Source organism: Bufo gargarizans, chromosome 3, assembly GCF_014858855.1.
Source record: "Bufo gargarizans isolate SCDJY-AF-19 chromosome 3, ASM1485885v1, whole genome shotgun sequence".
Lineage (NCBI taxonomy): Eukaryota > Metazoa > Chordata > Amphibia > Anura > Bufonidae > Bufo > Bufo gargarizans.
In genome coordinates, this window is record NC_058082.1 from 5,831,431 (window position 1) to 5,892,378 (window position 60,948).

The following is a 60,948-nucleotide window of genomic DNA, read 5'->3' on the forward strand; positions in this document are numbered from 1 at the left end:
CCCTGCACTGTGAGTGATCTGAGAAGATTGCTTTGTTGTGGCTTTGGGCAGGATCCCACCCCCTCACAGGTTCTGCTTATTAGCTTGTTAGTGATGCTATTTATACCTGCCTCTCACTATAGCCCTTGCGGTTTATAGTTTCTCCTGGAGATCTCTGCTGGTGTTTTGTGGATCTCCTGCTCCCAGTTCGTCTTCAGTTAAGTCCTCCTTCCTTCCCTTCTGTTGTTTGTACGGGCTAGGCCTCAGGTAGACACGGGTTCCTTCATCTTGTGCAAGAAACCGGTTGTCTTTTCGCCTGCTCCCTAGCTGAGGGTTTGTATCAGTTACAGCAGGTCTTAGGTTCGAATGCATGAACAAATATCTGTAAAGAATAAATCAAGGCAACTGGACGTACTGTAGATTTCTTGAAAACGTTTCACTCGTTCTTCCAACGAGCTTTCAAAATTTTGAGTGACTGTACAAAAATTCTGGGAATAAATATGTAACTGAATCATCATCTGGTAATTATACCCAGCATTGGGTCAAAGGTGTTGATTCCATTATCCTAATTGGAGTCAGTAGGTGATAAAGACTTCCCAGAGAAAGGTGTCAAGACAGCATTGTATGTGGCAGACAATAGATGTCTAACCCCCCCCCCCACCTCTATTCAATTTTTACGTAGATGGCCTACTTCACGCCTCGTTTGTACCAATCGGCCTCCTTATCCAAAACACGTACTTGACTGTCTTCAAAGGAGTGACCTGTTCCTTTTAGATGTAAATACATAGCTGAATCTTGACCAGAGGTTTTGGCTCTTCTATGCTAAGCCATACGCTGATGTAGTTGTTGTTTTGTTTCGCCGATATTCCTCATTGCACTGGACTGCGTACACAATGTTGTCCATCTTGTGTTTAGGTGTTGGGTCTTTGGGGTGAACCAGTTGTTGCCTCACCCCAAAGACCCAATGCCTAAACACAAGATGGACAACATTGTGTATGCTAGAATAAGAAGTATTTGTTGACAGTGGCGCAGGGGTTAATCTTGTTGATTATCAATTTCTTCAGAGTCGTGGTTTTAGAAGTAGCACATTACGCAAAGAGATATCAGTGTTTGCTATAGATTCCGCTCCTCTTTCTCAAACATGTCTAACTCATATTCATTTGAGGGTGGGTGATTCTCATGTTGAATCTATTTCTTGTTTTGTTCTTAAAGGTTTGCCTGCTCCGCTGGTTCTGGGTTTACCATGGTTGACCAAACATAATCCGACCATTGACTGGCAAACTAGACAAATCAGTAATTGGACAGATTTTTGTATGGACAACTGTCTCGGCGCATCTATTTCTGAGGTATCCACTAAGGTGTTACATCCGTTTCTTTCAGATTTTTCGGACGTATTATCAGAGGGTGGAGATCAGGAGTTGCCCCCCCCCACCGAGAGTATGATTGTCTGATAAATCTTATTCCCGGAGCAAAATTGCCAAAATCTCGGGTAAATAATCTTTCCCAACCCGAAAGAGTAGCTATGTGGAAGTATATTGCCGAGATTTTGGCAAAAGGACATCTTAGACCTTCTAAATCACCTATGGCAGCGGGCTTCTTTTTTGTAAAAAAAAAAAAAATGGGTCCCTTAGTCCGTGCATAGATTTCCGGGAACTGAATCTAATTACTGTCCGTGACCCTTATCCCCTTCCCATGATTCCGGATCTATTGATCAGATTGTCGGTGCCAAGGTGTTTTCTAAGTTGGATTTAAGAGGAGCTTATAATCTGATAAAAATCAGGGAAGGGGATGAATGGAAGACGGCCTTCAATACCCCTGAGGATCACTTCGAGAACCTGGTTATGCCCTTTGGTTTAACTAATGACCCGGTAGTCTTCCAGCACTTTATCAATTACATTTTTCATCATTTGGTGGGGAGGTTTATCGTTGTTTACCTCGATGACATACTGATTTACTCACCCGATATGGAGACTCATCAGGATCATTCAAGACAAGTATTATTGATCCTTCGGGAGAATACATTTTATGCTAAGTTGGAAATGACATACTGATTTACTCACCCGATATGGAGACTCATCGGGATCATTCAAGACAAGTATTATTGATCCTTCGGGAGAATAAATTTTATGCTAAGTTGGAAAAAATGTGTGCTTGCTGTTCAAGAACTGCAGTTTCTGGGTTACTTACTTTCTGCCTCAGGTTTTCACATGGATCCCGAAAAGGTCCATGCGGTACTAAAATGGGACCAGCCAGAGAAGCAGAAAGCTCTGATGCGGTTTTTGGGATTTACTAATTACTACAGGAAGTTCATCCTGAATTATTCCACTATTGTCAAACCTTTGACCGATATGACTAGGAAGGGCGCTGACTTCTCTGTCTGGTCGGAAGAGGCATTACAGGCTTTTTCTGCTATTAAGGAATGTTTTGCTTTCGCTCCCATTCTGATGCAACCAGATGTGTGTCAACCCTTCATTGTGGAGGTTGATGAGTCAGAAGTGGGAGTCGGAGCAGTTTTGTCGCAGGGTCCCTCTCCTAGCAAATGGTGTCTGTGTGCTTTTTTCTCTAAGAAACTCTCTGCTGCCGAAAGAAATTATGATGTTGGGAATAGAGAGTTGTTGGCCATCAAATTGGCCTTTGAGGAATGGCGTCATTGGCTAGAAGGAGCGATTCATCCGATTACGGTAATTACTGACCATAATAATCTGGCTTACCTGCAATCAGCTAAGTGTCTGAACCATAGGCAGGCCAGATGGTCATTGTTCTTTACCAGGATTAATTTTGTGGTCATTTTTATCGTCCTGGGATCAAAAACGTCAAAGCGGATGCTTTGTCAAGTAGCTTTCCTGAGGGGGGAGGGGGGGAATCGGATGATCCCGCTCCGATTTTGGCTGATGGGGTGGTGGTATCCATTCTATATCCAGAGTTGGTGGCTCAAGGTGAGGCGCCTGATTCCTGTCCTGCAGGGAAGTTGTTTGTGCCTTCAGAACTACGACACAAGGTGTTCAAGGAACATCATGATACTGTCCTTGCAGGACACATCCATGGTGGATCTTATTTCCTGGAGATTCTGGTGGCCAGGTGTGTGTAAATGTGTTGAGGACTAGGTAGCAGCTTGTGAGACCTGTGCATGTGCTAAGGAAGCTTACACTCGGCCATCAGGATCTCCTCTTCTATTGTCCATTCCATTTGTCCATGGACTTTATCACTGATCTACCAAGTTCCTCTGGGAAAACTGTGATTTTGGTGGTGGTGGTGGACTGCTTCAGTAAGATGTCTCACTTTGTACCATTATCAGGTTTGCCCAATGCTAAAACTCTCGCTCAGGTGTTTATTGATAACATTGTGAAATTACACGGCATCCCCTCTGAGGTGGTGTCGGATAGAGGGATGCAATTTATTTCCAGGTTTTGGAAGGTGTTTTGTACCCGTCTGGGTATTCAGTTGTCTTTCTCTTCGGCTTTCCATCCTCAGTCGAATGGACAAACTGAGTGCACTAACCAGAACCTGGAGACTTATTTGAAGTGTTTTGTCGCTGAGAATCAGGAAGAATGGTCCTCGTTTTTGTCCTTGGCTGAGTTTGCCTTGAATAACTGTAGACAGGAGTCAATTGATAAGTCACCATTTTTTGGCGCATATGGTTTTCACCTTCAGTTTGGTACTTTTTCTGGGACTGAATCTTCTGGGATACCTGAATTTGAAAAAGATGAGCGAAAGATATAAACAGATGGCTGAAAAGAGACGTATGACTGGTCCGGACCTGTGTGTGTGTGATTTGGTGTGGTTGTCCACTAAGAACATTAAGTGGAAAGTACCCTCTTGGAAGTTGGGCCCAAGATTTATTGGTCCTTAGAAAATCTTGGCCATGATTAATCTGGTGGCGTTTCGTCTGGAACTTCCGCAGGCCTGGAAGATCCATAATGTGTTTCACAGGTCCTTGTTTAAGAAGTATGTTGAACCTGCTGAACCATCTCCTTTTCCTCCTCCTCCTGTCTTGGTAGATGGCAATCTGGAGTTTCAGATCTCCAGAATACTCAACTCGCGTGTTCTTTGGGGTTCCCTTCAGTACCTGGTGTATTGAAGGGGATACGGTCCTGAGGAAAAATGTGGGTTCCAGCTACCAGTGTCAATACTATTCGCCTTATGAACGCCTTTCACAGGGCACACCCGGATAAAGTTGATCCTGGGTGCCCGGAGGTCACCCGTAGAGGGGGGGGGGGGGGTTACTGTCATGCCCTGCCCTGTGAGTGATCTGAGAAGATCTGTCAGACTTGCTGCACATGATTCTATCTGACAGATTGCTTTGTTGTGGCTTCGGGCACAGGTTCTGCTCATTTGCTTGTTAGTGATGCTATTTATACCTGCCTCTTACTATAGCCCTTGCGGTTTATAGTTTTTCCTGGAGTTCTCTGCTGGTGTTTTGTGGATCTCCTGCTCCCAGTTCGTCTTCAGTTAAGTTCTCCTTCCTTCCCTTCTGCTGTTTGTACGGGCGAGGCCTCAGGTAGACACGGGTTCTTTCATCTTGTGCAAGGAACCAGTTGTCTTTTCACCTGCTCCCTAGCTGAGGGTTTGTATCAGTTGCAGCAGGGCTTAGGTTCAAGTGCATGAACACTTCTACCATCGAGATTTGTTGTTGTTGGTAGCAGTCAGGGAAAGGCTCAGGGACTATCAGGTGGTAACCTTTCCCTGTCCCCTAGCTGTGGGGTCTAGCCTGCTGTTTTGTGTAATTTTGTTGTGTTTGGTTTGCTTCCCTTTCCTCACCGTCTGTGACAGGAGGACTCTTTGGTGACTGCTGGATGTTAAATTGGACAAATGAGTGAGCTCCCCATGGAACAGTTCCTTATATGGCACCTGGTTGACGCCCATATACTACAAAGATAGGTGGTAGTAAGAAGACACTTGTCCTCGGTGGAACTAGCTTCCTTATTGCATGGACAGATGTTTTCAAGCTTCCTGGACCCATCTACCTCCTCTTAAAGGTCTTTAGTGTGCAGTACGCATATACTTCAGACCTCAAAAACGCAGCCAGATACCAAGTACCACTAACCAACTACATTACAAGGAATTAAACCAAAAGAAACAACTAAATAAAACCTTTCTACATGGGTTTCTTTAAAGAGTTGACCCTTTTATCCCTTGAAAGTTAAAAAGTCCCAAATGTTATAGCATTTGATTACCAATAGATATGATTTGGGTATTTTTGCCCGTTTTGCAGGAGTCAGCTTTTCCGTAGTTTGAATAAATGTATCAAATGTCACTCAACATTTGATAAATTTGGCACATCTTTAGATGTCTGGACTTGTTACTTCACTTTCTAAGCCACCTTTTTACTGGAGTAAGTTTGCACCCTTTTTGTGCAACTTTAAAAAAAAAATGTATTTGATAAATCTGGTTTAACTTGACAGGCTGACCACAAGCACTTTTCCAAAGTGAGTGATGTAAAAAAGCAAAATGTTGTGAATTTTGTTTTGGCAAACATTAGCCCAAGAATTTACTTTATCAAGCTCTGCACTCAGAAATCTGGCTTCAAAATGTCTCCTCCTTTGTTTCTTTTTCAGGTAAAGATGATTCGAGAGGCTCCTATGGATATTTTGCTTTATCTCCTTTGTATGAGGTAGAAGATAATAATTCCAGTCTTGCAATATTTGAGAGAATTGACAGAGTTGAAAGGCCATTTTTATGGCTAGAATATGAGAAATCGGATCTTGAGAGACAAAGAGAAGCTATTTTCATGCTCAGATCGTGGAGTATGTTTTACTCATAAATCAGCTTTGTCATCTCAGAATTTGGACGAGGAGGAGACATTTTTGTGAATGTAATGGATCACACAAAGGAGAAGCCATTTTCATGTTCAGAATGTGGGAAGTGTTTTTACTATAAATCAAAACTTGTTAAACATCTAAGAATTCACACAGGGGAGAAGCCATTTTCATGTTCAGAATGTGGGAAGCGTTTTGCCTATAAATCAGTTCTTGTAACACATCATATAATTCACACAGGAGAGAAGCCATTTTCATGTTCAGAATGTGGGAAGCGTTTTGCCTATAAATGGGGTCTTGAGGAACATCAGAGAATTCACACAGGGGAGAAACCATTTTCATGTCCTGAATGTGAGAAGTGCTTTAGTAAGAAATCAGGTCTTACGAGTCATCTAATGAGTCACACAGGAGAGAAGCCATTTTCATGTCCTGAATGTGAGAAGTGTTTTAGTCAGAAATCAGGTCTTATGAGTCATTTAATAAGTCACACAGGTGAGAAGCCATTTTCATGTTCAGAATGTGAGAGATATTTTTCCCAGAAATCACGTCTTCTTGATCATCTGAGAGCTCACACAGGGGAGAAGCCATTTTCATGTCCTGAATGTGAGAAGCATTTTAGTAAAAAATCAGGTCTTACAAGTCATCTAAGAAGTCACACAGGAGAGAAGCCATTTTCATGTTCAGAGTGTGAGAGATGTTTCGCCCAGAAATCACATCTTATTGACCATCAGATAATTCACACAGGCCAGAAGCCATGTGGGAAGAGTTTTAGTCAGAAATCATATCATGTTAGCCATCAGCAAACTCACATAGCACAGAGGCCATTTTGGTGTCCTGAATGTGGGAAGTGTTTTAGTCAAAGATCAAGTCTTATACATCATCAAACAACTCACACAGGGGAGAAGTCATCCTCATGTCCTGAATGTGGAAAGTGTTTTAGAAAGAAATCAAATCTTAAGGTACATCTAAGAATTCACACAGGGGAGAAGCCATTTTCTTGTCCTGAATGTGATAAGTGTTTTACACATAAATCAAGTCTTACATATCATCTAATAAGTCACACAGGTGCAAAGCCATTTTCATGTTCAGAATGTGAGAAATATTTTGCACAGAAATCACGTCTTCTTGATCATCTGAGAGCTCACACAGGGGAGAAGCCATTTTCATGTCCTGAATGTGAGAAGCATTTTAGTAAAAAATCAGGTCTTACGAGTCATCTAAGAATTCACATAGGAGAGGAGCCATTTTCATGTTCAGAGTGTGAGAGATGTTTTGCCCAGAAATCACATCTTATTGACCATCAGATAATTCACACAGGACAGAAGCCATGTGGGTAGAGTTTTAGTCAGAAATCATATCTTGTTAGCCATCAACAAACTCACATAGGACAGAGGCCATTTTGGTGTCCTGAATCTGGGAAGTGTTTTAGTCCAAGATCATGTCTTATACATCATCAAACATCTCACACAGGGGAGAAGTCATCCTCATGTCCTGAATGTGGAAAGTGTTTTAGAAAGAAATCAAATCTTAAGGTACATCTAAGAATTCACACAGGGGAGAAGCCATTTTCGTGTCCTGAATGTGATAAGTGTTTTACACATAAATCAAATCTTACATATCATCTAAGAAGTCACACAGGGGAGAAGCCATTTTCTTGTCCCAAATGTGAGAAGTGCTATCGTTCCAAATCACATCTTATAGACCATCTAATAAGTCATACAGGGGATAAGCCATTTTCATGTCCGGAATGTGAGAAGTGTTTTAGTCAGAAATCATACCTTATGATTCATCTAAGATGTCACACAGGAGAGATGCCATTTTTATGTTCAGCATGTGGAAAATGCTTTATGGTAAAATATATGGTGAAACATCAGCGAATTCACACAGGAGACTTATTTTAATGTTCAGAATGTAGTTAATGTTTTTTTTTCCAAAAAGCAGTCTTGTTAAATATCAGGAAATTAACACTGAGAAGAAATCCATGTGAGGTACAGGGCTGGTTCTAGATTTGTTAGAAAGAGATTACCGTGTCCTATTTATCTAATTTTTATGTTAAACCCTTTAATGTTTAGACTGTACGAATGTGGCTAAGGGGCACTTACACAGTTAAAACCACCCCTTTGTACAGGAGGACCAGGAGCACATCTGTCATTTGGCAGTCAGATGGTCATTTTGGCAAGCTGTAGAGTGAGTGCAGCACGGCTACGCACCCACTGTTCTATCCGGTTCCCCACTTCTGTGCACTCCGCCATCTATCCATTAGGGTCCATTCACATATCCATATGAATGGTCCAGATCCGTTCCGCAATTATGCGGGACGGGTGCGGACCCATTCATTTTCAATGGGGCCAGAAAAGATGCGGACAGCACACAGTGTGCTGTCTGCATCCGCATTTCCGATTTGCGGCTCTGCAAGAAAATAGAGCATGTCCTATTCTTGTCCGCAGCTGCGGACGAAAATAGGAATCATGTATATAGTGCAGGCCATGTGCAGTGTCCGCAATTTGCAGACTGCAAAGCACTACAGACGCCTGAATGGACCTTACGAAGAGCCAGCCTGCCTACAGAACTGTAAGCCCCACATGAACTTTAACCATTCCATAACTATAAGTCAGCAGGTGGTTCAGCGCTAGGAATAAGCAGACAGACCTGTCACGACCTCTGAGAGTCATCAACGGAGTCGTTGCTGCCCCACCAGCCAAATACAGAGCACCAGAGTGGAATATAGCGAAGGCATAACATGGTATTTATATAGAGTAGAGTGAGTATAGTGCATAGCGTGATACGCATATAATGTCATTTAGAGTTATGTGCAGTATAGCAGGTATATCATGTAATATAGTGTGAAATAAGTCAAGTGCATAGCCTGTGTATGTTACATTATTTACAATGCATTCAGAAAGTCTTCAGACCTTTTCACTTTTTTTAAAGGTTTGTTATATTGTTTCCTTGTGCTAAAATAAAATAAAAATTCTAGTTTTCCCTTGTCAATCTGCACTTAATACCTCATAATGACAAAGTGAAAAGAGAATTTTAGAAATGTTTATAAATTTATTAAAAAGGAAAAACAAAAATTTTGCATTGACATCAGTATTTAGACCCATTGCTTCGACATTTAGCTTTAGGGCCTCCTGTTTCTCTTGATCACGGTTGAGATGTTCTACGCCTTGATTGGAGTCACCTGTGGTAAATTCAGTGAATTGGACATGATTTGGAACGACACAGCCCTGTCTATATAAGATCTCACAGCTGACAATGCATATCAGAGCAAAAACCAAGCTATGATGGGAAAAGAGCCTTGGTAAGAGAGGTGTCACAACCAGACAGCTGAGAAGCTCTGACAGAAGCCTTTCAGAACCTCCTCCTTGAGTTTTCTTTGTTGTAGTGTTCAGTTCCTCATCTCGTTAGCCTCTCTCAGCTGTCATGTAGTTGGACTGATTGCTTCCCTTTAAATTCCTCCCCATAATGCATTACTGGGCAGCTTATACTTCTTCCTGAAGTGTGTGTGCATGCTGATCCTATTTCCCAGTCTGCTACTAAGTTAAGTGCTGTACATTTATCTGTTATTTTCTGTTTGCTGGATCCTAGGTGACCCTGACTCCCTCCGTGTCTGGTGAAGGGAGCCGGTGGTCGTGTCCCCTCACTATTGTAGGGTGTTCAGGTGTTATATAGTCGAGGTACGTGCATATGCAACCATTCACCTCTGGGATTTTTGCATAGGCTGAGCAGCCAGGGAAAGTGCCAGGTTTTGTGCAGGGGTCTCCCTTTTGGTTCCTTAGCTTTGGATCCAGTGAGTCATTTATGCATGTTGCATTGTCTTGTTTCCTGTACACCTTCCGTGACAAGAGGCGACCAAGAACCCAAAAGTTAGTCTGACTGAGTTCCAAAAATACTGTGTGAAAATGGGAGAAACTTCCTGAAGGTCGACCATCGCTGCCGCCTCTACCAATCTGAGCTTTATAGCAGAGTGGTTAGAAAGAAACCTCTCCTTCATGAAACACACATGAAAGTTATCAAAAAAGCACCTAAAGGACTCTCAGACTGTAAGAAACAAGATTATCTGGTCTGATAAAACCAAGATTAATAAACTTTTTGGCCTCAATCCTAAGTCTCATGTTTGGAGGAAACCGGGTTGCAGGTCATCTAGCACAAAGACCACACTGATGTATACTGTTTTGAATGACACTTGGGTGCCTCTCACCTCCCTTAAATGTGCCTGAAGTTGTGTGGCATTCATCATCTGGTTCCGCAGGGCATTGTTCACAGTCAAACGGTCATCAGTGTGGGATGTGGCCAGAGGATGTCCACTTCTATGACTTTCTTTGTTGCAACCTGCTGATGACACTCTAAGCTCAGTGGCCACTCAATAGTAGTGTCAGAATTTGATCTAATCTTCTAAATTACCACTAGTGGCCGCTGTTTCACCCACTCTGAACTTGTGTTGCAATTTCACTCCTCCACCACTGGAGGCTGCTGTGTTATCTGAGGATTTGCCCTTAACTTATATGGCCGTTGTGATACTGATTGGGAGCCATCTTGTTTCCTGTTTGGGCCTACTTATACCCATGAGGCAATGCAAACATTGCTTGAGTATTGTGACTTGTTCCAGTCTCCTGCTCCTCAAAACCGTCCTTTACAGACCGTTCGGATTCTTCACTGGATTCCCTACCTTGCGATCTACTCCTCAAGTCTATGCCTCGCTTGTTCCTTCTGGCCACTGGATTCCAGCCGCGTCTACCAGCAGTGTAACAGGAGTGAAATTGCAACACAAGTTCAGAGTGGGTGAAACAGCAGCCACTAGTGGTAATTATAAGATTAGATCAAATTCTGACAAGTAGTGTGGATCAATTGTTAGGTTTCGTCTTGGTCTCATGATGTCAAAATGTTAACAGCATGATGAGGAGGACTGTTTAAATACCAATTCTACTTGAACCAGGAAATTTATTGGGCGATTCATGGATCAAACACCTGTTGTGAATTTTGCCATTAAAGGTTTTCTTTCACCAGATTTAACCCTATTAAGCTAGCTGACATTGGCGATGTGCTAATGTCAGCTAATCCTAACTAGCCTATTCCTACTTTTATCTATGCCATTACGCCATAAATCGAACTTTTATAATATGCTAATTAGCCCCTAGGAGCGGGGGGGGGGGGGGCATTGTTCATTAGAGGCTCCGTTCTCCCACCTTTTGTTGCTGATTAACAGGGCCAGGCAGCGCTCGCATCCATCTGCCAACCCTGTGCTCTGGTGAAATCTTGTGCCCTTCAGTATTCGGCACAGGCGCGGTGAGGAAGCTGGCAGCCTGCGAGAGTCTTTCCCTCACCGCGCCTGCGCATTTGTGCTTTCTGCAGAAAATGTAGAAAGTACACGTCAGCAAAAAACAGAAATGTCAACAAGGCCTTATAGTGCAGTGGGAAGCCAGGAAAGCTTCAGCGAATAGGTCAATGTAGACATATACTGAGAATAAGGAATCAACTGGGATCATGACAAATTTCACAAAAATTTGTTTTCCAAATAAACCCAAAGCTTTTCAGACAGAGAGGCTGCTGCTTGGTCTGCGCGAGTATCTCCCATCTGGAAGTTTTTTCCCAAGCTGCCAGAAGAGAAAAGCATTGCACTGTGCAAGGTCTGCAAGAGAAAAATAAGCTGTGGGCAGTCAAACACAAACATAGGTACCACAGCTCTACTGAACCATATGAAGGTGGCCGCCAGCTAAAGCAACAAGTTTCCTTCTCCCGGTCTCCATTGCGGCAGCTAGGTCGCATCCACATGCTGTACGGTGTCATTATCCTCAATTACGGATACTCCTGCTCAGAATACTCCTCCTCTGTTCCATCATCAGCTAACGATAATGTGTGGCCAGGACACATCTCTACATGGCCATCAATCTGATGGTGCGCAGGTTTAATTTCCACCTGGCCAAGTTGCTGACATTGCAGTCGCTGCCTTACCATTTAGTAGAGACTGTTCCCTTTAGGCAGAGTGCACTCCGCCTCACTTTATTTCTGCAAAAAAGCCATCCCTGCCTTGTACTCGTGTCAGAGAATGTGTGCCACTCCTTGCAATTATCGCTGTGTAGCAAGGTGCACGTCCCGGTGGATGACTGGAGCAGCTGTTAAAAGGCAGGGACAGTATTTTTTGCGGGAGTGGAGAGGCAGCACCTGGCAAAAAGGCTAGGTTTTTTTGATACCTCCACATTTGTGTCAGCCTGGCTCCCACACCAGGCACTTATCCACCTCCTTCACCATCTACTCCTCAATGGACATCCTCCTGTCCCCAACAGCAGCAGGGCAGAGCATCGCTCTTACGCCCCCTCCTTCCTATCATGTGTGTCAAGTCAAGCATTGCCATGCAGTGTTAGAGCTGATCGGCCTGGGCGAGAGTAGACACATAGGTGAGCAGTTGGTAAAAAGCATCAAGCAGCAAACATCTTGCCGGCTGTCACCCTGCCGACACCAACTGGTCAAAGCAGTCAGCAACAATGGCCACGCTTAACCTCGGGGAAATAACACCAGCTCCCTGCGTGGTGGACGTGATTAACCGAGCCATACAATGCTTTTTTTTTTTTTTTTAAAGTACACTGGCGTGCAGAGGGTGCTGGCAATCATCACATCTCAGTGGTACTTTGGAACCGAACCCGAGTTCGGGAAATGTTTTTTTACAGTAGAAATCAATTTATGAAGTTTTTACCCAAAGTCTCTCAAGACTTCGCAAAGTATTAACTTTGGCTCATAGGAGCCAATACATTCTAATACTGTACAGAGCGCTCGCTCCGTACAGTATTGGAGCAAAGTTTTATGCAAATTGACTTCAGATGTTTCATCCGTAGTCGATTCGCTCATCCTTAAGTTATGTAATATTTCCTGGATGATGAATTATATGAAAAAAGCCAGATTTGCTATTTTTTGCTTATTCACCACAAACAAAGTGTTACATGCCACAATAACAGTGAAAACTACAAGCCATTCTGCAAAAAAGAAGCCCAAACAGCTGTGAAGAATAAGAAATAAAAGCTTAGGGATGCGGCAATGTCTCTGTACTGCAACCTTCAGCAGCTGTGAAACTTCACTGAAACACAAGCTGCAAAGAAAAAGGGGGTCAGCAGATCCCAAAGCGCAGGGGCACGTGGCTACGGCTGAGAACAAGACTGTTAGACAAAACCTGCAATGCAACAGCTCTCTGCAAACCAAATAAAGGACAAAACTGCATCATAATCGAAAGTACTACACTAATAAGTTAGAGATGCTCGGCAAATCCTTTTGTACAAAATTATGTGAGCCCGTCTGCTTCACTGAAACACATGGACCATGGACCCACTGAAGACAACGGGTCTGCACCGTGAGGCGGGGGCCACATAGTAGCGGTCTGCTGAACGCAAAACAGTGGCGGTCGTGTGCATGAGGCCTAATGTAATATTTGTCACCAGCAGTCCTATGCAACATCACAGATAACACAGTGATAACTCTCTGAGTACAGATAATGTAGTAGATGTCACCTGCAGTCCTGTGTAACACCACAGAACACCAGTCTTCTCTAACATACAGTCCCATATAAAAATCATTACTCCTTCCAATAGTCTAAACCAGGCATGCTCAACCTGCTCCAGCTGCTGCAAAACTACAACTCCCATCATTCTCAGAAAGCCTACAGCTATAAGCCTACAGCAGGGCATGATTGGAGTTGTAGTTTTACAATAGCTGGAGGGCCGCAGGTTGACCATATCTGGTCTATACCATACAGTCCCATGTAAATAACATCACTCTCCTCCCTCCAGTCTTCTCTAACATATAGTCCCATGTAAACATTCCTTCCCGCCATCCAGTCTTCTCCAACATACAGTCCCATGTAAATAACATCACTCCCCTCCCTCCAGTCTTCTCTAACATACAGTCCCATGTAAATAACATCACTCTCCCCCTCCAGTCTTCTCTAACATACAGTCCCATGTAAATAAAATCACTCCTCTCCCTCCATACTTCTCTCACATACAGTCCTATGTAAATAACATCACTCCCCCTAGTCTTCTCTCACATACAGTCCTATGTAAATAACATCACTCCCTCCAGTCTTCTCTAACATACAGTCCCATGTAAATAACATCACTCTCCCCCTCCATACTTCTCTCACATACAGTACCATTTAAATAACATCACTCTCCCCTCCAGTCTTCTCTCACATACAGTCCCATGTAAATAACATCGCTCCCCTCCAGTCTTCTCTCACATACAGTCCCATGTAAATCCCCCTCTCCTCAGCAGTACACACATATAGACGAGCTCACTGCTTTCTGTTCTCTGCAGGCCCCGCCCCTTCCGGTGACGTCACATCTCCCAGGATCACATGACCAGGGAAGTGTACACAAGGTCTCACAGTGCAGGGAGAAGATACAGACTCCATGGTGACTGAGCCAGGACCCCAGCACTGCTACCCACTGAGCCACCCTGCTGCCCAGAGCCTGGACTGGAGGAGTGAAGGGTAAGTGACCGGAGATCCTGTCCTGTGTACTGGACCTGTGACTACAACCCCCATCATGCTGCAGAACTACTTACAGATGTCATTATAGGATTAAACAGAAGAGGTGTATAGGGGAGAGCAGTGTGTGTGTGTGTGTGTGTGTGCAGGCAGCAGGGGGAGCAGTGTGTGTGTGTGCAGGCAGCAGGGGGAGCAGTGTGTGTGTGTGTGTGCAGGCAGCAGGGGGAGCAGTGTGTGTGTGTGCAGGCAGCAGGGGGAGCAGTGTGTGTGTGTAGGCAGCGGGGGGAGCAGTGTGTGTGTGCAGGCAGCAGGGGGAGCAGTGTGTGTGTGCAGGCAGCAGGGGGAGCAGTGTGTGTGCAGGGGGAGCAGTGTGTGTGCGCAGGCAGCAGGGGGAGCAGTGTGTGTGCGCAGGCAGCGGGGGGGAGCAGTGTGTGTGCGCAGGAAGCGGTGGGGAGCAGTGTGTGTGCGCAGGCAGCGGGGGGAGCAGTGTGTCTGCGCGCATTCAGCAGGGGGAGCAGTGTGCGCGCAGGCAGCGGGGGGAGCAGTGTGTGTGCGCGCAGGCAGCGGGGGGAGCAGTGTGTGTGCGCGCAGGCAGCGGGGGGAGCAGTGTGTGTGCGCGCAGGCAGCGGGGGGAGCAGTGTGTGTGCGCGCAGGCAGCGGGGGGAGCAGTGTGTGTGCGCGCAGGCAGCGGGGGAGCAGTGTGTGTGCGCGCAGGCAGCGGGGGGAGCAGTGTGTGTGCGCGCAGGCAGCGGGGGGAGCAGTGTGTGTGCGCGCAGGCAGCGGGGGGAGCAGTGTGTGTGCGCGCAGGCAGCGGGGGAGCAGTGTGTGTGCGCGCAGGCAGCGGGGGAAGCAGTGTGTGTGTGTGTGCAGGCAGGCAGCGGGGGGAGCAGTGTGTGTGCAGGCAGCAGGGGGAGCTGTGTGTGTGTGCAGGCAGCGGGGGGAGCAGTGTGTGTGCAGGCAGCAGGGGGAGCTGTGTGTGTGTGCAGGCAGCGGGGGGAGCAGTGTGTGTGCAGGCAGCGGGGAGAGCAGTGTGTGTGCAGGCAGCAGGGGGAGCAGTGTGTGTGTGCAGGCAGCGGGGGGAGCAGTGTGTGTGTGCAGGCAGCGGGGGGAGCAGTGTGTGTGTGCAGGCAGCGGGGGGAGCAGTGTGTTGTGCCCCCTCACAGTAGGCCGCACCCCCGAGGCTGATTCCTGATGAACAATGTGAAAACAGGCGTTTTATGTAAATTGTTGCCGTCTACAGAGCACAATCCTCTATTAAAGGGGTTGTCTGCTTTTCTAATAATGATGACCGATCCTCAGGACACTAGACACCCCGACAATCAGCTGTTTGGAGAGAAAGCAGAGCTCGTACAAGCGCTGCCTTCTCCTCACTGTTTACCTGCTCGCCGTTGAGCGCCACGCAGTGTAATTAGATCTCAGCCATCCTGTTCACGTCTGAGACGGCTGCTTCCTCTTCACCTGACACCGGCTCACCGCCGCAACGTCTACAGCGAGCAGCTAAACGGAGCAGAGAAGGCAGCGCTTGTACAAGCCCCGACAGGTGAACCTAATTTGCAATAGGGATTAAATCATTTTGATTGCTGATGTCAGTGATGTCTTCTTGATCAAATGTGAAACTAATGTGGATTTATTCCCCAAACTTCACAGGTAATGTTACTCCTCATTAGAGGAATGGCTTCAAAGAAGAGCTGAAACGTCACCTGAGAACTTGGGGGTCTAACTCCACATTCGTTTCTTTTCACTATTGGAGTGCTGCTTCTACTTGATAGCAGGGGTGGAAGACTAAGATATGACATTATCCTCAGCAATACATGTCTCCTCCATTGTGTGGTAGGAGTAGTAGTCCTTTATAATCAGTGACTCTATACTTCATGTAAGATCTTCTTTCTAATGGGATTTTACCCTCAATCCTCCTTGTTTTCCCTCAGGTTCCTTAGGTGCAGGACTCTCGCAGAGAAAGTCTTCTTTGTAAGATGATGGTGCTTTTCATAAAGAACCCACCAGAGATGGAGAAGGACAAAAACCACATTGCTGCCATGATAATAGACCTCTCCCTAGAGATCATCTCCTTGATAACTGGAGAGGTGAGAGTCTCACATGACATCACTCTTATCTCTAGTAATAAACCAGGTAAATGTCTGGAAAGGTGAAGACTTCTTAGAATCTCTGTAGTGACCGGTGTCTCCCCATACACAGGATTACACAGTAGTGAAGAAGTCGTCTGATGAGTGTGTGACACCTCGTGTGTCAGGAGGACGGAGCAGGGCCCAGAGCCCCATCACCGAGCCTCCACCGCATTCACTGATACATGAGCAGAAGATCCTAGAACTTACCAACAGGATCACTGACCTGCTGAGCGGAGAGGTGAGCGCTGCTGGGACTTATACAATAATGCCAAGGGAGGTGTCTGGTAATGACTGTATCATTGTGTTGTCAGGTTCCAGTAAGGTGTCAGGATGTCGCTGTCTATTTCTCCATGGAGGAGTGGGAGTATTTAGAAGAACACAAGGATCTGTACAAGGACGTCATGATGGGGAATCACGTCACTTCACTGGGTAAGAGGAGACCTTTCTGATTACAGAGGAGAGTCCTGGTTTGAGGGTCACCTAGACTTACGATGCAGTTACACAAGCCAATAATCGCCCAGATTATCGGGAAATGACCGTTTGTAAATTTGAAACGCTCGTTCATCGGGTGATTTAGTCATTCATGCAGGCACCACCAATCTTCTTTTGTGGGCAGCAGATCGTATTGTCTAAACAGAGATCTGCTGCTCAGAAACCATGATTCTATATGAGGACAAGGGATTGCTATAGCTATCCCTCGTCCTAATACTGTGAAGGAGATGGCTGCATGTAAATGTGTCTCCTTTACTGAGCGAGCAGCCGACTGTGGGGAAGGAGCACGTCCTTCCGGACAATCGGCTGCAGAATCGTCCCGTGTAAATCCGCCATTACACTCAGTAGACCCTTGTTTTATCTAAAGTATTGCCACCTCCCTCTGGTAATAACATCACAATAGCGGAGAGGTATAACCTCTAACATGTAGTGTTTATTGTGTCATCTTAAGAAAAACAACTAAAGAAAAAGTAAGTCCTAGATAATAGAGAGATACTTTACAGGTTAGGTTCACTCTCTGGTCGGGTGTCCACATACAATGTACTGTACCCTAACACTAGTATAAGCAAAGCACCCACCCTGAAAAGGGTGGCCCAGACGGCGGCGGAACCTATACCCTATCCTGACTACGAGACCTTATAGTTCTTATCGCTTTGCCCCTTCGTGTTTTGCCAATAAGATTAACTGACCCTTCAGGGAGTCGTGAGAGGCACTGGCGGGTTGCAAGAGTTTTGCGTCTCCGTCTAAATGGAGGACTATGTCCCACTCAAAGGCTTGGTCATGTTGGGAGCCAGTCACCTGTGGCTAGAGGTAAACCTTCTTACTCTCTTCCGTTGAGCTGCAGTCACCCATGTTCTACCTAGCGTGTGGGTGGCATAATGTCACCATGGCGATCTTATAGCACGTCTCCGGCCTCGATAACTAAGCTTGTATACCGCTATCCATCATAAATTAGATATTCACTCCTTCTACCCTTCCTGCTCATGCCATTTTTTGCATATCTGACATTTCACTTTATGTGGTAATAAGTCTGGAATGCTTTTGCTTATCCAAGCCATTCGGAGATTGTTTTCTCGTGACATGTTGTACTTCATGACAGTGGTAAATATATTAGTCGATATATTTCACCTTTTATTTCTATAAAAAATTTATTTCTCTGCTTTTAAGACAGTGAAACCTCATAAAACAGTTATTACTTGACATTTCTCAGATGTCTACTTTACGTTTGCATCATTTTGTAAATGTCATTTTTGGGGGGATGTTAGGTGGAGTACCATTTTAGATGCAATTTTAAAGAAAGTTTCTAAAAACTTTTTTAAGGACCAGTTCAGTTATGAAGTCCCTTTGTGAGGCTTACATAGTAGAACCCACCCATAAATTACCCCATTTTAGAAATGACAACCCTCAAGGTATTCAAAACTGATTTTACAAACTTTGTGAACCCTTTAGGTGTTCCACAAGAATTAAAGGAAAATTTCTAAATTTCACTTCTTTTGCATATTTTCAATTTTTTTTCACCCTGATTCTGTAGTTTACAGAAACACCCCATATGTGGTGGTAAATTGCTGTATGGGCGCACAGCAGGGCGCAGAAGGGAAGGAACGCCATATGGATTTTGGAAGGCAGATTTCACTGAAGACCCCCCCCTGATGAACCCCTACAGTAGAAACTCCCAAAAAGTGACCCATTTTGGAAACTATGGGATAAGGTGCCAGTTTCATTGGTACTATTTTGGGTACATATGAATTTTGATCTCTCGATATTACGCTTTGTGTGAGACAAGGTAACAAAAAATGCCTGTTCTGGTACTGTTAATGTTTTTATTGGTAACTTTTTAGGGTACACATGTTTTTTGATTGTTTAATATTGCAATTTTTTGGAGGCAAGGTGACCAAAAAATTTCTGTTTTGGCACAGTTTTTATTTCTTTATTTTTACAGCATTCACCCGAGGAGGTAGATCATGTGATATTTTTATAGAGCCGCTTGTTACAGACACGACTAAATCTAATATGTCTATTTTTATTACAATTTGATTTTTTTTTTATTATTAAAAATCGCTTGATGAAGGGAAAAAGGCATTTTTTTTTTTTACTGTAAACTTAAATTTTTTCTTTTTATAAAACACTTATTTTTCACTTTTAATTTTCAACTTCTACATTTCAGGGTCTGATTCCTGGTGCAGTGTAGTGTGCCTTTGAGACCCAACCTCAGGGCTGGGACTTACAGGCTTCCGTACATGGCATACCCCGAGGTCCTTGTGAGGCCATGGCAGTCATTGGCCCCCTGTCACCGCAGCACAGGGAGACAATTTGGTGGCAGAGGGAGCCCCCTACCTCTGCGACCCTCTTATATAGTAACATAGTACATAAGGCCGAAAAAAGCCCTCTGTCCATCCAGTTCGGCCTGTCATCCTGCAAGTTGATCCAGAGGAAGGCAAAAAAAAAAAACTGTGAGGGGAATAAAAAATTCCTTCCCGACTCCAATCAGACATCAGAATAACTCCCTGGATCAGCGACCCCTCTCTAGTAGCTATAGCCTGTAATATTATTACGCTCCAGAAATACATCCAGGCCCCTCCTGAATTCCTTTATTGTACTCACAATCACCACCTCCTCAGGCAGAGAGTTCCATAGTCTCACTGCTCTTACCGTAAAGAGTTCCATAGTCTCACTGCTCTTACCGTAAAGAGTCCATAGTCTCACTGCTCTTACCGTAAAGAATCATCTTCTATGTTTGTGTACAAACCTTCTTTCCTCCAGATGCAGAGGATGTCCCCTCGTCAGTCACAGTCCTGGGGATAAATAGCTGATGGGAGTGATCTCTGTACTGACCCCTGATATATTTATACATAGTTATTAGATCTCCCCTCAGTCGTCTTTTTTCTAAAGTGAATAACCCTAATTTTGATAATCTTTCAGGGTACTGTAGTTGCCCCATTCCAGTTATTACTTTAGTTGCCCTCCTCTGGACCCTCTCCAGCTCTGCTATGTCTGCCTTGTTCACAGGAGCCCAGAACTGTACACAGTCCTCCATGTGTGGTCTGACTAGTGATTTGTAAAGTGGTAGGACTATGTTCTCATCACGGGCATCTATGCCCCCTTTGATGCAACCCATTATCTTATTGGCCTTGGCAGCAGCTGCCTGACACTGGTTTTTGCAGCTTAGTTTGCCGTTTATTAAAATTCCTAGATCCGTTTCCATGTCAGTGTTACCGAGTGTTTTACCATTTAGTATGGACGGGTGACTTGCATTATTCCTTCCCATGTGCATAACCTTACATTTGTCAGTGTTAAACCTCATCTGCCACTTATATGCCCAAGCCTCCAATCTATCCAGATCCCTCTGTAGTAGTATACTGTCCTCTGTAGTATATATGTATACAGTATACTGTCCTCTGTAGTATATATACAGTATACTGTCCTCTGTAGTATATATACAGTATACTGTCCTCTGTAGTATGTATATATACAGTATACTGTCCTCTGTAGTATATATACAGTATACTGTCCTCTTCAGTGTTAATTACTTTACACAGTTTAGTGTCATCTGCGAAAATTGATATTTTACTATGCAAGCCTTCTACAAGATCATTAATAAATATATTAAAGAGAATAGGACCCAATACTGACCCCTGAGGTCCCCTCTAGTGACAGTGACCCCTCCAGTACTGACCCCTGAGGTACCCCTCTAGTGACAGTGACCCCTCCAGTACTGACCCCTGAGGTACCCCACTAGTGACAGTGACCCCTCCAGTACTGACCCCTGAGGTACCCCACTAGTGACAGTGACCCCTCCAGTACTGACCCCTGAGGTACCCCACTAGTGACAGTGACCCCTCCAGTACTGACCCCTGTGGTACCCCACTAGTGACAGTGACCCAATCTGAGTGTGTACCATTAATAACCACCCTCTGTTTTCTATCCCTCAGCCAGTTACTTACCCACTTACAGACGTTTTCTCCCAGTCCGAGCATTCTCATTTTATATACTTACCTTTTATGTGGTACAGTGTCAAATGCTTTGGAGAAGTCCAGATACACGACATCCATTGATTCACCGCTGTCAAGTCTAGAACTTACCTCCTCATAGAAACTGATTAAATTAGTCTGACATGACCGATCCCTCATGAAGCCATGCTGATATGGCGGTATTTGCTTATTTCCGTTGAGATTCTCTAAGATAGCATCTCTCAGAAAACCTTTAAACAGTTTACCCACAACAGATGTTAAACTTACCGGCCTATAGTTTCCAGGCTCTGTTTTTGGACCCTTTTTGAATATTGGCAACACATTTGCAATGTGCCAATCCTGTGGGACATTCCCTGTCAGTATATGCCGCGGTCAGCATAGCATCGCGGCATATAATGGGTTAATCTGCCTGCATCGGCTTTTACAGCAATGCCAGCGGATACAGCAGGGGCCCATAGCCAGGCCCCTGCACTGATCGGGAGCGCACAGCTCTGGTGCCCGCCTTGTCATCATGACACACTGCTACATCAGTTTACAGGAAGTCACTTCCCACTGTAACGTGGTAGTACGTCATATGTCATGAAGGGGATAAGGCTGTTGTCTATGAGAGACATGATATAGATAGATAAAAACAGAGCCAAAGTACTTTATTCAAGATCATGCATTAAAACTGAGCTTACACACTCTTAGTCGGAACAGGCAGATTGGATCACAGGGTTGCTGGATAGTGTGAAGACCTTAATATGTTCACTAACGAGCGTTCGCATGAATGCTCGTTAGCGATCTGGCAGTGTAATACTGCCGCCAATTACGAACAAACAATAAAAAAAAATCCTGGTTTTGTGGCGGCAGATCGCGCCACTGACATCATCATTACTGCATAAGTGGTAGCTGCAAATACAGTGAAGGAGTTTAAGCATGCATGGGATAGGCATAAGGCCATCCTTCATATAAGATAGGGCCAAGGGCTATTCATAGTATTCAGTATATTGGGCAGACTAGATGGGCCAAATAGTTCTTATCTGCCGACACATTCTATGTTTCTATGGGAACTCTTTATTGAGATGTTAAAACCTCTGGTAGACAGCGCGTTTCAGACTTCTGGGGCTGTTTTTTCAAGTCTAAAGGAAATAGAGGAGAAAGCTTCTAATGTTATCAGCCGTATTTCCTACCTTAGAGCTCCGAAGCGCATTGACTCACAGGTTTTCAATATAGAGTTCTTAGTGGTTTTGTTGCTACACGGAATAGATGTCTGTTCTAGGTCAGACCATCGTGGTCTAATTGCCCTGCCTTCTTCCCTATCGTAAATTTAAAAGGGGTTGTCTCTGATAGGACAACCCCTTTAATTCTTGTAAATGGAAGACAAGTTTCTAAGGAATTGAGGACCTGTAATTGGCATTTTACAGCTGTGGTTTAATGGGTTAGAATCTGTGGAAGCTTTCTTGGTTTCAATGTATGTTCCCTTTTTTTTTTTTTTAGGAATTCTTATAAATACTATTTATTGATTTATTTTTTAATTTTTTATGTTACACTTTAAAACCTCTTATCTTCATTTTATGACTATATTTTAATATATTTTGCTCATTGTGTGAACTGTTCACATAGAAATGATAAATGACAAAAATATTATTACTTTTTCTCAGGTGACAACAGAACGAGAGGCTCCGATGGACATCATCTTTTATCTCCGAGTTATGAAGGAGAAGAAAATCAGTCAGAAAGTGGCAAATATAGTCTGGGTGAAATCTTTGCTTGTTCTGAATGTGGAAAACATTTCAAAGAGAAATCTCATCATTCCACGCATCAGAGAATTCACAAAAATGAACGGCCATTTTCATGTCCTAGACGTTTTATTTCAAAATCACTTTTTATTAAACATCAGAGAAGTCACACAGGGAAGAAGCCATTTTTAGCACATGTGAAATCTTTTAGCCAGCATTCAAGTCTCATGGATCATCTAAGAAGTCACACAGGGGAGAAGCCAATTTCCTGTTCAGAATGTGGAAAATGTTGTGCAACTCAATCTAAACTTCTTATACATCAGAGAAGTCACACAGGGGAGAAGCCATATTCTTGTTCAGAATGTGAAAAATGCTTTGCAACTCAATCAAATCTTCTTATACATCAGAGAATTCACACAGGGGAGAAGCCGTTTTCATGTCCCGAATGCGAGAAAGGTTTTAGTCAGAAATCACATCTTATTGAACATCTTAGAAGTCACACAGGGGAGAAGCCATATTCTTGTTCAGAATGTGAAAAATGCTTTGCTACTCAATCAAAACTCCTAAAACATCAGAGAATTCACACAGGGGAGAAGCCATTCTCATGTCCTGAATGTAAAAAATGTTTTTGTCAGAAATCAAATCTTATGCAACATCTAAGAACTCACACAGGAGAGAAGCCATTTTCATGTTCAGAATGTGGGAAATGTTTCAACTATCAATCAGATCTTGCTAAACATCAGAGAAGTCACACAGGAGAGAAGCCATATTTATGTCCCGAATGTGGAAAGTGTTTTACCTATAAATCTGTTCTTGTTAAACACCAGAGAAGTCACACAGGGGAGAAGCCATTTTCATGTTCAGAATGCGGAAAATATTTTTGCCAAAAATGGGGTCTTGTTAAACATCAGAAAATTCACACTGTGGAGAAGCCGTTTTAATTGTCTGATTGTAGTGTGCAGGCAGCAGTGGGTGTGTGTGTGCAAGCAGCAGGGGGAGCAGTGGTGTGTGTGTGTGTGTGTGTGTGCAAGCAGCAGGGGGAGCAGTGTGTGTGTGTGTGTTCAGGCAGCCAGGGGAGCAGTGTGTGTGTGTGCAGGCAGTCAGGGGAGCAGTGTGTGTGTGTGTGTGCAGGCAGCAGTATCTGTAGATGCATACAGAGTTAAAATCTGCCCTTGGTACAGGAGGACTTGAAGAATGACTTTTCTTTTTGGGTAGGAGTCTATCAGCATGGCTCATCTTGACTTGGCAATCTTTGCTCACTCTTCCTTAAAAAAACACTCCAGATCTGTCAGATTGTGAAAGCATCTCGTGTGTTCAGTCCTCTTTGGTCAATGCACAGATTTTCTATTGGATTCAGGCCTGGGCTCTGGTTGGGCCATTCCAAAACCTTGATCTTTCTCTGGAGAAGTTATTTTGTTGATGTTGAGGTATACTTTGGGTCGTTGCCATGCTGAAAATTGAAATTCATCTCCAGCTTTTTAGCAGAAGCCTGAAGGTTTTGTGCCAAATTTGGAACTGTTCGTAATTCCCTCCACCTTTACTAAAGCGCCAGTTCCAGCTGCAGAAATTGGCTCCACATTATAATGCTGTCTCCACCACGCTTCTGTGTGGGTATGGTATCCTTTTGGTGATGCACAGTGTGGCTTTGCGGTAAACCTATCTTTTGGAATTTATGGCCAAAAAGTGGAACCTTAGTCTCATCAGACCTTAACACGTTTTCCCACATGCTTTCTACAGACTTGATGTAGGATTTGGCAAAGCATAGCTGAGCTTGGAAATTTTCCGTTGTAGGAAGTGGCTTTGTCTTGAACCTTACCCCACAGTCCTGACATATGAAGAATAAGGGAGATTGTTGTCACATCCAGTACTTGCCAATGTTGCTGTAGGCCTCTTGGTAGCCATCTGGACAAATTTTCCTTCTTTCTTTTTATCAATTCCTAGTGATGTCACTTCTTGATGACCCTCTTCACTGTGTTCCATGGTGTATCCAATGCCTTGGAAAATCTTTTTGTAGCCTTCTGTTACCTTTTAGCAATGAGATTCCTTTGATGTGTTGTACAGTGATGGTCAGTTCGCAGTGTTCGCCAGTGAACACATGCAGGCTGCCATCTTTAATAAGGTAGATTCACCCGTCCGGTGATGCACAGGTAAGCCCTCACCTGTGTCGGGAGCCGGTCTGAAATCAAATGCAGTCACCGGGAGCAGGCAGTTCCGAGAACAGCTGCCGGGGGCCTTCATCGGGCTGTTCTCGGAACTGCCTGCATTTGATTTCAGACCGGCTCCTGGCACAGGTAAGGGCTTACCTATGTATCGCCGGACGGGTGAGTCTGTATGTGAGTCTGTAAGTCTTATAGAGCGGAATGAGCGGACTGCGCTTCCTGACCCGAATTTTTAAAATCTCCCGTTATTTTATGTGGTAATAAATTCGGAATGCTTTTACTTATCCATGTTCTGCTTTTTTGTGACACGTCGTACTTTATTAAAAAAAGAAAAATCCAAAACGTAAGAAAAATTTGGAAAAATTAGCAATTTTCCAGATTTGAATTCCTCTGCTTTTAAGACGGATAGTGATACCTCACAAAATAGTTAATAACTTTACCCATATGTCTACTTAATGTTGGCATCATTTTGTAAATGTCATTTTATTTATATTTTTGGATGCTAGAAGGCTTAGAATTTTTAACATTTTCTAGAAAATAACCATAATTGACTTTAAGGGTCCTTTTTTTTTTTTTGTGAGCCTGAGGGTCCGTAAGACCAATCACAGGCAACTATGGTCGGCAGTTTCCTGTTTAAAGTAGCACTCCCACATAAAATTGTATTCTCTTGTGTACTAGTACAAAAATGGTCCCTTATATGTGCCAGTACAAACAATACCCCCTCATAACCTATTTTTAGTACAGAAAATCCCTGGACGCGTTCAGACTGGGGCTCAATATTGTACTGACCGCGGATGATAATTTCCTATTATATCTGCAACAAGGTCTGTAGCGCTGCACACGGACTGAACGCAGGAGCTGACAATCTAATCCTGTACAGTAAGATGGCTTCACATGAATGGAATTGATTTTCATTCACAGAAATTTTCTGCACCAAAATCTGCAATTTCTAAAACCACAAACATAAGTGACGCAGATCGGGGAATCAGAATAGAAGGTCCATTTCTGAACTGAAAAGTCTACAAAGTACTTCATACACTTCCCTGGTACTATGTTACTCACAGCTCCTTCCACACGAATCTGCATTGTGTCAAAGCATCCTTAGGCCTCTTTCAAACGGGCGTCGTGTTTTTGGCCCGGATAAGATGCAGGTGCGTTGTGGGAAAATGCGCGATTTTTCCGTGCGAGCGCAAAACATTGTAATGCATTTTGCACGCCCGTGAGAAAAATCTGCATGTTTGGTACCCAGACCCGAACCCAGATTTCTTAACAGAAGTTCAGGTTTGGGATCAGTGTTGTGTAGATTTTATTATTTTCCCTTATAACATGGTTATAAGGGAAAATAATAGCATTCTGAATACAGAATGCTTAGTACAATAGCGCTGGAGGGGTTAAAAAAAATTATAATAATTTAAATCACCTTAGTCAACTTGTTCGCGCAGCCGTCACCTCTTCTGTCTTCATCTTTGCTGTGCACAGGAAAAGGACCTGTGGTGACATCACTGCGCTCATCACATGACCCATTACCATAGTGATATATCATGTGATGAGCGCAGTGACGTCAAAGGTCCTATTACTGAAAGAAGACAGAAGAGATGCCGGCTGCGCGAGCAAGTGAATTAAGGTGAGTTAAATTATTATTATTTTTTTAACCCCTCCAGCGCTATTGTACTATGCATTCTGTATTCAGAATGCTATTATTTTCCCTTATAACCATGTTATAAGGGAAAATAATAATGATCGGGTCTCCATCCCGATCGTCTCCTAGCAACCGTGCATGAAAATCGCACCGCATCCGCACTTGCTTGCGGATGCTTGCGATTTCACGCAGCCCCATTCACTTCTATGGGGCCTGCGTTGGTGAAAAACGCACAATATAGAGCATGCTGCGATTTTCACGCAACGCACAAGTGATGCGTAAAAATCACCGCTCATGTGAACAGCCCCATAGAAGTGAATGGGTCCGGATTCAGTGCGGGTGCAATGCGTTCACCTCACGCATTGCACCCACGTGGGAATCTCGCCCGTGTGACAGGGGCCTTAGGGCTCATGCATGCGACCGTATGCCCGCTGAGACATACGGTCCGTGAGCGGGCCATATTTTCCGGAACAGGATACATCATGCGGCCGGGAGCGCACAACATCATAGGTTACTATGATACTGTGCGCATCGGGCCGCGCACGGGACCATTGTCCTGCACTCATATGATCATATAAGTGCAGGACAATAGTCCCGCGGGCGGCCCGATGCGCACAGTAACCTAGGATGCTGTGCGCTCGATGTATGCCGCTCTGGAACATATGACCTGCTCACGGGCCGTATGTCTCGGAGGTCATACGGTCGCATGCATGAGCCCTTACACTGACATAACATGCAGTGTTTTGCTCCACCCCTGCAGTCTTCTCTAACAGGCAGTCCCATGTAAAATAAACACGCACTACAAGAAAATAAACGTTGGCGACACTGCTGTGTGTAACGTGGGGGTGCACGGGAGCCAAGGTGGTCCTGTCAATGCAGTCAGCCAGTGTGTGCGGTGCTCAGCCCTGTAGTAATAAGTCCCAATAGAGAGGAAAAAACTAAAGAAGGGCGGCGCTCCCCCCCTGCTGGGATGGAATCCTCTATTCTTCAGATGGAAGCGGTAGGCAGGAGCATGTGAGCATAGTACACGGACGAGAAAGCGGCGACGGCTGTTTCACGCAAGTTTGCGCTTTGTCTGACCTCACTGCGCAGATCTGCATCAGTGGCTTTTAACGTTGCGTCTAATTGTCAAGGCGACAGTGACGCTACACATTACATATAAATCATTAAAATGGTTACTTATATACAAAGTATGCATCAAAGCCGATCAATAGCAGCAGAGCCAAATCCAAAACACTCAGTCATTAAGTCCGAGGGGACCGAGTGCGGCCGCTTTGATGATCCACCCAGGAGAGCCCCGGCCTATCACCTCCGCAGGGCATGACGGGCTCCAGCTCTATGTCCGAGGAGGTGACGCAACGCAGATCTCCTCCACACGCACGTCATTCCCGTCTTCTCTAACATTCAATCCCAACTACACAACCCCAGCCCTATGTAAATAATATTTTGTCCCACAACATTGCCCCCTCCCTCCAGTCTTCCCTAACACACAGTCCCATGTAAGTAATATCACTCCCCCCCTCCAGTCTTCTCTCACATACAGTCCCATGTAAGTAATATCACTCCCTCCAGTCTTCTCTCACATACAGTCCCATGTAAGTAATATCACTCCCTCCAGTCTTCTCTCACATACAGTCCCATGTAAACAAACATCACTCCCTCCAGTCTTCTCTCACATACAGTCCCATGTAAACAAACATCACTCCCTCCAGTCTTCTCTCACACACAGTCCCATGTAAATAACATCACTCCCTCCAGTCTTCTCTCACATACAGTCCCATGTAAGTAATATCACTCCCCCCTCCAGTCTTCTCTCACATACAGTCCTATGTAAATAACATCGCGCCCTCCAGTCTTCTCTCACATACAGTCCTATGTAAATAACATCGCTCCCTCCAGTCTTCTCTCACATACAGTCCTATGTAAATAACATCGCTCCCTCCAGTCTTCTCTCACATACAGTCCTATGTAAATAACATCACTTCCCCCAGTCTTCTTTCACATACAGTCCCATGTAAACAACATCGCTCCCTCCAGTCTTCTCTCACATACAGTCCCATGTAAATAACATCGCTCCCTCCAGTCTTCTCTCACACACAGTCCCATGTAAATCCCCCTCTCCTCAGCAGTACACATGTATAGACGAGCTCACTGCTTTCTGTTCTCTGGAGGCCCCGCCCCTTCCGGTGACGTCACATCTCCCAGGATCACATGACCAGTGAAGTGTACACAAGGTCTCACAGTGCAAGGAGAAGATACAGACTCCATGGTGACTGAGCCAGGACCCCAGCACTGCTACCCACTGAGCCACCCTGCTGCCCAGAGCCTGGACTGGAGGAGTGAAGGGTAAGTGACTGGAGATCCTGTCCTGTGTACTGGACCTGTGACTACAACCCCCATCATGCTGCAGGGCCAGCCCCAGATGTCATTATAGGGTTAAACAGAAGTGGTATATAGAGGGAGAGCAGTGTGTGTGTGTGCAGGCAGCAGGGGGAGCAGTGTGTGTGTGCAGGCAGCAGGGGGAGCAGTGTGTGTGTGCGCAGGCAGCAGGGGGAGCAGTGTGTGTGTGCAGGCAGCAGGGGGAGCAGTGTGTGTGTGTGCAGGCAGCAGGGGGAGCAGTGTGTGTGCAGGCAGCAGGGGGAGCAGTGTGTGTGTGTGCAGGCAGCAGGGGGAGCAGTGTGTGTGCAGGCAGCAGGGGGAGCAGTGTGTGTGTGTGCAGGCAGCAGGGGGAGCAGTGTGTGTGTGCAGGCAGCAGGGGGAGCAGTGTGTGTGTGTGCAGGCAGCAGGGGGAGCAGTGTGTGTGTGTGTGTGCAGGCAGCAGGGGGAGCAGTGTGTGTGTGTGTGTGCAGGCAGCAGGGGGGAGCAGTGTGTGTGTGTGTGTGCAGGCAGCAGGGGGAGCAGTGTGTGTGTGTGTGTGTGCAGGCAGCAGGGGGAGCAATGTGTGTGTGTGTGCAGGCAGCAGGGGGAGCAGTGTGTGTGTGTGTGTGTGCAGGCAGCAGGGGAAGCAGTGTGTGTGTGCAGGCAGCAGGGGGAGCAGTGTGTGTGTGCGGGCAGCAGGGGGAGCAGTGTGTGTGTGCGGGCAGCAGGGGGAGCAGTGTGTGTGTGAAGGCAGCAGGGGGAGCAGTGTGTGTGTGTGCGGGCAGCAGGGGGAGCAGTGTGTGTGTGTGCGGGCAGCAGGGGGAGCAGTGTGTGTGTGTGCAGGCAGCAGGGGGAGCAGTGTGTGTGTGTGCGGGCAGCAGGGGAAGCAGTGTGTGTGTGTGTGCAGGCAGCAGGGGGAGCAGTGTGTGTGTGCAGGCAGCAGGGGGAGCAGTGTGTGTGTGCGGGCAGCAGGGCGAGCAGTGTGTGTGTGCGGGCAGCAGGGGGAGCAGTGTGTGTGTGCAGGCAGCAGGGGGAGCAGTGTGTGTGTGCAGGCAGCAGGGGAAGCAGTGTGTGTGTGCGGGCAGCAGGGGAAGCAGTGTGTGTGTGTGTGCAGGCAGCAGGGGGAGCAGTGTGTGTGTGCGGGCAGCAGGGGAAGCAGTGTGTGTGTGCGGGCAGCAGGGGGAGCAGTGTGTGTGTGCAGGCAGCAGGGGAAGCAGTGTGTGTGTGCAGGCAGCAGGGGAAGCAGTGTGTGTGTGTGTGTGCAGGCAGCAGGGGAAGCAGTGTGTGTGTGTGTGCAGGCAGCAGGGGAAGCAGTGTGTGTGCAGGCAGCAGGGGAAGCAGTGTGTGTGTGTGCAGGCAGCAGGGGGAGCAGTGTGTGTGTGCAGGCAGCAGGGGAAGCAGTGTGTGTGTGTGCAGGCAGCAGGGGGAGCAGTGTGTGTGTGCAGGCAGCAGGGGAAGCAGTGTGTGTGTGTGTGCAGGCAGCAGGGGAAGCAGTGTGTGTGTGTGCAGGCAGCAGGGGGAGCAGTGTGTGTGTGTGCAGGCAGCAGGGGGAGCAGTGTGTGTGTGTGCAGGCAGCAGGGGGAGCAGTGTGTGTGTGCAGGCAGCAGGGGAAGCAGTGTGTGTGTGTGCAGGCAGCAGGGGGAGCAGTGTGTGTGTGCAGGCAGCAGGGGGAGCAGTGTGTGTGTGTGCAGGCAGCAGGGGGAGCAGTGTGTGTGTGCAGGCAGCAGGGGGAGCAGTGTGTGTGTGCAGGCAGCAGGGGAGCAGTGTGTGTGTGCAGGCAGCAGGGGGAGCAGTGTGTGTGCAGGCAGCAGGGGGAGCAGTGTGTGTGTGTGCAGGCAGCAGGGGAAGCAGTGTGTGTGTGCAGGCAGCAGGGGGAGCAGTGTGTGTGTGTGCAGATAATGATTTTTGTCGGATGATAATAGTGAGATGTAATCTGTGGAACCTGAACAGTAGAAGAAGCTCCAGGACTCATGGATGAAGCGGTGAAGATCTTCAGTCCATATTTTGCCTACGTGAAGTATCCGGAACGTTTTCTCCTGGATTATTGGTTATGGATCACTGGTCTCCACTGCGTCATCGATCTGCTGCTGCCTCTTCTACAGTTTGGACTATTGTGGAGGTGATTGGGCCTCATCTCCAGTGAAGGCGTCCACCTGTGTGTAGGGACTGCGCGATTGTACGGAAAACACTCATTCAATTCAATTATTTATGCAAATGAATACATGACTGAATTATGTAAAGTGACGTCATGTAATCTATGTAAAAACGGGGACGTTTTATGAAAATTGTTGCCGTCAAATTACAGAGAAAGATCCTCAAGAAAACGGTCACATGCGAATAATTTTCATCTCTAAACGATGATCCGCTCGTCTGTGTCTGGAGAACCTCAGCGTCGTCCGACTCCTGTATATTAACCTTCTGAACGTTTTAGCTTTCATTTCTGGAGGTCTCCTTTGATGCCTCCTTCACGTTGGTGGCTGAGGCCCTGGTCCCCGTGTCTGCCCCTGCGCTTCCCACTGTCATACGTGTTTCCTCCCAGCGCTATCAGGGCTTGTTGTCATCTTTTCCTTCAATTTCTTTCATTCATTTTGGTCTGGAGCTGACAGTGCGGCAGGGTGGTCTGACAGCTCGGTGGTGGCCGGGGTCAGGATGACTGCATCTGTGGCCACGGACCGATGTTCCCGATAGTTGCCTGATCGTCAGCAGAAATAACGGCTGCGCTTACATGCAGCAATCATCTTAAATGATTCCAAAATGGGAAAAGAAAAGGGTTACTATGCATAGTGAGGGCCAAAGTTTACATACAGAGGGTTTCCATGATCGGAGTATGTGTTACCTCAGGAAGACTCATCTGCTCCAGTCCAGTGCCTGCTCTCCACTTCCCGATCTGTCAGTCTCCAGTTTGTTTTATATATTTTCTTGTCTTACTCCCATATATAGCACGGACATATTCTGCAGCCCTGTACAGACATTAACATTGCTTGCTGTCTCCAACAGAGCTCACAATCTAATGCAGATGTTGTCCCTGGTCAGTTTCGATCCTAGGACCCCAGCACCGGAAGGCACCACTGAGCCACCATGCTGCCTTGTTTACTGATATACTGGATATAAATGGGGTCACTTGTGCATCTGCAGCCAAAAACTGGCCTCAGTGGTGACATGTCCCCAAATGGCATGTGATCCAGCGGTAAATTGCTACTTGAGGACACATCTCTGCTGATGTCAGTTGGCTGCAGTAGCGCATTTGACCCGAGAGAGAAGTGAACAAACTTGGGGACTGAGAGATTGCTGAATGCAGCCAGGACGCCTGGCCTGTATAAAGCTGCTGTCCATCACCAATGAACAATAGAGCGCGTGTTCATTAGGTGAAAGTATTCCTGATGCTTTCACCAAAATCGTTTTTTCTGGGCAGCAGATTGTCCTGTGGAAACCAGGATCTGCTGCCCACAAACAAATGTAGCAGTCCTCTATCCTCGTACAGTGGATGTAAGTACACCTCACATCGCCTCTGCTGAGTCGGCAGCAAGTTCATTCCCGAAAGGAGATCTTAGTAATCAATCAGGCGCTGAATGTTCCTTGCTGGAAGCATAGTTCACAAGCGTAAAGTTAAATAACCATTGGCTAGACTGGATTCTGTTCTGTGGAGCAATGAAACAAAACTGGAACTTCTAAGGTCTGGGGATCACTGGCAGTGGCGTCGCTACAGGGGGGCGAGGGGGGGCAATTGCCCCCCCCCAGGTCATTCCTTGCCCCCCGCTGATTCGCTGAATATCGCTGACTCTAGCGCTAATCGCTGCTTGCTGCGCCGGCCGCCCGCACTAAAAGTACACACACTGACAGAGAAGAGAACACACAGATACGTAACATACAGTCAGTGCCAGTCCGTCGGCTATGGAGTGGAGTCACATGACAGATGGGGTGGTGCCGTGGTGGGGGCGGCGTTTGGACCCAGCGGACTCGCGGAGGCAGAGCGTGCAGGGCGCAGGCTGGGAGTGTGGCAGCCGCAGAGACGAGTTGACGACTTGACGTCACGGTCGTCAACACGTAAAGCTGCGCTGCTGCGTGCCTGCCCGCCCGCGCAAACGGACTTTGCAAATTGCTGCCGCCTGCCAGTGAGTACCTTGCCTTCCCTTCATGTTCTGCGTTCTCTCTGCTCCTGCTAAAAAGTTTTTTAAAAATGTACCCCTATACCCCCACTACCTCGCCTCATGGCCTGCCCTCCCATCTACTTGGTTTGCGCCCAGACCCTCCTCAACCTATCCCTGATGATATGGTTACCCCTATAACTTAGGGTATAATTGGTAGTACATTATACAAGGGTAATATGCCGCCTGCCAGTGAGTACCTTGCCTTCCCTTCATGTTCTGCGTTCTCTCTGCTCCTGCTAAAAAGTTTTTAAAAAAATGTACCCCTATACCCCCACTACCTCGCCTCATGGCCTGCCCTCCCTCCTGCTTGGTTTGCGCCCAGCCCCTCCTCAACCTGTCCTTGATGATATGGTTACCCCTATAACTTAGTTATATTACCCCTGTATAATGTACCCTGATACCCCTTAGTTATAATATAACCCATAATGTCCCCTGACTGATACCCCTCAGTTATATAACTGAGGGTAATCAGGGTACATTATACATGGGGGTAATACAACCAAGGGGTATCGGGGTACATTATACAGGGGGTAATATAACTTATATTACCACCGTATAATGCCTGACAGGCCTCCTGAGTAACTTATATTACCCTTGTATAATTATGTACCAGGATACCTCTTAGTTACAGTCATGTGAAAAAATTAGGACACCCTTTGAAAGCATGTGGTTTTTTGTAACATTTTTAATAAAAGGTTATTTCATCTCCGTTTTAACAATACAGAGAGATTAAAGTAATCCGACTAAACAAAGAAAACTGAAGAAAAGTCTTTTCAAGATCTTCTGTAAATGTCATTCTACAAAAATGCCTATTCTAACTGAGGAAAAAGATAGGACACCCTTGCCCCTAATAGCGAGTGTTACCTCCTTTGGCTGAAATAACTGCAGTGAGACGGTTCTTGTAGCCATCTACCAGTCTTCGACATCGGTCTGAGGAAATTTTACCCCACTCCTCAATGCAGAACTTTTTCAGCTGTGAGATGTTTGAGGGGTTTCTTGCATGTACAGCCCTTTTCAAGTCACCCCACAGCATCTCAATGGGATTCAAATCTGGACTTTGACTTGGCCATTCCAGGACTCTCCATTTCTTCTTTTTCAGCCAATCTTTGGTTGATTTACTAGTATGTTTTGGGTCATTGTCATGTTGCATGGTCCAGTTCCGCTTCAGCTTTAATTTTCTAACTGATGGTCTCACATGTTCTTCAAGCACCTTCTGATACACAGTAGAATTCATCGTGGATTCTATGATGGTGAGCTGACCAGGTCCTGCTGCAGCAAAGCAGCCCCAAACCATGACACTTCCACCTCCATGCTTCACAGTTGGTATGAGGTTCTTTTCTTGGAATGCTGTGTTTGGTTTACGCCAAACATGTCCTCTGCTGTTGTGTCCAAATAATTCAATTTTGGACTCATCTGTCCAAAGAACATTATTCCAGAAGTCCTGGTCTTTGTCAACTTTATCTCTGGCAAATGTCAGTCTGGCCTCGATGTTTCTCTTGGAAAGCAAAGGTTTCCTCCTTGCACACCTCCCATGCAAGTTAAACTTGTACAGTCTCTTTCTGATTGTAGAGGCATGTACTTCTACATCAACAGTAGCCAGAGCCTGCTGTAGTTCTCGAGATGACACTTTAGGGTTTTTGGAGACCTCTTTTAGCATCTTGCGGTCTGCTCTTGGGGTGAACTTGCTGGGGCGACCAGTCCTGGGCATGTTGGCAGTTGTTTTGAAAGCCCTCCACTTGTAGACTATCTTCCGGACAGTGGAATGGCTGATTTCAAAATATTTTGAGATCTTTTTAAATCCCTTCCCAGACTCATAGGCTGCTACAATCTTTTTTCTGAAGTCCTCTGACAGCTCTTTTGCTCTCACCATGGTGCTCACTCTCACTTCAACAGTCAGGAGCACACCAAACTAAATGTCTGAGGTTTAAATAGGGCAAGCCTCATTCAACATGCAGAGTAACGATCTACTAATTATGTGCACCTGGTGTGATATACCTGTGTGAGATCTGAGCCAATTTAAGAGGGAATACATGTGAGGGTGTCCTATCTTTTTCCTCAGTTAGAATAGGCATTTTTGTAGAATGACATTTACAGAAGATCTTGAAAAGACTTTTCTTCAGTTTTCTTTGTTTAGTTGGATTACTTTAATCTCTCTGTATTGTTGAAACGGAGATGAAATAACCTTTTATTAAAAATGTTACAAAAAACCACATGCTTTCAAAGGGTGTCCTAATTTTTTCACATGACTGTATATGATCTCAGCGGGGTTATATAACTAAGGGGTATCAGGGTACGTTATTATACATGGGTAATATAACTCAGGAGGCCTATCGGGCATTATACGGTGGTAATATAGCTTACATTACCTCTGTATAATGTCCCATGATAGCCCTCCTCAGTTATATTACCCTTGTATAATGTACCCTGATACCCCTCAGTTATATTACCCCTGCGTAATGTACCCTGATATCCCTTAGTTATATAATATAACTAAGGGGTATCAGGGTACATTATTATACAGGGGTGATATAACTCAGGAGGCCTATCAGGCATTATACGGTTGCAATATAGCTTACATTACCCCTGTATAATGTCCCATGATAGCCCTCCTCAGTTATATTACCCCTGTGTAATGTACCCTGATATCCCTTAGTTATATAATATAACTAAGGGGTATCAGGGTGCATTATACAGGGGTAACCTAACTGAGGAGTGCTATCCTATCAGGGACCGTAATACAGGGGTAATGTAAGCTGTATTACCTCTTTATAATGTCTGATAGCCCTCCTCAGTTATATTATACCCAATGTACCCTGATACCCCTTAATTATATTACCCCGGCATCAGGGGCGTAGCTGCAGGGGAAGCGGCTGCTTTAGAATTTTTCAGTAGTATGATTAGCTGGCGAAAATTATTAGTGCCCCCCCCCCCCCCCATTTTTGACTGTGTATCTTCTGTGCCCCCCCTATATATTGATCCTAGAGTCGCCACTGATCACTGGTATGTCTGGAGGAGTAAGAATGAAGCATACGCTGAAAAGAACAACCTGCCGAAGCATGCCAAACATTATTCCTTCTATGAGGAAGATGAACCTTGGGTGTCACTGGACCTTCCAACATGACAGTGACCCCAAGCGTACCTCAAAGTCATGGTAGATTCTGGAGTGGCAATCACAGTTGGCTGGCTTGAACCTTATAAAAAATCTTTGGTGGGCTTTGAAGAAGGCAGCTGCAGTACACAAACCCAAGAATATTCAGGAACTGGAGGTCATTGCCCATGGGTAATTGGCTAAAACTCCTCAGGAATGCTGCCAAAAGCTGTTGTCTGTCTATGCATTATGTTTTCAGTAGGTCATAACAGCAAAAGGGTGCTCTACTAAGTACTAAATACTCTCACCATAAAGGGATGAATAATCCTGAGACTTCAGTAGACAACAAAAGTGGCATTTTGTGGAGAAACCACAACTGTTAGTGATGATGTCCAGGAGCTCCATTGTCATGTGTTTTTTATTCATCTCACCTACCACCAATATTGCATGGCCTATGGTTCGCACCTACTTTTGTTGGTCAACCTGCTGTGAATATGAACACACCAACAACATGAGGCCACTTTTTTCTAGGGCTACTTTAAGATCCCAATCCACAACCAGGATCTGGTCTTTAGACCTGGCCCTCATAGCTCTGTGGTCCTGAGTGTGGATCTGGAAGATGCTAGTAGTAGAGAAGAGAACTCCGAGCAGACAGGAGATGACCCAATGTTAAGTAGACATTTTATTGTATCTGCTCACACTGGGAATGAGAGAGGATATGTGAGAGAGGAGTGGCTCAGGTACTAGACCCCGTGCTGGGGGCAGGAGGCTATCGTAAGGCAGGTTCCCAGAGGTGCCCATAGCTACAGAGTCGCCCAGTGATGTTCCCAGAACAGTGGTCTGGTAGATGTGCCGCAGATGAAGTACAAGCAGATAGGTAGATGCTCTAATGGAATAAGGCACTTTTCAGGTACAGGAAGCTCCCACAAGTACTGAGGCTCAGTAGTCTCCAGAAAGCTGCAATGACTAAGCTCCCATTTACACAGGCAGATTATCTGGAACAAACGGTCATAAATGCTAATTTTGATAATTGACCCATGTAACTATGGTGCACTCGTTTTTGTCACATAAAATCTTTTCGATTTAACATGAAACCAACGTGGATTTATTCCCCAAACTTCACAGGTAACTTTCATCTCCTCATTACAGCATTGGCTTCAAAATGGCATCTGAGAACTTGAGGGAATAAATGCACTATTGGAATTGTTGCTTATACTAATATATAATATTCTCATCAGCAATATATGTCTGATCCGTTATATGCTAGGAATAGTTCTTTATAATCAATGGCTCTCTTTATAATCAGTGACTATACTTCATGTAATATCTTCTTCCTAATTAGATTTTACTTTCAATCCTCCACGTTTTCCCACAGGTTCCTTAGGTACAGGACTATAACAGATAAAATCTTCTTTATAAGACGATGGTTCTTTCCATCAAAGGTCCATGAAGGATGGAGAAGGACAGAAGCCACATGGCTGCAGAGATATTAGACCTCGCCCTAGAGATCATCTCCTTGATAACTGGAGAGGTGAGAGTCTCACATTACGTCACTCTTATCTCTAGTAATAAACCAGGTAAATGTCTGGAAAGGTGGAGGCTTCTTAGAATCTCTGTAGTGATCGGCGTCTCCCCATACACAGGGTTACACAGTAGTGAAGAAGTCGTCTGATGAGTGTGTGACACCTTGTGTGTCAGGAGGATGGAGCAGGACCCAGAGCCCAATCACCGAGCCTCCACCTCATTCACTGATACATGAGCAGAAGATCCTAGAACTTACCAACAGGATCACTGACCTGCTGAGCGGAGAGGTGAGCGCTGCTGGGAATGCTGGGACATTAAACAATAACACCAAGAGAGGAGTCTGGTAATGACTGAATCATTGTGTTGTCAGGTTCCTGTAAGGTGTCAGGATGTCGTTGTCTATTTCTCCATGGAGGAGTGGGAGTATTTAGAAGGACACAAAGATCTGTACACGGACATCATGATGGGGAATCGCGTCACTTCATCGGGTAAGAGGAGACACTTCCTTGATTGTAGAGGAGAGACCAGGTTTGAGGGCCACCTGGACTCGCCCTCATCTGATCGTGACTTACAGACAATGGGGGATATTTATTAAACTGGTGTAAAGTAGAACTGGCTTAGTTGCCCATAGCAACCAATCAGATTCCACCTTTCATTTTCCAAAGGAGCTGTGAAAAATAAAAGATGGTCTGATTGGTTCTATGGGCAACTAAGTCAGTTCTACTTTACACCAGTTTGATAAATGTCCCCCAATGTATTCAGCCACTGTGTGTATTTCCTATAGAAGGATCCAGTCAGAGAAATCCACCAGAGAGATGTCCCAGTCCTCTGTATACCCAGTACTGCCCAGAGGAGAAGCCGAATGTCCTACTGGATCATCAGGATGTCATTATAGAGAATCACCAGCCCCTAATATCACCAGGTAAGAGGAGACCTTGCTGATTACAGAGGGTAGTCCAGGTTTAGGGGTGACCTAGACTCACACCTCATCTGATCATCACGAATGTGTATATTTCTATAGATGGCTCTAGTCAGAGAAATCCACCAGAGAGATGTCCCAGTCCTCTATCTTCCCAGGACTGTCCGGAGGAAGAGCAGACTGTCCCACTGGATCATCGTGACGTCATGATGGAGAATCACCAGCCCCTCACATCACCGGGTAAGACAGGCCGTCCTGATTATAGAGGAGAGTGCAGGTTTGAGGATCACCTATACTCATAAACAATATCAGTCACGCTGCATATTTCCTATAGATGGGTCCAGGCAGAGTAATCCACCAGAGAGATGTCCCAGTCCTCTTTATTCCCAGGACTGTCCAGAGGAGAAGCCACATTTTGCACTGGATCATCATGAACTTAAGATGGAGAATTACCAGCTCCTTATATCACCAGGTAATAAGAGAAGATCTTTCTGATTATCGAGAGAAGTCCAGGTTTGAGGATCACCTAGACTCACCCCTCATCTGATCATCACATATAGACAATGTATTCAGTCACTGTGTGTATTTCCTACAGATGGATCCAGTCAGAGAAATCCACCAGAAAGATGTCCTAGTCCTCTATGTCCCCAGGTTTGTCCAGAGAAAGAGCAGGATAACTCACTGAATCATCATGACATCACAATGGAGAATCATCAGCCCCTCACATCACCGGGTATGAGGAGAGCTTCCTAATTATAGAGGAAAGTCCAGGTTTGAGGATCACCTATACTCATATAGACAATGTCAGTCACTCTGTATATTTCCTATAGATGGATCCAGTCAGAGAAATCCACCAGAGAGATCTCCCAGTCCTCTTTATTCCCAGGACTGTCCAGAGGAGAATCCAAATTTTCCACTGGATCATCATGAACTTAAGATGGAGAATAACCAGCTATTTATATCACTAGGTAAAAGAAGATCTTTCGGATTATAGAGATGACTCTAGGTTTGAGGATCACCTAGACTCACCCCTCATCTGGTCATCAGATATAGACAATGTATTCAGTCTCTGTGTGTATTTCCTATAGATGGATCGAGTCAGAGAAATCCACCAGAGAGATGTCCTAGTCCTCCATATTCCCAGGACTGTCCAGAGGAGAAGCAGAATGTCTTACTGTATGATCAGGTAGGTTAAGCTGAGATTCCTGTAAATCCTGTAAAGACTGATGTAATGAAGCTTTCTCCTCACCTTCTCCAGTGGAGTGGATATTGCTGGTGGCTGTGGTTGGTCCTGGCAACAAATGGTTTCTGGTTTCATAGAAGATTGCGTTAAACTTCCACCTGTTTGGACATCCACTTGGTCATTGATATTCAGTGTGAATACATGTAAAGTTCTGCAGTGTAGATGTAAATCATGGACTAAATGACAGCTCAATGCCAATCAGCTGCTTCTAAAACGAGCAGCATACTGGCATGTGCAGTAAGAGGCATTGACTCAGGAGTTAGGCCTCTTTCACACGGGCGTTGCGGGAAAATGTGAGGGTGCGTTGCGGGGACACGCACGATTTTTTCCGCACGAGTGCAAAACATTGTAATGCGTTTTGCACTCGCGTGAGAAAAATCGTACATGTTTGGTACCCGAACTTCTTCACAGAAGTTCGGGCTTGGGATCAGTGTTCTGTAGATTGTATTATTTTCCCTTTATAACATGGTTATAAGGGAAAATAATAGCATTCTGAATACAGACTGCATAGTACAATAGCGCTGGAGGGGTTAAAAAAATTAAATAAATTTTAACTTGCCTTAATCCACTTGCTTGCGCAGCCGGCTTCTCCTTCTGTCTTCATCTTAGCTGTGTGCAGGAACAGGACCTGTGGTGACGTCACTCCCGTCATCACATGATTTTTTTACCATGGTGATGGACCATGTGATGACCGGAGTGACGTCACCACAGGTCCTGTTCCTCCACACAGCTAAGATGAAGACAGAAGGAGATGCCGGCTGCGCGATCAAGTGGATTAAGGTGAGTTAAATTATAATAATGTTTTTAACCCCTCCAGCGCTATTTTACTATGCATTCTGTATTCAGAATGCTATTATTTCCCCTTATAACCATGTTATAAGGGAAAATAATAATGATCGGGTCTCCATCCCGATCGTCTCCTAGCAACCATGAGTGAAAATCGCACCGCATCCGCACTTGCTTGCGGATGCTTGTGATTTTCACACAGCCCTATTCATTTCTATGGGGCCTGCGTTACGTGAAAAACGCACAAAATAGAGCATGCTGCGATTTTCACGCAACGCATAAGTGATGCGTGAAAATCACTGCTCATGTGAACAGCCCCATAGAAATGAATGGGTCGGGATTCAGTGCGGGTGCAATGCGTTCACTTCAAGCATTGCACCCCCGCGGAATACTCGCCTTATAGACATAATCTTACTGCTTTACTAATCATTACTGCAGCCTCATCTAGAATGTGCAGGTCAGTTCTGGGGGCCACAGGCGTCTAAGTGGGGACATGATACATCTGTATAAATATAGGAATGCAAGAAATGCACTGATCAGCTTTACATCTTAAAGTTCACATAAAAGACAAGAGAGTCCTCTTTATGAAGGAAAGACGATTCATTCTCCAGTGGTGATAAAAGGCTTCTTTACAGTAAAAGCTGTGACGTTGGTGAATAGTGTAAGATCTGGTGGTGATGAACATGGTGTCCACTCCGAAATCAGCGCCGAACATTTCCTGCAGCAAAATAACAGAAACATTTGTCGAGGTGTAAAATATTAGGTTGAATGTTGGTCCTGTCTGATCACCACTGGAGGAGATCCTTCTCTTTTAGGGCAGGTTGGGTCATCTTATGTGTGGCTTTTGACCTTCTCTTGGATATAAGATAAACTAGGGTTCCTTTTCTTGTTCCTCATGTCCTTCATGTGTGATTTCTTGCAGAAAAGTGATGGAAGTGGAAGGACGAGTGGCCTGGAGAACCCCACATCAGTGACTGGTAAGAGCCTTTCATAAATCCTGGGTTTTCTTCAGCCCTTATACATTGCAGGCTGAGTTTACAGGAAACCTTCTCCCTCCTCCGATGGAGGAGATGTATACGGAGTAGATCCCGGCTGATCGTTCCTGAGTTCCTCGTCCAGTGAGTTGGATCAGTTGATGTCCACATGTATGTTTTCTGTTCTCGGTCATTTCAGGCTGGAAATATATGGACTGTACATTTCTTTATTAATGAGGTAATTGATAGGAAGTCAAGACAAATGTCTTCCTAATGTTCCTGATTATTACTATCATGGTTTATAAGTCATTTAGAGCCACAACGTCCATCATATTCCTTGTCACTGGTACAGTGTGATAGAAGGTAGGTAAGAAATGCCTTACAGATGTAATTACTGTCACAAACAGATTGGAGGGAAATATACTGTAGATTTAGTGTGGAGGTTGTAAGATATCTAGTGTTTTCATTTTAAAGATTAGTTTCTTAATATGTGGAGCTTGCACCTTATGTACCAGTCTCTAGGCAGTATTGGGGTCCATGTACCAGTCTCTAGGCAGTACTGAGATCCATGTACCAGTCTCTAGGCAGTATTGGGGTCCGTGTACCAGTCTCTAGGCAGTATTGGGGGTCCATGTACCAGTTTCTAGGCAGTACTGAGATCCATGTACCAGTCTCTAGGCAGTATTGAGGTCCATGTACCAGTCTCTAGGCAGTACTGAGATCCATGTACCAGTCTCTAGGCAGTATTGGGGTCCATGTACCAGTCTCTAGGCAGCATTGAGGTCCGTGTACCAGTCTCTAGGCAGTATTGGGGTCCGTGTACCAGTCTCTAGGCAGCATTGAGGTCCGTGTACCAGTCTCTAGGCAGTATTGGGGTCCGTGTACCAGTCTCTAGGCAGTATTGAGGTCCGTGTACCAGTCTCTAGGCAGTATTGAGGTCCGTGTACCAGTCTCTAGGCAGTATTGAGGTCCGTGTACCAGTCTCTAGGCAGTATTGGGGATGAATTAGATTTGGTCGGTAACTGGTAGAAGTGACGGGGATGATAATGAGAAGCAGCAATTGACGGGCAGGAGGAGAGATGGACAATGTCTGCAGAGGAGAGTTTGTGTGGCTAAGCTTGCCAAAAATCATGGACGGCTAAAATATTTTATGCACAGTTTTGAAAATCAGGAGTTGCTAGATAAAAGTTCACATTTATTTATTGCAGAGCTGGATTTCTATTCGTTTTGCACATATAATACAATAGTCTGTTCTCTCAATCAAACACGAGATTTTGCAGAATCCAGGGCCAGGCTCCAGCATAGTCCTCTCGCCTGGCCCTGTCAGAGGAAGCAAGGGTGCATGAAGTGACTCGGGACTACCTTTGGTGCACTTTGCTGCCAATTTGCATATGGATTAGAAGTTTGGATTTTGTTGTAAATCTGTTTTCCCTTAGCCCCAATAGAATTACAACATATTGGGAATTTTTTTGATCTGTGAGCTGAGAAATTTTATAAGTGACCCTTACACTATAAGAGACCCCCAAGCTCCTCCTAAATAGTAAGAATACAAGAATGAATACAATAAAAATTAGCAAAAAAGGGAGGGAACCTTATCCTGCTGTTGGGACAAAGGGAGAACAGATTCCTTTATGTTCCCCAGCACAGCAGCACAACATATGGGGATGTAGCACGTAATCCCCAGGTAGGGACACTTACCTCAAAATGTTATGGTCCGAACCTGAGGATCTAAACATGCCTAGAATGGATTGTAAAAGAGGAGGCCGCACTACAGAACTGATCATAGACACAGAAGAAAGATCGGCCACACTAGTGGATACTAATCAAGTTAAGTCCAGCAGTAGACTAAGCTTCTTAGATTCAGCTAGAAATTGTGGTTTTTGATGCCTTCTTCTCTTTGTAAGGCCTGAGATAGTAAGAAGATGCTCCACCTTTCTAAAAGAAGATATTCTGGCTATATAGGCATGAAGATCTCACGTGAGATTCAGCAGATTCTACAGAGATTAATCCACTGAACATAATTGTAAAACAGGGAGAGAAATAAACTGCTCGATATTAGAGGGGGTACTTTGGTCCTCAAGGAAGGAGGAAATCTAAGGCACACTTTATCTAGATAAAAAGAAAACACAAGATTCAGCTGAACCTAGGACTTGAAGCTCTCAGATCCTATTAGCTGTAGTAACAACCAACAGAAATGATTGCTTCCCTGAGAGATGATCCAAAGTACAACTGTGGGTAGTTTTTTAAAGGGTGGCTTACCAAGACTCTTAAAAAAATAAAAAGACGTCCCAAGGGGCCATGGGATCAAAAACTTTAGGTCGTAATTTGGAAGTAGACCTAAAGAATCTCTGGACCTGACAATCAGAAGAAAACCTAATCCCAATGGATGCAGACAGAGCCGCTGCATGGACTCTAATAGTAGAAGGGCTAAGACCTTAATCAAGCCCTGCTTGTAAGAACTCTAAACCTGGATTTATAGAGAAGTGGGTTACAAGACAATGGGCAGGTACCTCAGCAATGATGGATAAAGGGTCCTGGTTTGTGGTGGGATGAAATTCATTAAATCGTTCATGGAATTTTATTAGTTTATGTTCTGAGTCAGTAGAGATTATTAGGATGTCTTCAATAAAATGCAAGTAGGCCGAGGGTTTGATGGGGCAGGATACCAAAAAGTGTCCCTCCAATTCTGATTTTCTGCCATTTTGACATTGGGAATGGAGAGATGCCACTGCCTGCTGCTTGGCACATAGTTGACAATGAATGTGGTGATCATGGACCTTGGGAGAATGGAATAATTTTTAAGACCTACAGATGTCGCAGACGGGAGTTTCCCTCTTGGGACCCTTCTCTCACAGGCACTCCTCCAGATGCAAGCCTTCCATGGGTTACATAGATGGGCATGTGTCTAAATGGTTGCCATGTCATTTACCCTGCAGAGGCCACTGCAAGGGACATGTCTGGCCCTGACTTTCCCCCAATTCACCTATTTCCTAGGAATTCTGAGCACAGTTTCAATTTAAAAGGAGTTGTCTTTGGACAGACCGTTTTAAATTTTGTAGGTGGAAGCCTAGTTTCTCAGGAATTGAGGACCTCTAACTTGCACTTCAAGGAGGTAGTTGAATATGTTGGAATCTGAGGAAACTTTCTTGTAATCAATGTATGTCTGGTTTTTGTTTATCAGGAATTCCTATAAAGAATATTCTTCGACTTTATGTGAACCTAGAAAACCTCTTATCTACATTTTATGACTGTATTTTGATATGATTACATTGATATGATAATTGATGAAAAACTGTGTTCATTTTTCTCAGGTGAAGACAGTACGAGAAGCTTCGATGAACATCTCCTGTTATCTCCCAGTTATGAAGTAGAAGAAAATCCATTACAAATTGGCAAAAATAGACTGGGTGAAATGTTTGCTTGTTTTGAATGTGGAAAACATTTTAAAGAGAAATGTCATCTTTCCACGCATGAGAGAATTCACAGTGATGAAAAGCCATGTTCATGTTCAGAATGTGGGAAATATTTTACTCAGAAGTCAAGTCTGATGGATCATCTAAGAACTCACACAGGAGAGAAGCCATATTTATGCTCAAAATGTGGGAAACATTTTGCCTTCAAGTCAAGTCTTATTGGACATCTGACAATTCACACAGAGGAGAAGTCCTTTTCACATCGTCAACTTTGGAATTGTTTTAGTCAGATGACAAACAGTATGCAACATCTTAGAACTCACACAGAGGAGAAGCTGTTTTCATGTTCAGAATGTGGAAAACATTTCAGCCGAAAATCAACTCTTGTTGAACATCAGAGAATTCACACGGGGGAGAAGCCGTATATTTGTTCAGAATGTGGAAAACATTTCAGCCGCACATCAGTTCTTGTGGAACATCAGAAAATTCACTCAGGGGAGAAGCCGTTTTCATGTTCAGAATGTGGAAAATATTTTCGCCGCAAATCAGTTCTTGTGGAACATCAGAAAATTCACACAGGGGAGAAGCCACATTCATGTCCTCATTGTGAGAGATGTTTTAGTCAGATGACAAAGCTCAGGGATCATCTTATAACTCACACAGGGGCGAAGCCATTTTCATGTTCAGAATGTGGGAAACGTTTTAGACGCGCATCAACTCTTGTGGACCATCAGAGAATTCACACAGAGGAGAAGCCATTTTTATGTTCAGAATGTGGGAAATGTTTTACCCAGAAATCAGGTCTTGTTAGACATCAAAGAACTCACACAGGAGCGAAGCCATTTTCATGTTCAGTATGTGGGAAATGCTTTAGCCATAAATTAAATCTTGCTACACATCAAAGATGTCACACCAGAGAGAAGCTGTAATTGTGGTCAGAATGGAGAAAACGTTGGGGAGGTATGGGTGTTCCCAATCTGTAACTTTATCAAATGGCTGCATTATTAGATCAATTGGGGAAAAGGGGGAAGGAATTACACTGCCAAAAACTGGGTCTATTAAAGAAGAGTTTTCTGGGCAAGAATAAATTCATTTAGTCCCAATGTGTCCCCATCAGAATAAGACTACTCTGTGTGCTATACTGGATAGGCTGCGAGCCTACATCGATATTGTAATTAAAAAGAAACTGATTTGCTTTAAGTATTGCAAGCTAGCAATTGTATAAAAAGAAAACAGTCCTGGATTAAGGAAGAAATTTAAACTCTGGGCCAGTTGTCCAATAACAAGACTGAAGCAAGAGGGTTTTCAAAAATTCTCTTTCAGTCATAAGTTTAAAAAGTTTATGTTCCTCCTTAGGGTTGTTTCACTTCAGCAGATGGCATTTATCATATAGACAAAGTTAAAACAAGGCAATTAGTAATTGATTTCGAGGGACTGTGAGTGTGCGTTGCAGCTCCTGCTCCTTTTACCAATGACGGCATTGAGAGATAGGTGTACAGACTTGTACATACCCCTTATGCACCCACCGAGGGATGTGTGTGCAGACAGCCTATCACACCTTATGTACAGTACCCACCGAGGGATATGTGTGCAGACAGCCTATCACACACCTTATACACCCACCAAGGGACATGTGTGCAGACATTCTATCGTACCTTATATACCCACCGAGGGATATGTGTGCAGACAGCCTATCACACCTTATATACCCACCGAGGGATATGTATAGTGATGAGTAGGAGTACTTCTGGGGGATGAAGGTCTTAAAATTTAACAAGAATGAGGTTTAAAAAAAAGCAACAAGATAAACAGACCTGAAAAAGGTGAAGTACATAAAGAAACTCTATAACCTCCAAAATTGATTTAAAATTAAGCATACCGCCAGGTAGATCCCCTGAAACATAACCATACCTTTCTTGTGACAATCCAGTTCTCTAATCCTGAGAAATACCTCTTTTTTTTTTTTATATTTTATGCAAATAAGCTTTTCGGTAGGGCCACTCGGTTTGGTGCACCACCTATCTGCCAGTAAGACTTCCCAGGGCTCCCCTTTTTGACTGAAGGAATCTGAGATTTTGGAGCTGGTAGTTTATAAAATAAACAGAAGCATTCCTCTGAACTAGGGGGACTGGATGCTCACAAGGAAGTATGGTGATGTTTCGGGACACCTATCCTACATGGTGGTATTCTTACTTTGATTTTGGAGATGAAAGAGTCCCTTTTAAACTCCCCCTCACAAGTTAATTGAAATACTAACTTAGGCCAGAAATTGTTACCTGGGAACACTTTGATGGGGAAAAAAAGAAGGTCCTCGGTCAAAAGAGAAGAAGGAAGAAAATGCATTGCAAGAGGATTCACCTATGGCCACTTTTCACAGAGTCATTGTTTCGTCAGTGTTTGATCTATGATTTCCACCAGTGATTCTGAGCCAAAAACAGGAGCTGGTCAAAAACATAGAACAGATGCAAATCTTTTAAGTAAAAGAAAATAGAATAGTTTATTTTACTTAGCTTCGGGATGAGATGAGTTCAGATCACACCCCGGGGGGTCCCTCTTATGGCCCCCGAGAATCAGCAGTCTCTGGACACAACAGTCTGGTCCAGTTGAGGCTCCCAAAGTAAAAAAAAAAAACGACTAGGGTCTTTATTAGTAATTTTTTAGTGAGATCACAGTTGGTGTAGTAGGCCGGATGGCCATAAACAGACGTGTGGTCGGACTTCCCTAATGAGAAAACTGGACATAAAATAGAAAGAGCAGTGTGTGGAAGGATAGAGATGATTCTTCCAGTAGAAGCCAAGTGGACCTAGTCAACCGGACAAGCCTACAAAGTAGAGAAGTAGTGATTTTATGGTACTAACCAGCTGAACATGTCTATAAATAAAAGGATGATAGGGCGTGCTCGACAGCTCCACTACATCACTAGAGATAGACAACCAGATGAAATATAGATGTATACAAATAATAGAGCAAAGGCATGGCAAAAGAGGTATGTACAGACATACTGAAATGAGACAACAAAGGGGAATCCCAGTTACATTGGATAAGAGGGTCTGGCTTGAAATCTGTTTTAGTTCATCCCAAAGGTGCTGGATGGGGTTTATGTGAGAGCTCTGTGGTGCTGGTCAAGTTATTCCACCCCAGACGCCCCCAACCATGCCTTCATGGAACTTTCTTAGTGCATCGGGGCACAGTCATGCTGGAAAAGAAAAAGGTCTTCTCCAAACTGTTCCTACAAAGTTGTCACCATACAATTGTCTGCAATGCCTTGGTACACTAAAGCATTAAGATTTCACTGAAACGAAGAGACTGAGGCCGACCCCTGAAGAAAAAACAAAGATAGGTAACATTCTTCTGCCATACACCAGCCTCGTCCAGACCACCAGATAGAGAAGTGTGATTGGTTATTGCACAGATGATCTGTCCACTGCCCCAGAGTCCAGTGGCTCCCTGCTTTACATCACTCCATCTGACGCTTCACATTGTGCTTGGTGGTGTAAGACTTGCATGCAGCTACTTGGCCATGGAAACCCATGCTATGAATCTCCCGGCACAGCACAGTTTTTGTGCTGATGTTAATGGAAGAGGAGGTTTGGACTCAGAAGTTATGGAGGGCCACCAAGTTATGTACTTGGTGACCACACTATGTAAATTTACTGTGGTTCCTTCCACTTTACAATAATACCACTCCCGAGTGATGGTGGAATATGTAGGAGGGAAGACATTTTAGGAAGTCATTTGTGGCATCCCGTTACAGGACCACGCTGGAATTGAAGGAGCTCTTTCATCAATGTCTGTAAAGCCGACTGCATGGCTGGGGGCTGAAAGTTATACTCCTGTGGCAATGATACACTGCATGGAGAGGGGCTGGATGTTATATACCTGTGGCAATGGTAGACTGCATGGAGAGGGGCTGGATGTTACCATAGAAGTAGAGAGGATGCCGAATTAGAGACGTGAAGCGTAAGTTACCGGGAGATCCTGTCCTGTGTCCTGGACGTGTGACTACAACCCCCATCGTGCTGCAGGATGAGCACTGACTGGAGCTCCTAGCTGTGGTTGTGGAAGCTGCCAGTAGTGGAGGAGAGGACCAGGAGGTGACTGGGGGAGGAGAGGAGATCTGTGTACGAGGGGCGGCTCAGGAACTGGACCCGGTGCTGGGGCAGGAGACATGGTGAGGCAGGTTCCCTGAGGGGCCCACAGCTGGTGATGCTGTAGAGGGGCCTGTCAGGATATACAGTGCCATCAGTATCAGATAGTCTAGTCACAGTCGGACACCTTAAGGATGGCCCATCAATATTAAAATCCTGGACAACCCCTTCAACATATCATTTCCTAACTGGGTTCTCCACAGCGATCTCTGGGTCTGAACCGTCACCCCGCTTTAGGACATTCACATACAGTATCCTCATTTTGGATGACATCAGGACCTTGTACAGACCAGGCCCCGAAGAGAAGCCAGGAGAGAGCAGAGGTAACTGAAATCTTGTGTGTCTTAGGGGATTCTGTCCTGGGCTCTGTGTGAGATACCTGATTTCAGGCCTGGGATCTGAATTAATTAACTTTCTCATGAATTTATTTTATATTTGCTGTGTGGTCCCTATTACTCGGGCCGAAGATCGGGACAATTGTCAGGGATGACTGCTCATGCTTACACTTATGTCCATAAACTGCGCCATAAACAGGTCTAATGACCACCAATAAAATGGGGCTAATGGCATCATTCATGTTCACCAGTTGCAGATCGCTCTGTGTAAATAGGAATGTGCTGCCGACAAACAGGGAAACTGCATAGGGAAGAACGATCACAGTAACGATAATCAATCCCAGAAAATTGGTGATGAAAGTGGCGCTAACCATCGGGAAGAAACATCCCTATAAACGTTCACTCCTGGTCATTACCCGCTCTATCAGCCCATGTAAAAGGAACCATAGAAGACACCGGCTGCAGGCTTTCTGTAGCACAAAGCTATACACTCCCCAGTATGCCCAGTACAGATCTGACAGCAGTGGACATGGAGACACGACAACTCTGACTGACATCTCATGGACTTCTGTATCTGTCACTGGGTGACGGTTATCTTTCGGTGGACATTTTATGAGACGTCCATGCTCCGATTTACATAATCTCAGACAGGAGGATACTGATCTCTGGATAGATGTGACCGGACACAACGTGGAGAATTTCTTGTGTGAAGAGAATAAGCTCCTGAGGTCAGGAATGTTTATCTTATGAGGGCGAGTCAAAAATTATCCGCACTCTGGCCGTAGAATTTATTTTAATCAACTTTCAGAAAAGAAAAAAAAAATCGGATCCTGTGCATCAGTTACACACATTTTGGCATCCGTTTGAGTCATTTCCATCTGAGATCCGTTTTTTTCAGATGGGGAAAAAAAGTCTTGCATTCAGTATAACGGAAATGGCTCAAACGGATGCCAAATGTGTGTAACTGATGCACAGGATGTTTTTTTTTCTTTATTTTTCTGTTCTTCTGATGGATCAGGAGAACTGAAAAATAACGGTGATGTGACCTCCCCTTAGATTCTTGTAATCGTACTTTGCATAGCCATCTATTTGGATGTCATTACATTCTCTGTCCACTAGATGCTTCCTTGTTCCATTGGTTCCATGTGGATTTATTATTATCTGTGATACTTGTTGGAATTTACAGGCACCGCGATAAAGATTCATCCCTTATTATTATTCTTTGTTACGTATTGTGCTGCGTATAAGCCATGGGGCACAGGCTGATGGTTTGTGTGCTTAGAAGGAAAACTACCGGAAATGTATCTACAGATCATAATATATAAAGCAGTGATAAACTAACCTGCAGTCCCATGTAAGACACATCACTCTCCTCCCTTCAACGCCATTCAACATACAGTATCACCTCCTACCTAGTCCTACTCCCATGCAAACAACTACTCCCCTCACCAGTACACACAAGTAAAGAATCACACTACTGCTTCCTATCCTCTGGAGTCTGCTATCCTTCCTGTGATGTCACACCTCCCAGGGTCACATGACTAGTGGGAGTAGGAGGCTTTGCCCCTTCCAGTGACATCACACCTCATAGGGTCACATGACCAGTGTGTAGAGAGCAGTAGGATGGGAGTGAAGTAGAGAGGATGCTGAATTAGAGGGTAAGTGACCGGGAGAGCCTGTCCTGTGTCCTGGATGTGTGACTACAACACCTATCATGCTGCAGGATGAGCACTGATTGGATCCCCTAGCTGTATGGTTGTGGAAGCTGCCAGTAGTGGAGGAGAGGAGCCGGAGCAGACAGAAGGTGACTGGGGGATCAGACTGGGGAGGAGAGGGGATCTGTGAGTGAGGGGTGGCTCAGGGGCAGGAGGACATGGTGAGGCAGGTTCTCTGAGGGGCCCACAGCTGGTGATGCTGTAGAGGGGCCTGTCAGGATATACAGTGCCATCAGTATCAGATAGTCTAGTCACAGTCGGACACCTTAAGGATGAGCCATCAATATTACAATCCTGGACAACCCCTTCAACACATCATTTCCTAACTGGGTTCTCCACAGCGATCTCTGGGTCTGAACCGTCACCCCTCTTTAGGACATTCACTTACAGTATCCTCACTCTGGATGACATCAGGACCTTGTACAGACCTGGCCCCGAAGGGAAGCCAGGAGAGAGCAGAGGTAACTGAAATCTTGTGTGTCTTAGGGGATTCTGTCCTGGGCTCTGTGTGAGATACCTGATTTCAGGCCTGGGATCTGAATTAACTAACTTTCTCATGAATTTATTTTACATCTGCTTTGTGGTCCCTATTACACGGGCCGAGGATCGGGACAATTGTCAGGGATGACGGATGACTGCTCATGCTTACACTCATGTCCATGAACTGCCCCATGTTAAAGGTCTGACGACCACCCAAAAAATGGGGCTCATGGCATCATTCATGCTCACCAGTTGCAGATCACTCTGTGTAAGTAGGAATGTGCTGCCGACAAACAGGGAAACTGTACAGGGAAGAATGATCACAGTAATGATAATCAGTCCTAGTAGATCCCAGAAGATTGGTGATGAAAGTGGCGCTAACAATCGGGAAGAAGCATCTCTATAAACGTTCGCTCCTGGTCGTTACCCTTTCATTATCAGCCCATGTAAAAGGAACCATAGAAGACACCGGCTGCAGGCTTTCTGTAGCACAAAGCTATACACTCCCCAGTATGCCCAGTACAGACCTGACAGCAGTGGACATGGAGACATGACAACTCTGACTGACATCTCATGGAATTCTGTATCTGTCACTGGGTGATGGTTATCGGTCTGTGGACATTTTATATGAGGCGTCCATTCTCCGATTTACATAATCACAGACTGGAGGATAATGGTCTCTGGATAGATGTGAGAATAAGCTCTTGAGATCAGGAATGTTTATCGTATAAGAGTGAGTCAAAAATTATCCGCACTCTGGCCGTAAAATTTATTTTAATCAACTTTCATAAACGACAAATCCATAGTTTTTTTTACATAATCTCCCCAGTCACTGCTTTGCGGTTTTGAACGTGTTACGTCCGTTCAGAAGAGCCACGTGCAATGATTTGTTTTTTTTGTGGTCTGAGAGTGTCTGGTATTGATACTTGCTGAAGACTATGCGCAGTATGGAGAAAGCTTTATTCGTGAAGAAGTGTGTATGAATGGATAGAGAAGTTTAAGGAAGGCCGCACAAGTACTGGTATTTGCCATGAAGAAGGAGCTGGACGCCTGTTCACTACTAGTGTTGAGCGAACTTGTGTTTTAATTTCGGCGTCTAAAGTTCGGGTTCGGGTTATCGAAGTATCCCGTTATGGATTCTAAATTCCGTGGTAGCGGAATCCATAACTGGATACTTTGATAACCCGAACTTTAGACGCCAAACTTAAAACACAAGTTCGCTCAACACTATTCACTACTGATGACTCAATTGAGTGTGCACGTGAACTGATTCTGTTGGATAGATGAGTGGCGGTGTATTATGTGGCCCTACGAGAATGAAGATTTTCATCTGATGAAGTGGTGAAGGACTTGGGGGGGGGGGGGGGGCGACTATTTTAGCATTGGAGTGCTGCTTCTTCTTTATAGCAGGGGTGGAAGATAATATATGACATTATCATCAGCAATACATGTCCCCTCCATTGTGTGGTAGGAGTAGTAGTCCTTTATAATCAGTGACTCTATACTTCATGTAAGATCTTCTTCCTAATGGGATTTTACCCTCAATCCTCCATGTTTTCCCACAGGTTCCTTAGATGCAGGACTCTCACAGATAAAGTCTTTTTTGTAAGGCGATGGTCCTTTCTGTCAATGACCCACCAAGGATGGAGAAGGACAGAATCCGTATGGCTGCACGGATAATAGACCTCGCCCTAGAGATCATCTCCTTGATAACTGGAGAGGTGAGAGTCTCGCATGACATCACTCTTATCTCTAGTAATAAACCAGGTAAATGTCTGGAAAGGTGGAGGCTTCTTAGAATCTCTGTAGTGATCGGCGTCTCCTCATACACAGGATTACACAGTAGTGAAGAAGTTGCCTGATGAGTGTGTGACACCTCGTGTGTCAGGAGGGCGGAGCAGGACCCAGAGCCCCATCACCGAGCCCACACCTCATTCACTGATACATGAGCAGAAGATCCTAGAACTTACCAACAGGATCACTGACCTGCTGACCAGAGAGGTGAGCGCTGCTGGGAATGCTGGGACATTAAACAATAACACCAAGGGAGGGGTCTGGTAATAACTGTATCATTGTGTTGTCAGGTTCCTATAAGGTGTCAGGATGTCGCTGTCTATTTCTCCATGGAGGATTGGGAGTATTTAGAAGGACACAAGGATCAGTACAAGGACCTAATGATGGAGAATAACCAACCCCTCACATCACCGAGTAAGAGGAGACCTTCCTGATAGAGGAGAGACTAGGTTTGAGGGTCACCTAGACCCACCCCTCATCTGATCATCACATATAGACAATGTATTCAGTCACTGTGTGTATTTCCTACAGATGGATCCAGTCAGAGAAATCCACCAGAGAGATGTCCCAGTCCTCTATATTCCCAGGACTGTCCAGAGGAAGAGCAGAATGTCCCACTGGATCATCAGGTGGGTAAAGCTGAGATTCTTGTAGATCCTCTATAGATTGATGTAATGAAACTTTCTCCTCATCTTCTCCAGCAGCAGAGGAATGGATGCTCTGTGTGATGATATTGGTGGTGGCTGTGGTTGGTCGTGGCTACAAATGTTTTCTAGTTTCATAGAGAATTGTGTTGAACTTCCTCCTGTTTGGACATCCGCTCAGTCATTGATATTCAGTGAGGATAAATGTAAAGTTCTGCAGTGTAGATGTAAATCATGCACTAAATGACAGCTCAATGCCAATCAGCTGCTTCTAAGACGAGCAGAATACTGTCATGTGCAGTAAGAGGCATTGACTCAGGAGTTATAGACATAATCTTACTGCTTTACTAATCATTAGTGCAGCCTCATCTAGAATGCGCAGGTCAGCTCATCAGGCCAGAATCGTTTAACGGGGGGACATAATACTTCTGTATAAATATAGAAATGCAAGAAATACACTGAGCAGCTTTACATATTAAACTTAAAAGACAAGAGAGTCCTCTGTCTGAAGGACAGATGCTTCATTCTCCAGTGGTGATAAAAGGCTTCTTTACAGTAAAAGCCATTGCTAAATAATATAAGATCTGGTGGTGATGAACACGGTGTCCACTCCAAGATCATCGCCGATTATTTCTTGTACCCAAATAACAGAAACATTTATGTAGAGAAGTGAAATATTTGGTTAAATGTTGGTCCTGTCTGATCACAACTGGAGGAGATCCTTCTCTTTCAGGGCAGATTGGGTGATCTCTTCTGGCGGTTTGACCTCCTGGATATAAGATAAACTAGGGTTCCTTTTCTTGTTTCTCATGTCCTTCATGTGTGATCCTTGCAGGAAAGTGATGGAAGTGGAAGGACGAGTGGCCTGGAGAACCCCAGACCAGTGTCAGCGACTGGTAAGAGCCTTTCATAAATACTGGGTTTTCTTCTGCCCTTATACATTGCAGGCTGAGTTTACAGGAAACCTTCTCCCTCCTCCGATGGAGGAGATGTATATGGAGTATATCCCGGCTGATTGTTCCTGAGTTCCTCGTTCAGTGAGTTGGATCATTTGATGTCCACATGTTGTTTTACTGTAAAGCTCAGAGGAATATTACTTCATATATTCTCTTCTCGGCCATTTCAGGCTGGAGATATATATTTACTAAGGGCTCGTTCACACGACCATATGGCCACCGTGCCCATGTTGCTGCTCGCAAATAGCGCTCTGCAAACGGGCACCGGTCGTGTGAACTCCGCATTGCGGATGTGGACCCATTGACTTGAATGTGTCAGCCATCCACAAGATACAGCAAAAGATAGGACATGTGCTATTTTTTGCGGAGCGGAGGCACGGATCGGAAGCCCATGGAAACAATGTGATAAATAATGTCTGAAAAACACTGTGCACAACCAGTATATATTTATTATAGGTATTCCGACCCTACTCTCCAGTCTCTAAGGAGTATTGGGGTGACACTGTACCAGGCTTAAGCAGTACTTGAGGCCAATCCATTTTACACCTTCTCTACTGGATTTACATGGGAATATTTGATTGCAGATGATATGATTAGGGAAAATTTAAATTTTACATCAAATGTCATCTGATTAACCTGGGAAACTTTGGCATGGCCTACAGTAAAATAATAAAGGAACTTATACTTAATCCCACTGACAAAAGACTCTAGGGATATTGGAGGACAGTAACCTTCACTTCAGCAACCAATGCCAGCCAGCTGCTGCCAAGGCAAATAAAAGGGATGCATCAAAAGAGACATAGATACATGATAAGATGCCCTGTTTTGTGGTTTGGAGACTGTGAGGAATGTGGAGTTATGATTTTATTCCTGCCATTTGCTCCAGGAGTGGGCAGAGGAAATCAAACTCCACAGGGGGGCCCTGCTTTAAAGAGCGGCCAGGTGTTTACAGTTCAGACTCCACTCAGCCATCATGGAGGCTAACTTATCCTACAGGGTTCCCCCCCTCCTCAGTCTCAGCTAATTACCCAGTTCCCTCAAATCCATCAGACATCATGGAACTGGGGGTTCATAAGGAATTATGAATTGCCCGTCCATCACAGGCATAAACCATATATATCTGGGGCCAAGACGGACATGCCCCCGGTTGTAGTTTGGGGGTCAGGTGCCAGGAAGGGGAGATACAGAGATCTCCCAGCAGGAACCTAATAGCGGCACCATGTTTGGTCTCCACCTGTTGCCGAAACCCAGGAGGATCTGTTGGTCCCAGAACCATCTCCCTGTGACCTTCCGGTCTGGAGCTATGGATCATAATGGGTTTTGTGGGTCTTTGGCTACCAGTGGACTCCTCCCACAGGCAGAGAGGGTAGTGGCCGACTACAGGTGAAAAGACCAGCGGCTTTCACTGAAGGGGGTCACATCAAGTAATGTGTTTGGAGGGACCGCAGACAAACTGCTGACATCACTGCCCCATGTGACTACAGCCAAGCATGATGGCAACCCAGAACTCATCATAACCCAAAGGACTACTCATCTATCTGGTAACTGACCCTTGCTCTGTTTAACTCAGTTGTATCATAGCACCTGTATTTTCACATCCGACCACTGTATATATTCTCAGTGTGTATTGTGTATTGTCTAGTGTGCCCTTAAGGCAATTAAATATATAATGTAATCTTGTGCTTTTCTTGTATCTCGATCCACGAGCATAGTTATACACTACTGCGGGTTGGTTTCTCACCCTATATAATCCCGTTAGCGGACCAGGCTTATACCAAACGAGGAACTGGTGGCAGTCTACCGGGCTGAGAGAGCTCTGTTTCACTGGGACAGTGAAAAGGCTCTCTCAGCTTGTCAGAGTTGTGAGCGAGTATGTAGTTACGCCGTAGGCCGCGTGGACCACGTCTTTCACCGCCTTAGCTCCCTGTGCGCAAGTGTCTGTGTAAACTGTACCAAGCTGACCTTATGTGCTTCCAGGGAGGCGTAACGTCACTTCTTGGAAACCAGTGATGGAACAGTATCTCGTGATTATTGTGAAGGCAGATTTAGTAGAATCCAGACTGTAGGTGACCAAAGAAGGAAGGAATTAAACAAGAAATGTGGCTGGTGGGTTGAGCATGAACATAGTGGTTACAAAGCTCTGGACAACTGGGTCCGAAGGATTTATATGAGTCACTTCTCTCATGAAGACAACCCCTATCCACACAGGACACATGGACGTCCTATAGTGTAGAACTGATGTCATATCATACCACATTTATGCTACAGTAGTCAATACCGATGAGATGTCTGGCTGGTTGAAACTTCCCTGGTCAAACGCTGCTGTTTGCGATGGGTGGCAGACATGGCTCCAAAAGGGGATGTCTCTGATGACACATTCCCTTTAGTTCTAGGAGGTGGTAGAATTTCTAAGGACTTGGGAAACATCAACTGGCATTTCTTAGTGGCAAATAAATGTGTCAGACTGAATTTGGTGACCATTAAAATAAATCTTTTAGATTTTTTATACACATGGTTGACGGCATGCGATTCGCACCAGTGATGGCCAGTTCGCAGTGTTCGCCGACGAACACATGCGATCTGCCATCTTTATTCCCAAGCCCGGCGATGCAGAGGTAAGTCCCTTACCTATGCCTGCGTGGCGAGCCGCTCTGAAACACATGATGCCTGCTCCCGGTGACCGCATGTGTTTCAGAGCGTCTCGCGGCGCAGGCACAGGTAAGGACTTACCTCTGCATCGCCGGGCTTGGGAATAAAGATGGCAGATCGCATGTGTTCGTCGGCGAACACTGCGAACTGGCCATCACTGATTGGCACACTGCTTTCTCTGATACTTGGGAAATAGCTTCTCGTCTTTGATTTCTTGACTGTGTTGTGATTCACTTCTTGCTCATTGTTTGACTTTTCACATAGAATTTTTAAAATATAAAAAATTGTTTAGTGAACATTTTTGCTTCTTTTTCCAGATGAAGACATTACGAGAAGCTCCCAAATACATCACCTTCTATCTGCCTCTGATGAGGTTGAAGAAAATCAATCAGAGATCGGGAATAGCAGAACTGAACATAGACTAGAGAATGAACATTTTGAACACCGGAAACATTTTGCAAAGAAATTTTCTCTTTCCTTACATGAGAGAATTCAGAGAGATGGAAAGCCTTTTTCATGTTCAGATTGTGGGAAATGTTTCACCTATAAAGCGGGTCTTGTTACACATAAGAGAATTCACACAATGGAGAAGCCATACTCGTGCGTGGGATGTGGAAAATGCTTTATGCATAAAGATTCGTTTCAGAAACATCAGAGAACTCACACAGGGGAGAAGCCATTTTCATGTCCTGAATGTGGGAAATGTTTTATATGTAAAAGTGTTCTTGTGAGACATCAGCGAATTCACACAGGGGAGAAGCCATTTTCATGCCTGGAATGTGGAAAATGTTTTACGCATAAAGATTCTTTTGAGAAACATCTGAGAATTCACACAGGGGAGAAGCCGTATTCATGTCCTGAATGTGGGAAATGTTTTACCCAAAAATCTAATGTTATGAAACATCTAAGAATTCACACAAAGGAAAGGCCGTTTTCATGTTCAGAATGTGGGAAATGTTTCTTGGTTAAAGGTACTCTTGATAGACATCAGAAAATTCACACTGGGGAGAAACCATTTTCCTGTTCTGAATGCGGGAAAAATTTTATACAAAAATCAGCTCTCATTTACCATCTGAAAACTCACACGGGTGAGAAGCCATTCTCTTGTTCTGAATGTGGAAAATATTTTAGCCAGAAATCAGCCCTGGTTTACCATCTGAAAACTCATGCAGGTGAGAAGCCGTTTTCCTGTTCGGAATGTGGGAGATGTTTTATCCTGGAATCGGTTCTTAAGGATCATCAGAGAACTCACACGGGGGAGAAGCCGTTTTCATGTCCTGATTGTGGGAAATGTTTTAGAACTCAATCAAGTCTTGTAATACATCAGAGAATTCACACGGGGTTGAAGCCATTTTCATGTTCTGAATGTGGTAAATGTTTTAGAACTCAATCAAATCTTGTTCAACATCAGAGAATCCACACCAAGAAGAAGCTATTTTGATTCACAGATTTTAGAAATGTGGTGGGTGGGTGGCTCTATTGTAGGACCTGCTGCCTTAGGATGGCTTCTGATTCTGTCGCCCAATGGGCAGCATAAACTGGTGACTAATCTGCTTAGCAAATCTTTAGGTCACTTACTGTAATTGGCATTGCCTCCTATTTTTTCCTGTATCAATAGGTGGCAGTGGGTGGAGAGAGCCCGGGTCCACATGAATATGAGGACTCATCTGCTCACACTCTCTATTGAACAGATTCCAGTACTGGAGCTGTTTGTTACTATTTTTTAGGAAAATGGCTCAGAAATTAATCCAAAGTTTGGAGGATCGGTCACTGGTTTATGGTGACCTTAGTTAGGGCAGCAACGATCTGGTGATACAGAAAATCTGAAAACAGAAAACCATTGCTACTAAACAGAGAGATATTGGATATGATCTTAGTAATGGTTATTATGGGTTAAAGGGCATCTGTCAGCAGTTTTGTACCTATGACACTGGCTGACCTGTTACATGTGCACTTGGCAGCTGAAGACATCTGTGTTGGTTCCATGTTCATATGTGCCCGCATTGCTGAGAAAAATGATGTTTTAATACATGCAAATGAGCCTCTAGGAGCAACATGGGAGTTTCCAATACTCCTAGAAGGTCAGCCTGATGTGCAACTGCCGCACTCCCTGCACTTTGATTGACATAGCCAGGCAGTGAAAATGTGATCACACCTGGTCCTGATGTCTCCTAAAGTCTCACTCTGCGCAGTTTGGGTGCAGTACATGACAAAGGATCACAGTACAGAAAAGAACTCCCAGCCGGACACATGGGGGGCGCCATGACACTAAAATATCTTCTGCTAAGGCACTGTTGGTGGGTCAAATGATCCTCTCTACTGGTGGTCTAGCTGAGCCGTCCAAGGTCTGTTCATTGTTTGTGCGTGCTTTCACATAACTGCCTCCAACACCTCCTAATAGGTAGGTCAAAACACCTGGGGGGCAATTCATCAAAATTACCATCCTACTCAATGATGCCCTCTTAAAGTCTGTCAGCTGGGCAAGTTGTCTTCAAGTGTGTCGTACGGCCATGTCGAGCAGTCAACAATCTCTCATCAGTAGGTACATTACCCCAAAGTAGCCTCTGAGAGACAGTTTATTGGCCAGTGCCTATTTACATATCTGCCTGAGACATAACTGCATGCTGGTTTTTGCAGGAATACGACATTTCTGAGTGTGTGTTTTTTTGGGTCAGTGAGTATATGATTTTGCATTCCTGGATTGGGTAGTTACATTTATTTAATTATTTTCCTCACTTGTATAGCGCTGACATATTCTGCAGCGCTTCACAGACCTTACTCACTGAAAATTGGTGCTATGATGGAAATGATCCATTACATTATATTTCTTTTATTGGGCCTTTCATGTCCCCTGACACGTGTCACAAATACACATTGATTTCATTTGTAATAAACAAGTTGGAGAAGATTCTGAGTACTATTCCTATCTGGAAGCGCAGTCCAGGCCTTGTTACCTCGTCACATATCTTAGATCCTCTACAGCATTGACATCCGAACTCTGGAGGACCAGTTAATTTACAAGCCCAAACAAAGTTGTGCCTTCACACATCTCATGTATTCTCCATTCTGTTTGGACATCGGTGTGTCCACTCCACAGAAAGATGGACATGGACATGGCCGCAAAATGTGGACCACAGACCCATTGAAGTCACTTTAACTGAGGGGCAGTTATAAGTCATTACGTGGGAAGATAATCTTTCCATATGTAACAGGATCTCAGTCAAAGTTCAGACTAGTCAGCTACCAGTAAGGGCTTCATCAGACCCCGTAGACTGTAATGATCTCGAGAGGGAATCTGTCCACTCTCCAGCATTTTTGCCAGGCCTTGGCTATACGAATATCGCAGCCGGATCCCGGCCACCAGTGAATTTACAGAAGGTAGCGTACAGAGTGGGTTCAGATATATGTGGACTCCCTAAATTCACTGAAGGCCTGTTGGCGTCAAAAGAGGTAACATTTAG

General features: G+C 44.9%; 3 protein-coding genes across 3 annotated transcripts; all 3 read left to right on the top strand.

Annotated features, from left to right (window-relative positions):
• Window positions 1-14,094: 14,094 nt before the first annotated feature.
• Window positions 14,095-24,604, top strand: LOC122932910 (zinc finger protein 501-like). Its single transcript, XM_044287584.1, has 5 exons — window positions 14,095-14,211; window positions 16,137-16,292; window positions 16,405-16,572; window positions 16,646-16,763; window positions 22,438-24,604. The coding sequence occupies exons 2-5, from the start codon at window positions 16,182-16,184 to the stop codon at window positions 23,454-23,456; spliced, it is 1,416 nt and encodes a 471-aa protein (XP_044143519.1). The 5' UTR covers window positions 14,095-14,211; window positions 16,137-16,181; the 3' UTR covers window positions 23,457-24,604.
• Window positions 24,605-28,536: 3,932 nt separating this feature from the next.
• LOC122932111 (zinc finger protein 37-like) lies at window positions 28,537-45,924 on the top strand. Its single transcript, XM_044286336.1, has 12 exons — window positions 28,537-28,659; window positions 37,283-37,438; window positions 37,551-37,718; window positions 37,802-37,919; window positions 38,216-38,353; window positions 38,453-38,590; window positions 38,685-38,822; window positions 38,946-39,083; window positions 39,181-39,318; window positions 39,439-39,536; window positions 41,302-41,356; window positions 44,665-45,924. The coding sequence occupies exons 2-12, from the start codon at window positions 37,361-37,363 to the stop codon at window positions 45,693-45,695; spliced, it is 2,238 nt and encodes a 745-aa protein (XP_044142271.1). The 5' UTR covers window positions 28,537-28,659; window positions 37,283-37,360; the 3' UTR covers window positions 45,696-45,924.
• Window positions 45,925-50,857: 4,933 nt separating this feature from the next.
• Window positions 50,858-59,682, top strand: LOC122932113 (zinc finger protein OZF-like). Its single transcript, XM_044286346.1, has 7 exons — window positions 50,858-50,907; window positions 53,010-53,165; window positions 53,278-53,445; window positions 53,529-53,652; window positions 53,770-53,867; window positions 54,718-54,778; window positions 57,805-59,682. Exons 2-7 carry the CDS (start codon window positions 53,058-53,060, stop codon window positions 58,926-58,928), a joined length of 1,683 nt encoding a protein of 560 aa, XP_044142281.1. The 5' UTR covers window positions 50,858-50,907; window positions 53,010-53,057; the 3' UTR covers window positions 58,929-59,682.
• Window positions 59,683-60,948: the final 1,266 nt, after the last annotated feature.

Excerpts from the sequence above, each read along its gene's own strand:
- LOC122932910 (XM_044287584.1), top strand. The coding sequence starts at position 16,182 with ATGATGGTGCTTTTCATAAAGAACCCACCAGAGATGGAGAAGGACAAA. Across the intron at positions 16,293-16,404 it reads TCTCCTTGATAACTGGAGAG|GATTACACAGTAGTGAAGAA; the intron begins GTGAGAGTCTCA and ends CCCCATACACAG. Across the intron at positions 16,764-22,437 it reads GAATCACGTCACTTCACTGG|GTGACAACAGAACGAGAGGC; the intron begins GTAAGAGGAGAC and ends ACTTTTTCTCAG.
- LOC122932111 (XM_044286336.1), top strand. The coding sequence starts at position 37,361 with ATGGAGAAGGACAGAAGCCACATGGCTGCAGAGATATTAGACCTCGCC. Across the intron at positions 37,439-37,550 it reads TCTCCTTGATAACTGGAGAG|GGTTACACAGTAGTGAAGAA; the intron begins GTGAGAGTCTCA and ends CCCCATACACAG. Across the intron at positions 41,357-44,664 it reads GAACCCCACATCAGTGACTG|GTGAAGACAGTACGAGAAGC; the intron begins GTAAGAGCCTTT and ends CATTTTTCTCAG.
- LOC122932113 (XM_044286346.1), top strand. The coding sequence starts at position 53,058 with ATGGTCCTTTCTGTCAATGACCCACCAAGGATGGAGAAGGACAGAATC. Across the intron at positions 53,446-53,528 it reads CTGACCTGCTGACCAGAGAG|GTTCCTATAAGGTGTCAGGA; the intron begins GTGAGCGCTGCT and ends TTGTGTTGTCAG. Across the intron at positions 53,653-53,769 it reads CCAACCCCTCACATCACCGA|ATGGATCCAGTCAGAGAAAT; the intron begins GTAAGAGGAGAC and ends TATTTCCTACAG.